The 72,089-nt window shown below is 36.9% G+C and overlaps 2 protein-coding genes and 2 pseudogenes across 2 annotated transcripts; all 4 read left to right on the top strand.

The window, feature by feature from the left end:
- The first annotated feature begins 3,156 nt into the window (after positions 1-3,156).
- Positions 3,157-4,284, top strand: LOC101677124 (annotated as a pseudogene).
- Positions 4,285-17,385: 13,101 nt separating this feature from the next.
- On the top strand, positions 17,386-18,322 carry LOC101677410 (annotated as a pseudogene).
- A 19,895-nt stretch (positions 18,323-38,217) lies between these two features.
- Positions 38,218-39,156, top strand: LOC101677689 (olfactory receptor 4F6-like). The gene has a single exon (XM_004782102.1). It carries the CDS (start codon positions 38,218-38,220, stop codon positions 39,154-39,156), a length of 939 nt encoding a protein of 312 aa, XP_004782159.1.
- A 10,543-nt stretch (positions 39,157-49,699) lies between these two features.
- On the top strand, positions 49,700-50,668 carry LOC101677987 (olfactory receptor 4F6-like). The gene has a single exon (XM_004782103.2). The coding sequence runs from the start codon at positions 49,730-49,732 to the stop codon at positions 50,666-50,668; it is 939 nt and encodes a 312-aa protein (XP_004782160.1). The 5' UTR covers positions 49,700-49,729.
- Positions 50,669-72,089: the final 21,421 nt, after the last annotated feature.

The raw sequence follows: 72,089 nt of genomic DNA on the forward strand, positions 1-72,089 counted from the left end.
AATATTGTTCAAATGTCATTTTTATCCGAAGGGATCAACATATATCATATAATTCCTGGCAATATTCCACTGGCATTTTCACCAAAAATAGAAAAAACAATCCAAAAATTCATATGGAACCACATAAGAGCCTAAATACCTAAAATAATCTTGAGAAAGAAGAAAAAAGCTAGAACTATCACAAAGCCTGACTTCAAACTATATTACAAAGCTATTGTAATTAAAACACCATGATACTGGCATAAAAAATAGACATAGACCAATATAACAAACTAGAGAGCCCAAAATAAACCTATACAAATATAGTCAACTAATCTTTGGCAGGAATGCCAAGAATACACAATGTAGAGAGTCTCTTCAAAAAATGACATTTGGAAAACTAGATTTCCAAAAGCAAAAGGATGAAATTGGACTCTTATCTTATACCATACAGAAAAATCAACTGGAAATGGAAAAAAGATTTAAGGTATAAAAATTCTAAGATAAAACCCAAGGAAGATGCTTCATGATATTGCATTTGGTAATGATTTATCAACATGACACCAAAACCACAGGCAACAAAAGCAAAATACACAAGTGGGACTACATCAAATGTAAAAAGTTCTGTACAGAAGACAATTAACTGACTGGGAAAGGCAACCTATAGAATGGGAGAAACTATTTAGAAACTATACTTCTCATAAGTGTTAATACTATATATATATGTATACACTATATATATATATATATACATATAAAATACAACTCTCTCTCTATATATATATACATACAAAAAAGAACTCAGACCACTCAACTGCAAAAACCAAATAATCCAATTTTAAAATGGGCAAAGGACCTGTATAGACATTTCTCAAAAGAAGACATAAAAATGGCCAGTGATATATGAAAAGGTACTCAAGATCACTGATCATCACAGAAATGCATATCAAAAATCACAATAAGATACCACCTCACATGTTACAGTGGTTATTATAAAAGAGACAAGAGAGAATGAATGTTGGTGATAAATGTGCAGTAAAAGGAGCTCGTGTATACTGTTTATGGGAATGTTAATTAGTACCACATTTTGGAAAACAGTATGAAAGTTCTTCAAAATATTACAAATAGAACTACCTTATTATATGGTAACCCCACTTCTGAGTTTATATCTAAAGGAATCAGTTTTATTTCATTTCAAAGAGATATCTACACTCCTACATTCATTGCAACATTGTTCACAATAGCCAAGATACAGAAATAATCCGATGTCCCTCTATGGATGAATGAGGAAAGAAAATGTTTATACATACAATGAAATATTACAGAGCCTCAAAAAGGAAGGAAATCATGTCATGTGCAACAACACAGATGAACTTAGAGGACATTACACTAAGTGAAATCAGCCAGTCATCAAAGAACAAATGCTACATGATCTCACTTATCTGAGGTATCTAAAATAATCAAATCATGGGGCTCCTGTGTGGCTCAGTCAGCTAAATGGGTAACTTAGCTCAGGTCATGGTCTCAGGATGCTAGGATTGAGCCCCAGGTAAGGCTCCCCACTCAACGGGGAGTCTGCTTGTCCCTCTCTTCTCCTTCTACCTCTGTTCCTCCCCTCTCCCCAATGTTTGCTCTAATAAATAAATACAATTTTTTAAAAAATTTTTAAAAATAAGATAATCAAATCATAAAAACAGAAAGTAGAATGATGGTTTCCATGGACTAGAAGGGAGAGGGAAATTAAGAGTTGTTATTCAATAGAAAGTTTCAGTTCTAGAGTTAAGTTCGAGAGATCTACTGAACAACACTCTATCTGCAGTTAACAACATTGTACTGGACACTTAAAACTCTGTTAAGAAAACAGATAAAATATTTTTAGATTAAGTATCAAGTATTCTTTTGTTTTGTTTTGTTTTTAAGATTTCAATTATTTATTTAACAGAAAGAGATAGAATACAAGCAGGGGAAGCCTCAGAGGCAGAGGGAGAAGCAGGCTCCCTGCTGAGCAAGGAGCTGCATCCTGGGACTCCATCCTAGGACTCTGGATCATGATCTGAGTTGAAGGCAGGCACTTAATAGACTGGGCCACCCAGGGGTCCCTCAAGTATTCTTTTTTTTAAGAAAAAAATTTTTAAGATTTTATTTATTTATTTGACAGAGAGAGATCACAAATAGGCAGAGAGGCAGGCACAAAGAGAAGGGGGAAGCAGGCTCCCTGCTGAGGAGGGATCCCGATGGGGGGCTTGATCCCAGGATCCTGAGATCATGACCTGGGACGAAGGCAGAGGCTTAACCCACTGAGCCACCCAGGTGCCCTAAAATATTTATTTTTAAGTAATCTCTACACCCAGTAGTGACTTGAATTTATAACTGTGAGATCAAGAATCTCACACTCTACCAACTGAGTCAGTCAGGTGCCTCAAGTATCAAGTATTCTTACAATTGAAAAACACACACACACAAAACCAAAACTCTACATTTTTTTTAAAGACTTACTTACCTGTTTGAGGGAGAAAGAACAGGGTGGAGGGGCAGAGGGAGAGAGAAGCTTAAGCAGACTCTGCATTGAGCTTGGAGTCTGACCATCCCATGACCCTGAAATCATGACCTGAAATGAAACAAAGAGTTGGGCGTTTAACTGACCGAGCCACCCAGGCACCCCCAAAACTCTCCATCTTTGAATTCACTGATAATAGTACTAATCTCTACAATTCTTCTTCAAGTGAAATATTACTTTGGTTTATTACTTTAGTAGGTTAATTAGATCTAATTTGCTTCACTTTGCTTATCTTATCATAACATATTTCATTTCATGACTTAGGTAACCAATATGGAAATATTCCAATTGTCAGTATACTTATGCCAATTTTTTATCTCAAAGTATGGACACAACTAAAGAATAGATTTAGGAAAACACACAGCACACTCTGAGATAGGCACAGACAAAATTTCATTGGCCACCTAATTGCCACAAACCCCTATTTCTGACTGTCCACAGTAGCATTTTCTTTCTACAGAAATTAGTGACAGTTCAAAATCAAAGTCAGTGTCTAATAACCTCAAAAATTTTTATTATTCTCATTATCCTTTGAAGAATAGGAAAAATACAGTATCAAATTGTGGCTGTGGAGCCAGTTCTCCAAGGGTCACTGACACCAAGACAGCTTCCGGTTAACAATGTCTTCCATTAAAATCGAATGTGTTTTGCGGGAGAATTGCTGGGGCAGGGAGTCTCCGGTGCAGGAGGAGGTATCCATCTCACCGCCCTTTATAGATATTCTTGCAAGAAACCTTTGCCAGTGGGATTCGCTCAGCAAGTGCGTGCAGCAAGTGACTGTGGATGCCCCATTGGCTCTGATCCCTTCACCAGGGAGGAGGCTATGTCACCACCACAGGAACAAAGTTCTGTGCTCTGAACTGGGAAGATCACTCAGCAGTTTCCCTGGCCACAGGAGATAAAGACCAGAAAAACAATTGATTCAATAATGGGAAGGTAGATCCTGTTGGGAGATATTTTGCTGGCATCATGGCCAAGGAGACCACCCAACAGCTGTGGGGTGGCACCACAGGTCCCTGTACTCCCTCTTTCTGGACCACCAAGTGGAAAAGTATTTTGAGCAGGTGGACATCTCCAATGGTTTGGATTGATCCCTGGATCACAAAATCTTCTATTACATCGGCAGCCTGTCTTACTAGTTGGATGCCTTTTTTTTTTTTTTTAAAGATTTTATTTATTTGACAGACAGAGATCACAAGTAGGCAGAGAGGCAGGCAGAGAGAGAGGAGGAAGCAGGCTCCCCGCTAAACAGAGAGCCCGATGTGGGACTCGATCCAAGGATGCTAGGATCATGACCTGAGCTGAAGGCAGAGGCTTTAACTCACTGAGCCACCCAGGCGCCCCTCGTTGGATGCCTTTAGCTATGACCTACAGACAGGAAAGATCTCCAACTGCAGAAGTGTTTACAAGCTGGAGAAAGAAGAACAAATTCCTGATGGGATGTGTATCTATGCTGAGGGGAAGCTCTGGGTGGCCTGTTATAACAGAGGGAGAGTGATTTGTTTAGATTCTGAGAAAGGAAAATGTTTTCCAAATTGTTTGGAAAAGTTTTCCAAACTGTGAAACTGCCTGTTGTTAAAACAACTTAATGCTGCTTCAGAGGTAAGGACTGCTCTGAAATGTATGTGACCTGTGCCCAGGATGGAATGGATCCCAAGGATCTTCTGCAGCAGCCTGAAGCTTGTGGGATCTTCAAGATAACTGGCCTGTGGGTCAAAGGAATTCCTCCCCATCCCTCTGCAATATGATTGGCAGGCCTTCTTTCCCACTGAAGGAACTTTTAAAGGCACAGAAAATTCTAGAGCCAAAATTTCAATCTAGTTCAAAAAAAAAAAAATCAAAGAATGATATTATTAACAGGGTTTACATTTTTTAAAAGGTAGAGCACTTTAGTAAGGGGTGACAGGTAGTTTTGATAACGTACTAAAAAGCCTTCTACAAAGGTATTATAGAAATAGAGAAAATTTTTCAATCTATCAACCAGCCTCTTGATTCTTTGCAAATTACTGGCAGTGGGGGGGGGAGACATGTTTGTTCCGCACTTCATACTTGTAATACCTAAAGCTTCAAAAAACTAATAAATAATGGCTTAGTAACAACTTAAAAAATAGTTATGGCTGTGTAGAAGTGTCCTTCCTCAAGACAACACAGCCCTACCTTCACTCAAGAAGCTTCAGTTTGGTAAATTGAATTGATTCTAAAGTAAATCTCTGAATGCATTAAACAAATTACTTGTTGCCTGGGAATGGAAGTGCAAATTAACTACAAATAGGCACAAGGAATATTTTAGGGAGATTGAATTATTCTAAAACTGAATAATGATAATGGTTATACAACTCCATAAATTTATTTTAAATTACTGAGTAATACATTTAACTGGATAAATTTTACAGTATACATATTAAGCCTTCAAAAAGTTGTTAAAATACCAAATGAGAATTTGCAAATCTAATATTTCACTATTTTTGGAACTCCCCCTGATATGTTCAAGTATTAATTCATTATTTCTCAAAATTCCAAGTTAGACAAACCATTATGGGTATAATGTGATAGTTTTCATCAATGTGATAGTAGTGCCTAACTAATACCATCAATGGTTTATATAACTTGCAATAACACAATGAACATTTAAAGTTAACCTAAAATTCTCTAATTTGAAAAAAAAAAGTATATCAGAGCACAAAAATCACAGATCAACACATTGAACTGCTTGATTTCCCTGGATCTCTTCTGCAAGTTGTGATAATTTACCTTTGGGAAAACCAGTGTACACAAAAGACCCGGTTTCCATTAGAAGCAATTATGGACTCTGTGCAGTCCTACCATCCAGTCCAGCTAACTGACTCCCTTCCAAATAGTAGGAACTATTTATAACTGTCTCAAGAAATGGTGGCAATTTAAAAGGGTATAAACTGTCTGTACGTCTCAGTCTCTTGAAGCTCCTGCTGAATGAGACCTGTACCTGAGTAATACATACAGTAATACCTGTACCTGAGCATGGAACCTGTTAATTCCCCAAGAACTGGTTACATTTCATTCCCAAATCTTCTTTCTCCTTTATCTTAAGGTTCTTTTTTGCTCATTCTCTTTATTTGAATAATTTTTACTCACATAGTTTTATACAGGTTATGGTATTATTTTGATAGTTTCAATTATATTGTGAGATGAATTTCTCTTCAAAGAGCCCATATCTTTATTAAATTGATATGTGAAGGGGTTTCAATTTTCCATGCCTTTTTTCCCTCTGATATTAGATTCATGGGAATTCATGGAACATTGTATCTTGGTTATGTCATTCCAAATGAGTACAGTCTGGCAGAGCTAGCTATCTTATGTTCAGAATGAACTGAATGATCAAGTCTTAAAAATCATTATAATTATTTATAAAAATGTATTAAGTACTTATTATATGCCACAACATACTTTGCTCTTGTCCCTGTATTATCTCATTTAATCCTCACAACAAGACAGTATAAGGTAAGTACTATTATCATCCCTATTTTACAGATGAGGAAATTCAGGGAGAGAGAAGTGAAGCAACTCACCCAAGGACACTTAGTTCATAAATCAAGGAGATGGAGATTCGAATCCAGGTAGTCTGTCCCCAGAATGCTTGCTATTAGTTACTATACAATACTGCTATTTATAAAATTACTCCTAGATCATTTTTCTTATTTCTTTTTTTTTTAATTTATTTTAGTGGGGAGGAGTCAATATGGTGGAGAAGTAGCAGGCTGAGACTACTTCAGCTAGCTGGAGATCAGCTAGATAGCTTATCTAAAGATTGCAAACACCTGAAAATACATCGGCAGATCGAAGAGAAGAATAGCAATTCTGGAAACAGAAAAACAACCACTTTCTGAAAGGTAGGACCAGCGGAGAAGTGAATCCAAAGCGACGGGAAGATAGACCCCGGGGCGAGGGGCCGGCTCCCTGCAAGCGGCAGAGCAACAGCGCACAAAATCAGGACTTTTAAAAGTCTGTTCCGCTGAGGGACATCGCTCCAGAGGCTAAACCGGGGTGAAGCCCACGCGGGGTCAGAGTGGCCTCAGGTCCCGCAGGGTCACAGAAGGATCGGGGGTGTCTGAGTGTTGCAGAGCTTGTGGGTATTGGAACGGGAAAGCCAGCTACAGAGAGAGAGCCGACAGTAAGCTCGCAGCTTGGTGTTACCTTGAACCGGTCGCAGGCTCGGTGAGCTCGGAGCGCAGCCGGAGGTCAGGCAGAGGGGAGTAACTGGGCGCTGTTCTCTGAGGGCGCACTGAGGAGTGGGGCCCTGGGCTCTCGGCTCCTCCAGGCTGGAGACCAGGAGGCCGCCATTTGTATTCCCATCCTCTGGAACTCTACGGAAAGCCCTCAGGGAACAAAAGCTCCTGAAAGCAAACTCGAGCGGATTACTCACCCCGACCCCTGGTGAGGGCAGTCCAATTCACCTGGGGCAAAGACACATGAGAATCACTACAACAGGCACCTCCCCCAGAAGATCAACAAGAAATCCAGCCCAGACCAAGTTCACCTACCAAGGAGTGCGGTTTCAACACCAAGGAGAGCAATAGAATTCCAGAGGAGGAGAAAGCAAAGCACGGAACTCATGGCTTTTCCCTGTGATTTTTTTTAGTCTTGCAGTTAATTTAATTTTTTTCTTTTTCATTTTTTGTTTTTTTTCTCGCCTTCTGGTAAATTTTTCTTTTAACTTTTACCTTTTTCTTTTTTAACTAGTTTATCTAATATATATATATTTTCTTTTTTATATTTTTCTTTATTTGTTTTCTTTTTTAAAAATTCTTTTCTTTTCTTTTTTCTTTTTTTTTCTTTCTTCCTTTTTGAACCTCTTTTTATCCCCTTTCTCCCCCCTCATGATTTGGGATCTCTACTAATTTGGTTAAAGCATATTTTCCTGGGGTTGTTGCCACCCTTTTAGTATTTTACTTGCTCCTTCATATACTCTTATCTGGACAAAATGACAAGACGGAAAAATTCAACACAAAAAAAAGAAAAAGAGGCAGTACCGAAGGCTAGGGACCTAATCAATACAGACATTGGTAATATGTCAGATCTAGAATTCAGAATGACAATTCTCAAGGTTCTAGCCGGGCTCGAAAAAGGCATGGAAGATATTAGAGAAACCCTCTCGAGAGATATAAAAGCCATTTCTGGAGAAATAAAAGAACTAAAATCTAACCAAGTTGAAATCAAAAAAGCTATTAATGAGGTGCAATCAAAAATGGAGGCTCTCACTGCTAGGATAAATGAGACAGAAGAAAGAATTAGTGATATAGAAGACCAAATGACAGAGAATAAAGAAGCTGAGCAAAAGAGGGACAAACAGCTACTGGACCACGAGGGGAGAATTCGAGAGATAAGTGACACCATAAGAAGAAACAACATTAGAATGATTAGGATTCCAGAAGAAGAAGAAAGAGAGAGGGGAGCAGAAGGTATACTGGAGAGAATTATTGGGGAGAATTTCCCCAATATGGCAAAGGGAACGAGCATCAAAATTCAGGAGGTTCAGAGAACGCCCCTCAAAATCAATAAGAATAGGCCCACACCCCGTCACCTAATAGTAAAATTTACAAGTCTCAGTGACAAAGAGAAAATCCTGAAAGCAGCCCGGGAAAAGAAGTCTGTAACATACAATGGTAAAAATATTAGATTGGCAGCTGACTTATCCACAGAGACCTGGCAGGCCAGAAAGAGCTGGCATGATATTTTCAGAGCACTAAACGAGAAAAACATGCAGCCCAGAATACAATATCCAGCTAGGCTATCATTGAAAATAGAAGGAGAGATTAAAAGCTTCCAGGACAAACAAAAACTGAAAGAATTTGCAAACACCAAACCAGCTCTACAGGAAATCTTGAAAGGGGTCCTCTAAGCAAAGAGAGAGCCTACAAGTGTTAGATCAGAAAGGAACAGAGACCATATACAGTAACAGTCACCTTACAGGCAATACAATGGCACTAAATTCATATCTCTCAATAGTTACCCTGAATGTTAATGGGCTAAATGCCCCTGTCAAAAGACACAGGGTATCAGAATGGATAAAAAAACAAAACCCATCTATATGTTGCCTCCAAGAAACTCATTTTAAGCCCGAAGACACCTCTAGACTTAAAGTGAGGTGGTGGAAAAGAATTTACCATGCTAATGGACATCAGAAGAAAGCAGGAGTGGCAATCCTTATATCAGATCAATTAGATTTTAAGCCAATGACTATAATAAGAGATGAGGAAGGACACTATATCACACTCAAAGGGTCTGTCCAACAAGAAGATTTAACAATTTTAAATATCTATGCCCCCAACGTGGGAGCAGCCAACTATATAAACCAATTAATAACAAAATCAAAGAAACACATCAACAATAATACAATAATAGTAGGGGACTTTAACACTCCCCTCACTGAAATGGACAGATCATCCAAGCAAAAGATCAGCAAGGAAATAAAGGCCTTAAACGACACACTGGACCAGATGGACATCACAGATATATTCAGAACATTTCATCCAAAGCAACAGAATACACATTCTTCTCTAGTGCACATGGAACATTCTCCAGAATAGATCACATCCTGGGTCCTAAATCAGGACTCAACCGGTATCAAAAGATTGGGATCATTCCCTGCATATTTTCAGACCACAATGCTCTAAAGCTAGAACTCAACCACAAAAGGAAGTTTGAAAAGAACCCAAAGACATGGAGACTAAACAGCATCCTTCTAAAGAATGAATGGGTCAACGGGGATATTAAAGAAAAATTGAAAAAAATCATGGAAACAAATGATAATGAAAATACAACGGTTCAAAATCTGTGGGACACAACAAAGGCAGTCCTGAGAGGAAAATATATACCGGTACAAGCCTTTCTCAAGAAACAAGAAAGGTCTCAGGTACACAACCTAACCCTACACCTAAAGGAGCTGGAGAAAGAACAAGAAAGAAACCCTAAGCCCAGCAGGAGAAGAGAAATCATAAAGATCAGAGCAGAAATCAATGAAATAGAAACCAAAAAAACAATAGAACAAATCAACGAAAGTAGGATCTGGTTCTTTGAAAGAATTAATAAAATTGATAAACCCCTGGCCCGACTTATCAAAAAGAAAAGAGAAAGGACCCAAATAAATAAAATCATGAATGAAAGAGGAGAGATCACAACTAACACCAAAGAAATACAAACTATTATAAGAACATACTATGAGCAACTCTACACCAACAAATTTGACAATCTGGAAGAAATGGATGCATTCCTAGAAACATATAAACTACCACAACTGAACCAGGAAGTAATAAAAAGCCTGAATAGACCCATAACCAGTAAGGAGATTGAAACAGTCATTAAAAATCTCCAAACAAACAAAAGCCCATGGCCAGACGGCTTCCCGGGGGAATTCTACCAAACATTTAAAGAAGAACTAATTCCTATTCCCCTGAAACTGTTCCAAAAAATAGAAATGGAAGGAAAACTTAGAAACTCATTTTATGAGGCCAGCATCACCTTGATCCCAAAACCAGACAAGAATCCCAACAAAAAAGAGAGCTATAGACCAATATCCTTGATGAACACAGATGCGAAAATACTCAACAAAATATTAGCCAATAGGATTCAACAGTACATTAAAAGGATTATTCACCACTACCAAGTGGGATTTATTCCAGGGCTGCAAGTTTGGTTCAACATCTGCTAATCAGTCAATGTGATACAACACATCAATAAAAGAAAGAACAAGAAACAAATGATACTCTCAATAGTTGCTGAAAAAGCATTTGACAAAGTACAGCATCCCTTCCTGATCAAAACTCTTCAAAGTGTAGGGATCGAGGGCACATACCTCAATATCATCAAAGCCATTTATGAAAAACCCACCGCAAATATCATTCTCAATGGATAAAACTGAAATCTTTCCCGCTAAGGTCAGGAACATGGCAGGGATGTCCATTATCACCACTGCTATTCAACACAGTACTAGAAGTCCTAGCCTAAGCAATCAGACAACAATAGGAAATTAAAGGCATCCAAATCAGCAAAGAAGAAGTCAAACTATCACTCTTTGCAGATGATATGATACTATATGTGGACAACCCAAAAGACTCCACTCCAAAACTGCTAGAACTTGTAAAGGAATTTAGTAAAGTGTCAGGATATAAAATCAATGCACAGGAATCAGTTGCATTTCTGTACACCAACAACAAGACAGAAGAAAGAGAAATTAAGGAGTCAATAGCATTCACAATTGCACCCAAAACTATAAGATACTTAGGAATAAACCTAACCAAAGAGGCTAAGAATCTATACTCAGAAAACTATAAAGTACTCATGAAAGAAATTGAGGAAGACACAATGAAATGGAAAAATGTTCCATGCTCCTAATTTGGAAGAATAAATATTGTGAAAATGTCTATGCTACCTAAAGCAATCTACACATTTAATGCCATTCCTACCAAAATATCATCCTTTTTTTCAAAGAAATGGAACAAATAATGCTAAAATTTATATGGAACCAGAAAAGACCTCGAATAGCCAAAGGGATATTGAAAAAGAAAGCCAACGTTGGTGGCATCACAATTCCGGACTTCAAGCTATATTACAAAGCTGTCTTCATCAAGACATCATGGTACTGGCACAAAAACAGACACATAGATCAATGGAACAAAATAGAGAGCCCAGAAATAGACCCTCAACTCTATGGTCAACTAATCTTCGACAAAGCAAGAAAGAATGTCCAATGGAAAAAAGACAGCCTCTTCAATAAATGGTGCTGGAAAAACTGGACAGCCACATGCAGAAAAATGAAATTGGACCATTTCCTTACACCACACACAAAAATAGACTCAAAATGGATGAAGGACCTCAATGTGCGAAAGGAATCCATCAAAATCCTTGAGGAGAACACAGGCAGCAACTTCTTCAACCTCAGCTGCAGCAACATCTTCCTAGGAACAATGCCAAAGGCAAGGGAAGCAAGGGCAAAAATGAACTATTGGGATTTCATCAAGATCAAAAGCTTTTGCACAGCAAAGGAAACAGTTAACAAAAATCAAAAGACAACTGACAGAATGGGAGAAGATATTTGCAAACGACATATCAGATAAAGGACTAGTGTCCAGAATCTATAAAGAACTTAGCAAACTCAACACCCAAAGAACAAATAATCCAATCAAGAAATGGGCAGAGGACATGAACAGACATTTCTGCAAAGAAGACATCCAGATGGCCAACAGACACATGAAAAAGTGCTCCATATCACTCAGCATCAGGGAAATACAAATCAAAACCACAATGAGATATCACCTCACACCAGTCAGAATGGCTAAAATCAAGAAGTCAGGAAATGACAGATGCTGGTGAGGATGTGGAGAAAGGGGAACCCTCCTACACTGTTGGTGGGAATGCAAGCTGGTGCAGCCACTCTCGAAAACAGCACGGAGGGTCCTCAAAATGTTGAAAATAGAACTGCCCTATGACCCAGCAATTGCACTATTGGGTGTTTACCCTAAAGATACAAACATAGTGATCCAAAGGGGCACGTGCACCCGAATGTTTATAGCAGCAATGGCCACAACAGCCAACTATGGAAAGAACCTAGATGTCCATCAACAGATGAATGGATCAAGAAGATGTGGTATATATACACAATGGAATACTATGCAGCCATCAAAAGAAATGAAATCTTGCCATTTGCGACAACATGGATGGAACTAGAGCTTATCATGCTTAGGGAAATAAGTCAAACAGAGAAAGACAACTATCATATGATCTCCATGATATGAGGAAGTGGTGATGCAACATGGGGGCTTAAGTGGGTACGAGAAGAATAAATGAAACAAGATGGGATTGGGAGGGAGACTAACCATAAGTGACTCTTAATCTCACAAAACAAACTGAGGGTTGCTGGGGGGAGGGGGTTTGGGAGAAGCAGGTGGGATTATGGACATTGGGGATGGTATGTGCTTTGGTGAGTGCTGTGAAGTGTGTAAACCTGGCGATTCACAGACCTGTACCCTTGGGGATAAAAATATATGTTTATAAAAAAAATTAAAAATTAAAAAATAATAATAATAAAATAATTTTTTTCTCTTTTTTTAAATTTATATTTTACTTTTTATAAAAAAATAAAAAATTAAAAAATAATAATAATAAAATAAATTTTTTTCTCTTTTTTTAAAATTTATTTTTTATTTTTTATAAACATATATTTTTATCCCCAGGGGTACAGGTCTGTGAATCGCCAGGTTTACACACTTCACAGCACTCACCAAAGCACATACCCTCCCCAATGTCCATAATCCCACCCCCCTTCTCCCAACTAATTTCAAATTCTCTCTTAAAATGTTACTTATAAAATATAGAAAATAAGAGTTCATATTTAGGAAAAAATAAAATCACTTAAAAAACCACAAACTAAAGATAGTATAAAGCCTAAATATTTCTATACATACATTTACATTGTATGTTATTTTAAAATCTTTTTTTTTAAGTTAACAAATTACTTTTTCAGTTTAGTTTATCTGAAGTGCTAATCTATGTCATGTGTTCAAAAACTCTTCTGAACATAGACTCAAATGTGTTTAAAAGTTCTCTTCCTGCTTCATGTACCAAACAGCTTTCCATTGGAGGCTTAAGCTTAAAAAGTATACTGCTCTTTCAAATTACTGAATTTTCCCCAAATATCCAGTGATTTTTTCAGTTTAGCAATATGTCTTTAGGATGCTTTATTATTTTACTATAATTTGAGGACAGTTCCAGATACTCTGTAATGACTATACACATTTTGTCTGAGGCAAAAAATAAAGAGGAAAGTTTGTACTTTTTCCAGTTTTACTGCATTAGATTTAGGATCGACTCGTGACTGTGAGGTGCTGAGGTCACTCTGTGAGAATGATGTCATTACAAGGAGGTTGCTGATGGAGATTGGTTTCCATTCTCCATCAGCAAGCCGGTGCTGATGAGTTCAAACCTCAAAGTCATTTGATGAAGATTTATTCTCCACCAAATATCTTACAATAGCTTCTATGCCCTGATTTTGCCTACCATGTCTTCTTGAATGTCAATGAAGACTATCATTTGATAATGCCTACCTTGTGCCAGAAATTGTGCTAACTACTGGGATATACAAATTGGCTAAAATCCCTTTTTCTCAAATAAATTATAATATAATATGTTATATTATAAAGATATTATTATATATTTTATTTTTAAAAAGGCACAAGATATAACAGTAGTTCAGAGATACTACTCTGCTTAGGGTTATAAATGAATACTCCAGAGTAGCTTGTATTTAATCTCAGTTTTGAAGGATAAAGGAAAGTGGAATTAACATTTCTACCAGATAGTTTTACCCATGTACTCGCAAATCTTCAAAACATCTGGAGATGTTTTTCAGACTGAGAAACAAGCTGGAGGTTCTGGAGGGGGGTTTGGGTGAGCCTGGTGGTGGGTATTATGGAGGGCCTGTATTGCATGGAGCACTGGATGTGGTGCATAAAGAATGAATTTTGGAACACTGAAAAAAATAAAATTAAATATTTTTTTTAAATCTGGAGATGTAAGTTAGACACCTCTCAATTTATAGACAAATAAATAACCATCAGCATAATTGGCTAGTATATACTAGTCTATATAGATCATATGTGGCAGATCTAGAATGGCAACCAAGTCCATCAGGCTTTTTAAGCAAATATGTTTCCTCTTTGTAATGACCGGGAATAACAGAGATGACAGTATATGCAAGAGCAGAGAAGTGTGAAAACAGTGAGTAACACATTCAGTTTATCACTTCTCAGCCTTTTGGCTAAGATCAAGTGTATAAAGAGCTTGATGTGATATGCTACTAGATTTTAACATATCCACAATGATAGAACCAGAAAATGAAATAGGAGAGTTACATGACCATATTTGATCTTTATTTAATATATTTAATTAGCCAACATATAGTCATCATTAGTTTTTGATGTAGTATTCAAGGATTCATTAGTTGTGTATAACACCATATTTGATCTTTAGATAGACAAATCTCAAAGCAGAGTGTAGAAAGTATGAAACGTAGGTAATATTGAAGGCAGAGAGATCATTCAGAAGCCTTTATCGTCATTAATTAGAAAAAAAAAATAGACCTGAAATAAAACTGACAGTGGAAATGAAGAGGAAGAAACAAAACAGAACTATTCAGGAAGTGTAATTTTCCTTCTGGTATAAGAAACGAGAGAGGATAAATGGTGTCTCAAAGACTCCTGGATTAAGCATCAGAGAGAACACTCATGATATTTCCTAAAGCATTAAAAAGAGGATGAAATAATGAGTTCACCCTTGCACATTTTAACTTTGAAGTGTTTGAGGGATGTCCCTTTATGTACTACAGTAAAGTCTTGGGTTTATTATGCTAGAGTCCAGGAATAGAGCTATAGATAGGGAAACCTTTCATAATCTGGCTGGTAGGGGTGGGAGAGAGAATCCATGCATCAGTGAAATATACAAAAAAGAAGTTAGAAATAGGGATGCCTATATGGCTCAGTTGTTAAGCATCTGCCTTTGGCTCAAGTCATTATCCCAGGATCCTGGGATCAAGCCCTGCATTGGGCTATCTGGCTGGAGTGGCACAGAAGCCTGCTTCTCCCTCTTCCACTCCCCCTCCTCCTGTTCCCTCTCCCATTGTGTCTCTCTGTCAAATAAATAAGATCTTTAAAAAAAAAAAAAAGTTAGAAATATAGGAGAAAAACCAAGAGAGATTAAAAATGCATCTAGCTTCAAATTAACATTGCCTGAGTTACAGTCTCTTAAAGTAAGTTTTTATTTTTCTCAACAGAATATCAGAAGGTAGACCTTTTTCTGACATCAAAGACCTTTTAGACAGGATTATTTTTCTATCTGTTCATAATATCTTCTTTAACACGTAGGTACTCAAAGGTCATGAGTGCTGCATCTTTGAGCATCGCATTAATCTTGAATGCAAGGATAAAAGAGCCCCCCCAAAAAAGACTTCTCTACATTAATCTTTCTATTTTAATCTGGGAAAGAAAACCTTCCACAAAAGGCATTGTTCTTTATCTCATCAAAATAGCTACATGCCCCTCTTATACCAATCCATGGCCAAGGTACATAGATTATCATATTTCGTCCCAGAGCTAAGATAAGAACCTACATTCTTCCAAAACTCAGAAATTGCCATCAAATGCCTAAACAGATAGGTGTTCTCTTATCACAAACTGTATGGAAAATGCTTTGGGATAGGCAGCCAATATGGATAACAGCAACGGATGACAGAAGACATTTCAAAAACAATTCAAGATCAACAGTACCAAATTTGGAGAACAAGTATGTAAGGTAAAGGCTAAAAATTGTTCATTATATGTGACATTTTTATGTGTAGACCATTGTGTACTAAATTCCTGGTAACTTCTCTAAAAGAATTTTCTGGAACTAGTGGCTTGTTTTGGCTTGTTCAGTAAATACAATGTGTAAGTTAAGGTAAACTCACCTGTGAAGGGCTTTTAGAGAGTAAAGGGAAAATAAGGATAACCCCCTCCCCATCCTTGAAAGATTTGATTTTTGAAGGAGAAATGCTATTTGCAACACATTAAGGGAAGTAAAAATTTCAGATGTAGGAAAAAGATCAATGCATCTTTATCCTTGGAGGGTTAGAATGTACTTGGGAGTGCTAGCCTTGAAAAGCACATAACATTGGTTAGAATACATTCTCAAGTTGTAAAACTCTAGATATACCACTCCTAGTTTTGCCACTTCATCTTTCTCAGACACAGTTTCATTTGTGAAGTGGGGATAATAAAACTGAACCTATCTTATACAGTCATTAGGAGGTTTGAAAAAAATAATACACTTAACACAATTCCCTAATTATAGGAGACTCATATCTGTTATTTGTGATCATTAGAATAATTATTTATAATTAAATTAACTCTTCTTTACTCTCAGATATACAATATTTTATTTTATTTTTAGCTTGTCATTAACTAATAAATTTACTATAAAAGTGGTCTTGGACCAATGGTGACAATCATGTCATAAACTTAGTATTAATATTAAGCCTGTGCACCTGAATTCCATTTAAACTTAAAAGCCCAATATAGTGAGTGATGGGATATAGAAAGTAATTTTGTCATGGTGGTCTCTATAAGCCCAGTGAAGAATGAAAAAAAAATTTTAATTTTTTATATAAATTCAATTTAATTAACATATACTATATTATTCATTTCAGAGGTAGAGTTTAGTGATTCATCAGTTGCATACATCACCTAGTGCTCACTACTTCGAGTGCCCTCCTTAAAGCCCATCAACCAATTACTCCAGCCCCTTTCCCTCTTCCCCTCCAGCAAACCTCAGTTTGTTTTCTGTAGTTAAGAATCTCTTTGCTCTGCCTCCTTCTCTGTTTTCATCTTATTTTATTTTTCCTTCCCTTCCCCTATGTTCATCTGCTTTACAAGAAGGGAAAATTTAAGGGACTAAGAAAGTTTCAGGTAAGAGAATAGAGAATTAGATATTTATGTAATATTATGTGGGATTAAAAAAAAACACTTAGGGCAATGGTCATGGATTCTAGATAATGATCTAGAAATCTTTGAGGAAAAAATATTTAAGTATGGGGTGAAAATTAAAGTAGCCCCTTTGTTTCTATCTTCAAAATTTATAGTCATATATTTCCCTCATAAATCCCCCTTTATATAGTAAATTTGCTGCTAACCTTATTTCCTCCAAATTCTTTGTTTTTCTCCTCTCAGTCAATTATATCTAACTTAATTAGAAAGGCAATTAGTGGATCTATGTTTCTGCCAGTGATACTTACTCTTTTAAGTTTTCATTCTCGGGTCACTTGAAAGTCAGCTCTCCTGTACCAGTCAATGTGTGGACTAAATGACTCTGTGGTCACTGAGATTGTGTTACTGGCACTTTCTTGTTCTTGGGAGAAAAAACTTTTTCTCATCTTGATATGTTTGTTGCTCTATTTAGGGGTCCTCTTGGGAAACCTTTTTATTTTGTTTTTGGTAATTTTTGATTCTCACCTACATTCTCCCATGTATTTCCTGCTGGCCAACCTGTCCCTCATTGATGTGGGTCTTTCCTCTACCACAGTTCCCAAGATAATCAAAGACCTCTTAAATGAATACAAAGTAATTTCTTTCCAAGGTTGTATGGCACAGATATGTTTTATTCACATCATAGGAGGTGTGGAGATGGTGTTACTCATAGCCATGGCATTTGATAGGTGTACAGCAATCTGTAAGCCTCTTCACTACTTAAAAATCATGAATTATAAAACATGTATTTCATGCGTAATCACTGGATGGGTAACTGGGGTGATCCATGCTGTCTCAGTTTTTATTTGTTATAAAGTTTCCTTTTTGTGGGCCTAATAAAGTGGACAGCTTTTACTATGACTTTCCTAAGATCATAAAACTTGCATGTACAGATGCAACCAAGTTTGAGTTTATTGTTACTGCCAACAGTGGCTTCGTGAGCACGGTCATCTTCTTCCTGCTAGTACTTTTCGTATTTCCTGCTAATACTATTCGTTCATTTTGATCACAGTCTGGAAACATTCTTCAGGAAAATTATCCAAGGCATTTGCTACTTTGTCAGCTCACATCACTGTGGGTTTTTTGTTTTTCACTCCATGCATGGTATGTCTGGCCTTCTCCTCCACCTTCAATTGATAAAAGTCTCTTCATTGTGGACTTTGCTATCACCCTGGTCTTGAATCCTGCTATCTATACACTAAGAAACAAAGACATAAAGGTAGCTATAAAAAGACTGCACAAAAAGATATCTTTTTCCTGATTATGTTGACCACTTTTTGGGGGGAGCCCTAAAACTAAACATCCCATTACACACTGACCCACCCCTACTTAGGTACCTCAATTTTAACATATCCTGAACAAATTCATCATCTACCATTTTAAGCCTGCTACCACTATACCTGTGGAGTATACAACCACTACCAATCATGTGAATGTAAATTCATCATACTAAGAATTAGTATTCTAACAGAGGATAGCATAATCTAAGAAAGAACATTTTAATCTTGAATTTTTATTTATTTTTCAAATAACATATAATAATACCATTTCTGCTATTCATAACATCTAAAAACAACCTGTAAATTAGGTCTTATGAATGGATAAACATCAAAAATCATCACATTAAATTGCTGTGTGTGTGTGTGTGTGTGTGTGTGTGCATATGGCTCCCATGGTTTTACTTATTTTTTAAAAGAAGACCCATGGGGTGCCTGGGTGGCTCAGTGGGTTAAGCCTCTGCCTTTGGCTCAGGTCATGATCTCAGGGTCCTGGGATCAAGCCCTGCATCACTTATCCCTTCCCCTCTGCCTGCCTCTCTGCCTACTCGTGATCTCTCCCTCTGTCAAATAAATAAATAAAATCTTAAAAAAAAAAAAAAAAAGACCCTGGAACAAATTCAGTGGGCCAGGAGTTTATTTAGATGGGGCATCAGGAACACATTTGTTAAGAAATGGAGACAGGGGACAGAAAAAGAAAGGATGCCAAAAGAGGTTGTATTAACTGGTATTCTACTATACGGACATTGCAGTGTAATTCTGCTATGGCCCTCTTGGAGAATGTGCATAATCTATAACTTATATTTGTTTCACTTGAGGCAAGGAAGCTGTGTATTTCTGTGTTGGGGTAGCTCTAAGGTAGTAACTCCATGGCAGTTTCAGACTTCCCCACATAGTAGGTTGAACAGTTTTGATATCCAAAGAAAAGTCCTCAAACAGAAAAATCTTTGCAGTTTATGGTATAAAACAATATACATTCTTAGGAATATTAAGCACAGAGAGATATGTATGCAACATTGAAATCATTGATACACTCCACATCTTCCCATGCTTAGAGGTATTCATGTTCCATGTAAGTTCACTCCATCATTGATTCTTCAAATACAGGAGTTTTAATGAAACGAGTATTAATGGATTCTTTTTTTTTTTTAAGATTTTATTTATTTATTTGACAGAGAGAGAGATCACAAATAGGTAGAGAGACAGACAGAGAGAGAGATGAGGAGAAACAGGCTCCCTCCTGAGCAGAGAGCCCAATGCAGGACTCGATCCCAGGCCCCTGGGATCATGACCTGAGCCGAAGGCAGAGGCTTAACCCACTGAGCCACCCAGGCAACCCAATGGATTCTATCATGCATATGTTACCAAGAAGATTTTCATTATCTCCTTCCTCCATGATCCATTCTAGATTTTCATCACATTTGTCCAGCACTTCTGCTGATCTAGATCACTTGCCTAGATCCATATCTTCCCACCTAGGAAGGCTAAATCCATGATTACCATGCTCTTGTCAAGCTGCAATTGCTGCAACTGCCTATTTAGAGTTATCACCAAGTGTGGCAACCATTCTATTTCTTTGCATTAATAAAGTTAAATTATACCTGGCATGATAGTAATTGCTGTTTTTGTGTTTTTGTTGTTTGCTTTTGTTTGTTTGTTTGTTTTTTTGTTGTTGTTTTGGTTTGGTTGTTTTTTTGTTTTGTTTTGTTTTTTTGTTTTTATTTTTTTGCTGCTGATCTACAAACACAAGGAAACAAAAATGACCAGTGAACTACTAAAACTTTAGGTTTACTGAAATTCTTACTCTGTCCTCAGAAGAAGCATTCACCCTACCCCAGAAGAGGTCAAAATTATAGGTCCAGAAAGGTCAAATTCCCCAAGGCAGTGATGGTGAATGGAGCCACTCTCACTGACTATCTTTGGTTTCCAAACTTATGCATTTTGGAATACAATACCTTATAATATCCATTGGTTCAAAAGTATTTATCACATGTTAGAGTACAAAGTGTCATCACCAAACATACTTACTTGTACCTTTATTTGCATCTTTAAAAGGCTATTCCCATGTTCTATTGGTTTCACACTTTTGCATACCATATATTGTTATACCAGTAGATCACTTGGTTATGTGCCCACTGTTGTACTTTCTTGGCTGTAAAGATATTTCTTTGTCCTAAGCAATGTTATGAAGGCCATTAGACTTACTATCTTTGGATCTCTTAATGGCCAAGCTACTGTCATAGGATAGTCAAAACCAAAACCATAATTGGGAGACATCTTTACCACAGTAAGAACTACTCACAACTCTTCCACCATGAAAGGGATCTAATATAAACAACTATAAGTTGTTACCAAGTTGTTAATTAAATGCATTAACAGATGAAACCATATAAAAGGTTTGAGTTCCATCTGTATTTCTTTTTTTTTTTTAATATTTTTATTTATTTGACAGAGGTCACAAGTAGGCAGAGAGGGGGACACAGGCTCCCTGTGGACAGAAAGTCTGATGTGGGGCTCAATCCCAGGACCCCAGGGTCATGACCTGAGCCAAAGGCAGAGGCTTTAACACACTGAGCCACCCAGGTGCACCTACATATGTATTTCTGAAATGACAAACGTTAATAGTGGCTGTCACTTTAACTACCTTACTGAGAAGAGAATATACTGAAAGAACCCATGGAAAGATTTCATCCTTGTCATTCATAACTATTTTCATTCATAACTTCATTCATGGGTCTATAGTACAAGCACTACAGTGGCTGAGGTAGCTTATTAACTCTTCTTGGAACACAGTAGAATTCTGCTGGAATACAGCAAAAACATAAATAAAAAGCATAAGTGTTGTTCTTTATGGCTAAAGAAACAATTATATCACACATCATCATAGCCTATATTTAAGTAACTACTATCCACTTTAAGTGATGATCCCAGTTAGGCAGAAATTATAAAAATGACCCATACTAGAAGATATTTTCAAATGACATATAAGATAAAGGGCTAGTATTCAAAATCAATAAAGAACTTATCAAACACAACACCCAAATAACAAATAATCCAATCAAGAAATGGGCCGAGGACATGAACAGACATTTCTGCAAAGAAGACATCCAGATGGCCAACAGAAACATGAAAAAATGCTCCATATCACTTGGCATCAGAGAAATACAAATCAAAACCACAATGAGAAACCACCTCACACCAGTCAGAATGGCTAAAATTAACAAGTCAGGAAATGACAGATGCTGGCGAGGATATGGAGAAAGGGGAACCCTCCTACACTGTTGGTGGGAATGCAAGCTGCTGAAACCACTCTGGAAAACAGCATGGAGGTTCCTCAAAAGATGAAAATAGATATCCTATGACATGGTAATACTCTTTGACCCAGCAATTGCACTACTGGGTATTTACCCTAAATACTGGGTACTTACCGTAAAGATATAAATGTGTGATCTGAAGGGGCAAGTGCACCCGAATATTTATAGCAGCAATGTCTACAATAGCCAAACTATGGAAAGAACCTAGATGTCCATCAACAGATGGATGGATAAAGAAGATCTGGTATATATATATACAATGGAATACTATGCAGTCATCAAAAAATGAAATCTTGCCATTTGCAATGACATGGATGTAACTAGAGGGTACTATGCTTAGCAAAATCAGTCAATCAGAGAAAGACAACTATCATATGATCTCCCTGATATGAGGAAGTAGAAATGCAACGTGGGGGTTTGGGGGGTAAGAAAGGAATAAGTGAAACAAGATGGGATCAGGAGGGAGACAAACCATAAGAGACTCTTAATCTCACAAAACAAACCGAGGGTTGCTGGGGGGAGGAGGGTCAGGAGAGGGTGGTGGGGTTATGGGCATTGGGGAGGGTATGTGCTATGGTGAGTGTTGTGAAATGTGTAAACCTGGAGATTCACAGACCTGTACCCTTGGGGCCATATAATATATTATATGTTTATAAAATTTTTTTTAATTAAAAAAAATAACTGACCCATACTTATGAGGACAAATATCATACACTAGAGTCATTTGATAATTTCCAGCAGAGTGCTAGACTGGTGTTGTTTTTGTTGTTTTTGTTTTGTTTTGTTTTGTTTTGTTTTGTTTTTAAAGATTTTATTTATTTATTTGACAGATAGAGATCACAAGTAGGCAGAGAGGCAGGCAGAGAAAGAGAAGGAAGCAGGCTCCCCGCTGAGCAGAGAGCTCGATGCGGGACTCGATCCCAGGACCCTGAGATCATGACCTGAACTGAAGGCAGCAGCTTAATCCACTGAGCTACTACAAAAACACTGGTTTTTGTTTTTGATGGGTTTTTGTTTGTTTGTTTTTGCATTTTTTTGTGTTTTGTTGTTGTTGTTGTTGTTGTTTTCATAAAAAATAAGATAAGTTAATACATATGGTATGAAATGGAAGGATTAAGTGAAATATCAGCTCCAAAAACAAATAAACTAGCAATTAGGAAGGAGTTGAGGTAGTAAATCTGTGCTGTTGAATGTACACTCATAAGAATAAAAGAATAATTAGTAAGGAAAGCCCAGATAAGATTTAATTTTTAATTTCTACCCTATAATAAAGGTAGATTCTCAAAACAGAGGTGAATAAATCCATATAATCAAAAATAACAAAGAATTTGAACAAAAAGTTAAGTTCTTCACACATACAAAAAAATAGATATATTTCCTTCAACCTAAATTAATTGGATGAAACTAATTATAGTTATATCATGAATTTACTTTCAATCATGTGAGATTTATATAATTTTGGCATATAATATTCAGTCTTAAGCAAGGCAAAAGAAGTAGAAAACATAAAAAAGGAAAGATTATATTTTATTACAATAAATTTAATTTATTTGTTATTATTACATTAATTTTAAATTTATCAAAAACAAATAGTTCTAGTTCTGCATGTAGGAGCTTGGAGTCAATATTTCATCCTAACAACAAATACAAAGCAGAAAAGACTAAACAATCAACAACTCTTCTTGGATCAATAAGAAAGGGGAGGACACAAGGCGAACTGTTGTCTCCTAGATTAGAGACACAAACAACAGAAACTGCTATAGCAATGAGAGCTGAAGTAGGAAACATAAACCATAATTGATGAATTGACGGAGTCTCAATACGGGCAATTTGGAAAGTTAAAAACTGTCCCGGGGAAACCAGCCATGGAGGTTTGGGGGGAGTAGGGAGTCCAAAAAATATTGTGAGGTTTACTTCCAGCAGATTCCCTAGTAAATAACTGAGAAAAATCCCCTCAGGTTTCTGGCAGAGAAAGGGGAAAAGCAAATATTTTGAAATACACCCCAACACTTTGTTTTTCTTAAGAAGCCCTTCCCTCAATGGAAAGTAGTAAAGCAGAATCTAAACTACTAAAGTGTCATAAGAGCCTAAATGACCTGGAGAAGACAAATACCCAGTTCCAATCCTTTTGCCATTTTGTCCCATCTAAGGTGGAATAAAAAATAAAAATAAACACACACACACACACAGAGACACCTGTAAAATTCACAGTCCAGAGGCACAGTCTCATTAAAAAACTAAGACCTAATTGAGAGGCTATGTAATGTTTCCCTTCCACCCACACTTCACCACCACATTAACTAAGGTCTATTTACAGCCATTTCTTCTACCCAGTACATCATGCCTACCAATGAAGAAAAAAATTACAAGGAATACTGAAAGAAAAAAAAAATTGAAGAGACAGAACAAGCTTCAGAGCTAGACATCACATGGATGTTGGAATTACCAGACCAGAAATTTAAAATAACTATGATAAATGTGCTAAGGGCTCTAATGGATAAAATAGACAGCTTTTAAGTAGAGATGGCCAGAGATCCAAGATGGCGGGGAAGTAGGAGGAGGCACCGATTCAACCTATACCCTAAAGTGAGCTGATTACCTACCAAAGAACTCCAATCACCCATGAAATCAGCCTGAGATCGGAATTACATATGTCTAGATCTCTACAGGGGCAGAAGATGCCAGTGGGCAGGTAAAGCAGAGTGGGAACGTCCGACTGATATTGGAAGATAAACAAAAGGGGGAGGGAGCCACCAGAAGTGACACATTGGAAAGTAATACCCCAATACGAAAGTGCCCTGCACTGGGGACCAGCATTAACTTGGGAGTCTGGTTGAAAGCACTCAAAAAGAGCAAAGGATTGTGCGGGGAAATTGTGGAAATTGGAGCAGTTAGGGACAGGGGCTTAAGTCCCCGGACCGAGGACAGCCACCCCTGGTGCTGAGCCAGAGAGAGTGTGCCAGAGAAACCAAGTCCTTGTCCCTGAGCCACCAGGGTGCCTGAGAGCACGTGGGGTCTGGCTCCCATGAGGGGCTGGGAGCATCACCAGCTGGCAAAAGCACAGACTTTTTACATTCCACACACAAGTGCAGTGCAGTGCTATCAGAGTCTGAGCTGCACCCCACACCCTCCCCTTAGAGAGGTGTGCACAGGCACCAGCCAGAAGCTCTGGGACCTGAAAGACCAGGCACTCCCAGCCCAGGCCAGTGGGAAAATCTCAGTGTGTGATCGCTGCTTGGAACCTCTCTGGCAGTCTGGAGCTGCCCAGACAGCAGCCACTGTCATGGTTTTGGGTACAAGCAGGAGTTCCTGTGCCCCCAGGGACCGCAACTTGTAACATGCTCTGCCAGCGGCTGAAGGGGAACTTATGAGCTCTGGAGCACTCACAGGGGAAGAGATTCAGGCTTCTCTCTGAGAGGGAGGTCTAGGTGCAGTTTGCTTTCCTCCAAACCTCCAAAAACCATCAAAAGCTTTCAAGACAAGAGAGAAAAACAAACAAACAACAACAACAACAACAAAACCATAAAAACCTCCAGAAAACAAAAGCCTGAAAAACTGGTGTCCTCAGAGCCCATTCCCTTAAGTGGGGCAGGAGGACTTAACTCAGGAAAACTTGCCTGAAAACACACATGGCAGGCCACTCCCCCAAAAAGCCAAACAGGGAAAAAAAAAAAAAAAAAAAAAAAGACTACAAAAGAACAACCACCACTACTTCAGAGATACAACATTTATTTTTAATTCATTCCCATGATTCTGGCTCATTTTTTTATATAGACAATTTTTTAACCTATTTACCATCACAGTGATATGTCCAGTATATCACATTCCATAATAACCTTTTAACCTGAACTTTTTGATGCATATACCCATGTTTTTTCTTTTGCTTTTCTATTTTTTAATTATTTTTTTAAATTTTAGTTTAGTTTAGATTAGTTTAGTTTCTTTTTTTATTTTTAATTTTTTAGCATTCATATAGAGTTAAGCTTCAAGGTAGTCCCCTTTCCCCAATCAATGCTACCCCTATAGGTAAACAAATTTTTAATCCCCCTTTATTTTAGGTAACTTGAGTCCTTTAACAAAGATATAAAGATACATCCAAGAGGAATCAAAATAACATTCCTCACCCACACTGAGAACTTATAACCACTCTACCATTTTTTCTTCTGCCAGTGTTTCTGTGCATTTGTGTTTTTCCTGATAGTATATAAAACTTATACTTGGGGTTCTTGTTGACAAGTTTCTTTCTTTTTTTTTTTTTTTTTTTTTTTGCTTAAAAAATATATACATACATATTTCTCTTGTCATATACATTTATCAGTTTTTTTGTTTGTCTGTTTTTGTTTGTATACTTCATAAATCTTATCTTTCAGCCCATTTGGGCTGAGCCTTCTCTTTTATCTTACTATTTTTTTTTCCTGCCTCTCTCTCTCTCTCTTTTCTTTTTCTTTTCATTTTTCTCTCTTTCTTCTTTCTTTCATTTGGTTCGGGACTCCTGATTGCTCAGAACGTTCTAGGGTGCACCTTGACTGCATCATAGTCGATACATCCAGCTATATCCATTCAGCCACCTCACCAAAATGACAAGGAGGATGAATGCCCAACAGAAGAAAAATTCAGAGAATGGGCCTTCTGCAACAGAGCTAATGGCTATCAACATAGACAATATGTCGGAAAAGGAATTCAGGTTAACAATTATCCAGGCAATAGCTAGGTTGGAGAAAGCCATGGATGACCAAAAGGAATTGATTAGGGCAGAACTGAAAGCCATCAGGGATGATGTTCACAATGTTAGGGCAGAACTGAAAGCCACCAGGGATGATGTTCACAATGCTCTAAATGAGTTCCAATCTAATCTAAATTCTCTAAAACCTAGAGTAACTGAGACAGAAGATAGAACTAGTGATCTGGAGGACAAACAGAGAGAAAGGATCAGGAGGAAGCCTGGAACAAATAGCATAGAAGCCATGAAAACAGAATCAGGGAAATAAATGATGCCATGAAACACTCCAACGTCAGAATTATTGGAATCCCTGAAGGGGAGGAGAAAGAAAGAAGTCTAGAAGATATAGTGGAACAAGTTCTCAATGAAAATTTTCCCAATCTCATGGATGGAGCCACCGTTCATGTACTAGAGGCAGAATGGTCTCCCCCCAAGATTATAGATTCTAAAAAACATCAAGGTAAAATTGAGAAATCATAATTATAGATATAATCTCTTGAAAGCCGCTAGGACAAAGAGGCTCCTTACTTACATAAGAAAGCCCATCAGAATAACGTCAGACCTGTCCACAGAAACCTGGCAAGCCAGAACGGGCTGGCAAGATATATTCACGGCAATAAATGAGAATAACATGCAGCCAAGAATACTTTATCCAGCAAGAGTGACATTCAAAATGGATAAAGAGATAAAGAGTTTCCAAGACCTGCAAGGCTTGGACCTTTGTTTGGTCACAAGACTATGCAACCACCAAGTTGACACTGCAGGAAATATTAAGAGGGTTCTATAAAAGAGGGAAAATCCTAAGAATATCATTGAACAGAAATATAGATACAATCTATAGAAAGACTTCAAAGGTAACACAATGTCAATAAAAACATATCTATCAATAATCACTCTCAATGTGAATGGCCTAAATGCGCCCATAATACAACAGAGGGTTGCAGATTGGATAAAATGACAGGACCCATCCATATGTTGTGTACAAGAGGCCCGTTTTGAACCTAAGGATACACCCAGACTTAGAGTGAAGGGATGGAGAAACATCTTTCATGCCAATGGGCCTTGAGAGAAGACCGGGGTAGTGATTCTCATATCAGATAAATTAGATTTTAAACTAAAGACTGCAGTCATATATACAGAGGACATTACATAATTCTTAAAGGGACTATCCACCAAGATGATCTAACAATTATAAATATCTATGCCCCCAATATGGGAGCAGCCAATTACATAAGAAAACTATTAATCAAGATGGGAGAAGGGGGTGGGATTATGGACATTGGGGAGGGTGTGTGCTTTGGTGAGTGCTGTGAAGTGAAGTGCTGTGATTCACAGACCTGTACCCCTGGGGATAAAAATATGTGTTTATAAAAAATTAAAAATTAAAAAAAAGATAAAGAGTCATGTTGATATGAATACATAGTAGGAGATCTTAACGCACCTCTCGCAGTAATAGATCATCCAAGCAGAAAATCAATAAAGAATCAAGAGAACTGAATGACACATAGGACCAGATGGACGTCATCAATGTATACAGAACATTCCACCCTAAAACAACAGAATTCTCATTCTTCTCAAGTGCACATGGAACCTTCTCCAGAATAGACCACATGCTGGGTCACAAATCAGGACTCAACTGATACCAAAAGACTGAGATTATTCCCTGCATATTCTCAGATCACAATGCTTTGAAACTGGAGCTCAATCACAAGGAAGAGTTTGGAAGGAACCAAACACCTGGACGCTAAAGACCACCTTGCTTAAAAATGCTTGGATCAACCAGGAAATCAAAAAAGAACATAAACAGTTCATGGAAACCAATAAGAATGAAGACACTTCAGTCCAAAACGTATGGGATACAGCAACGGAAGTCCTAAGGGGGAAATACATGGCCATCCAAGTCTCCCTCAAAAAAAAAAAAAAAAAAATTGAAAAACCCAGAATACACGAGCTGTCTCTACACCTTAAAGAACTGGAGAATCAACAACAAATTAAACCAACTCCACACATAAGAAGGGAAATCATCAAGATTAGAGTGGAGATCAATGAGGTAGAAACTAGAGATACAGTAGAATATAGCAATGAAACTAGAAGTTGTTCTTTTGAAAGAATCAATAGGATCAATAAACCATTGGCCACACTAATCCAAAAGAAAAGAAAGAAAGCTCAAATTAATAAAATTATGAATGAAAAGGGAGAGATCACAACTAACATCAAGGAAGTAGAAACAATCATCAGAAGTTATTATCAACAGTTATATGCCAATAACTTAAGCAACCTAGATGAAATGGATGCATTCCTGGAAAACTATAAACTCCCAAAATTGAACCAGGAAGAAATTGACAACATGAATAGACCGATATCTAGTAACGAGATTGAAGCAGTGATCAAAAACCTCCCAAAAAACAAGAGCGCAGGACCTGATGGATTCCCTGGGGAAATCTACCAAACTTTCAAAGAAGAAATAGCACCTATTCTCCTGAAGCTGTTTCAAAAAATTGAAGCAGAAGGAAAACTTCCAGACTCTTTCTATGAAGCCAGGATTACCCTGATCCCCAAACTTGGCAAAGACCCCACCAAAAAGGAGAATTTCATACCAATATCACTGATGGATATGGATGCTAAGATTCTCAACAAGATCCTAGCAAACAAGATCCAACAGCACATTAAAAAAGATTATCCACCATGACCAGGTGGGATTCATCCCTGGGTTACAAGGATGGTTCAACAATTGCAAATCAATCAATGTGATAGAACAAATCAATAAGAGAAGAATGAAGAACCACATGGTCCTCTCAATTGATGCAGAAAAAGCATTTGACAAAATCCAGCATCCATTCCTGATTAAAACGCTTCAAAGTATAGGGATAGAGGGAACATTCCTGAACTTCATAAAATCTATCTATGAAAGACCCACAGCAAATATCCTCAATGGGAAAAACCTCACAGCCTTCCCGTTGAAATCAGGAACGCGATGAGGATGCACACTCTCACACTCTTTTTCAACATAATATTAGAAGTCCTAGCAACAGCAATCAGACAGCAAAGAGAAATAACAGGTATCCAATTGGCAACGAAGAAGTCAAACTCTCTCTCTTTGCAGATGACATGATTCTTTATATGGAAACCCCAAAACACTCCACCCCCAAACTATTAGAACTCACACAACAATTCAGCAATGTGGCAGGATACAAAGTCAATGTTCAGAAATCAGTGGCTTTCTTATACACTCACAATGAAAATACAGAAAGGGAAATTAGAGAATCAATTCCAATTACTATAGCACCAAGAGCCATAAGATACCTGGGAATAAACCTAACCAAAGAGGTAAAGGATCTGTACTCAAGGAAAAACAGAACACTCAGGAAAGAAATTGAAGAAGACAGAAAAAGATGGAAAACCATTCCTTGCTCTTGGATCAGAAGAGTAAACATTGTTAAAATGTCTATACTGCGTAGAGCAATCTATCCTTTTAAGGCCATTCCGATCAAAATTCCACTGGTATTTTTTAAAGAGCTGAAGCAAATAATCCAAAAATTTGTATGGAATCAGAAGAGACCCCGAAACGCTAAGGAAATGTTGAAAAACAAAAATAAAACTACGGGCATCACATTACTTGATTTCAAGCTTTATTACAAAGCTGTGATCACCAAGACAGCATGGTGCTGGCATAAAAACAGACACATAGACCAGTGAAACAGAGTAGAGAACCCAGATATGGACCTTCAACTCTATGGTTAAATAATCTTCAACAAAACAGGAAAAAATATACAGTAGAAAAAAGACAGTCTCTTCGATAAATGGTGCTGGGAAAATTGGACAACTATATGTAGAAAAATGAAGTTCAACCATTCTCTTACACTGTACACAAAGATAAACTTGAAATGGATAAAAGACCTCAATGTGAGACAGGAATCCATCAGGACCCTAGAGGAGAACATAGGCAGTAACCTCTTCAATATCAGCCACAGCAACTTCTTTGAAGATATATCTCCAAATGCAAGAACCATATGATTCTCTCAATTGATACAGAAAAAGCATTTGACAAAATCCAGTGAAACAAAAAGTGAAACGAAAGTGAAAATGAACTTTTGGGACTTCATCAAGATCAAAAGCTTCTGCACAGCAAAGGAAATAGTCAACAAAACAAGGGGGCAACCCATGGAATGGGAGAAGATATTTGCAAATGACAGTACAGACAAAAGATTGATATCGAGGATCTATAAAGAACTTCTCAAACTCAACACACACAAAACAGATAATCACATCAAAAAATAGGCAGAAGATATGAAGAGGCACTTCTCCAATGAAGACATGCAAATGGCTAACATACACATGGCATTAAAAGTATAGATTTCTCTAGGCAGTATAGACATTTTAGCAATGTTTACTCTTCTGATCCAAGAGAATGGAACAGTCTTCCATCTTTTTGTGTCTTCTTCAGTTTCTTTCATCATCACTAGCCATCAGGGAGATTCAAATTCAAACCACATTGAGATACCACCTTACACCATTTAGAATGGCCAAAATTAGTAAGACAGGAAACAACATATGTTGGAGAAGATGTGGAAAAAGGGGAACCTTCTTACACGTTGGTGGGAATGCAATTTGGTGCAGCCACTTTGGGAAACAGTGTGGAGAGTCCTCAAGAAATTAAAATTAGAACTTCCCAATGACCCTGCCATTGCACCACTGGGTATTTACCCCAAAGATACAGAAGTAGTGAAAAGAAGGGCCATCTGTACCCCAATGTTTTTAGCAGCAATGGCCACAGTCGCCAAACTGTGGAAAGATCCAAGATGCCCTTAAATGGACGAATGGATAAGGAAGATGTGGTCCATATATACTATGGAGTATTATGCCTCCATCAGAAAGGATGAATACCCAACTTTTGTAGCAACATAGAGGGGACTGGAAGAGAGTATGCTGAGAGAAATAAGTCAAGCAGAGAGAGTCAAGTATTATATGGTTTCACTTATTTGTGGAGCATAATAAATAACATGGAGGACATACGGAGATGGAGAGGAGAAGGGAGTTGAGGGAAATTGGAAGGGGAAGTGAACCATAAGAGACTATGGACTCTGAAAAACAATCTGAGGGTTTCGAAGGGGTAGGGGGTAGGAGATTGGGGGAGCCAGGTGGAAGGTATTAAGGAGGGCACGTATTGCATGGAGCACTGGGTATGGGGCAAAAACAATGAATTCTGTTATGCTGAAAAGAAATAAAAAAAAAATGGTCTATGTAAGCAGAGGGATTGAAACCCAAAGACAGAAAAAAAAAAAAAAAAAAGAAATGTTAGAGATCAAAACCATGGTAAGGGCGCCTGGGTGGCTCAGTGGGTTAGGCCACTGCTTTCGGCTCAGGTCATGATCTCAGGGTCCTGGGATCGAGTCCCGCATGGGGTTCTCTGCTCAGCGGGGAGCCTGCTTCCCTTTCTCTCTGCCTGCCTCTCTGTCTACTTGTGATCTCTCTCTGTCAAATAAATAAATAAAATCTTTAAAAAAAAAAAAAAAAAAAAAAAAACCATGGTAAAAGACATGATCGGTGACTTTGATGGGCTCATTAGTAGATGGGACATGGATGAGTTAAGAATCTCTTAACTAGATGATATATCAATAGGATCTTTGACAACTAAAGAACAAAGGAAACAAAAAAATTTAGAAAGAAAATTATGTAAGGACAGTGGGATAACTAAATGTGTGATATATGCATAATTGGAATGCCAAAAAAAAGAGAAAAGTGAAAATGGGACAGAAAAAAATATTTCAAATGATAATGACTGAGAATTTCCCCAAAATTAATGTCAGACACGAAACTCCAGGTTCAGAAAATACAGAGAACATCAATAGGATAAATGTCAAAAGAAATAACACAAAGCATATCATTTTTATTACAGAAGATTAAAGAAAACAAAAATCCTGATAGAAGTCACAGAAAAAAAAACAAAAACCCTTAATTTTTACAAAATCAAATAGTAGAACCATATCCAACTTCTCCTCAGATACCACGCAAGCCAAAGAGAATAGAGTGAAATGAGTAATGTATTGAGAGAGGAAAAAAACCCTAGAACTCTATACTCAAAATTATCCTTTAAAGTAAAGAGGCAATAAAGACTTTCTAATGCAAATAAAAATTGAGAGAATGTATCAGTAGACCTGCCTTGAGAGAAATAATAAAAAGAAGTTCCTTAGAGAGAAGGAAAATAATATATGTCAGAAACTCAGATCTACACAAAGAAAGGAAGAGCACAGAAGAAGGAATAAATTAAGGTAAGATAAAAACTTATTTTCCTTATATTTAATTGTCCTAACAGATAACTGTTTAAACAATAATAGCAATTACATACTCAATTACATATGCCTATGTTTATATATTATGCATGCATATGTGCACATAAATACAAATACATGCTTATATATGCTCACATTAAGTGAACTGAATGATAACAATGATACAAGGAAGACATTAGGATTATTCTGTAATTACAAGGAGCCTACAGTACCCGTGAAGTAGTATAGTTATTTGAAAGTGGACTTGGAATAGTTGGGTATGTACATTGCAAATTCTTAGATAACTTTAAAAAGTTTTAAAAAATTACAAATTGCATACCAAAAAAGTAGAGAAAACAGAATCCTATGAAATGTTCAACTAAAATGACAAAGTAGAAAAAGTGGAAAACAAACATCAGAACTAAGAACAAGGGCAAAAGTTGTAAAACAGTAATGAACATGGTCAATGTTAAACCACCACTCAAATAATCACTTTAAATGTCAATAGTCTAAATGTACCAACTAAAAGAGGTTGTCAGAGTAGATCAGAAAACATGATTCAACTATATATTGTCTATAAGAAGCCCCTTTAAATACAAAGATACACATAGATTTAAAGCAAATGGACATATTTCACTCAACTTATTTCACTCAAGTGAGTGAAATATGTCAAGCAGACAGAGTCAATTATCACGTGGTTTCACTTATCTGTGGAGCATAACAAGTAACATGGAGGACATGGGGAGATGGAGAGGAGAAGGGAGTTGAGGGAAATTGGAAGGGGAGATGAACCATGATAGACTACGGCATCTGAAAAACAATCTGAGGGTTTTGAAAGGGCGGGGGGTGGGAGGTTGGGGGAGCCAGGTGGTGGATATTATGGAGGGCACATATTGCATGGAGCACTGGGTGTGGTGCATAAACAATGAAAAGAAATAAATAAAGACAAAAACAAAAACAAAACAAAACAAAAAAGCAAATGGACAGGGAAAAAAATGACCACAATGATACATATGAAAAGAAAGAGAGATTAGCTCTATTAATTTCAGATAGAGCAGGCATCAAACTAAGGAAAGTTATCACAGATAGGGAAGTGCATTACATAATGACAAAAGGGTCAATTCTCCAAAATTTCATAAAATTATTCATGTGCATACAACTAAAACAGGAAAGACATAAAACTCTCTTTGATTGCAGATAACACAATAGTGTATTAAAAAATCTGAAATAATCAACAAAAAACTCTCCTAAACTAATAACCAATTAGTGAAGTTTGTAAGAGCAATATGGATTGAACTAGATGGATAATGCTAAGTGAAATAAGTCAGTCACAGAAAGACAAATACCACATGATTTCACTCATGTGTGGGATTTAAGAAACAATAAATGAGCAAAGTATATATACGTATATATATATATATTCCCACAAAGAACGTATATATAAGAAATTAAATCCATAAACACATGAAATTAAACCAAATTACCCTTAAATCCTAAACAACCGTGAAGCTTTGAGTTCTAGTCAGTTAGGAAATGCCCAAGGCAGATAGCATGCAAATATTTATATTTTCCCTGAACTCATGAGTAACAAAAAGTACTATTCTCACTTTAAAAAAAAACACAAAACTTCAAGAGTAAAAGGAGAGTTTTTATACGTGATTGAAGTTCTATTGTTATCAGCTTAAAACAAATTGTTGTATCTCTAAGATGTTTTGTTAACCTCATAGTAACCACAAGGCAAAAACCTACAGAAGATACAAAAAAGGGAAAGAGAAGGGAAATAATGCATACCATTATGTTAAATCACCAGTTCACAGAAAAGACAGCAAAAGAGGAAGAAAGGTACAGGGAATTGCAAAACATCCAGAAAACAATAAATAAGATGGCATTATCCTTTAGAATCCTTTCTGCCATTAGTAAGTCCTAAACTATCAATAATTACTGTAAATGTAAATGGATTGAATTCTCCAATCAAAAGATGTAAGTGGTTGAATGACTAAAAAAGCAAGAAACAACTAACTATATGCTGCCTACAAGAGACTAACTTCAGCTCTAAAGACACACACAGTCACAAAGTAAAGGTGCAAAAAAAGATACTCCACACAGATGGAAATCAATAAAGAGCAGAGATAGCTAAACTAAGACAAAGTAGCCTTAAGTCAAAACCTACAACAAAAAGGTCTTTATATATTGATAAAGGAGACTATTCATGAGGAGGCTGTAGCAATCATAAACATATATATTTTTATTATATATACAGGCACTATATACACTATATATATATATATATATATATATATATATATAGTGTTCTATGCTATATATATAGCATAGAACATTATAGCACCTAATATACTAAGCAAATACTAATGGATATGAGAAGTTAATAGGAGGAGTTAATGAGGAGTTAAATAGACAACAATGGAAATATTATAGAGGAATTCAACACCCACTTTCACAATGGACAAATCACTCGATAAAATCAGTTAGGATACTCCAGATATGAATAATACTTTGGACCAAATAGACCTCAACAGACATATACAGAACATTCGTCAGAGCAACAGAACACAAATTCTCAAGTACACATGAACATTCTCCAGGATAGATCATATGTTAGGCCACAGAACAACTCTCAACAAATTTTAAAAGATAAAAATCATACCAAATATCGTTTTGACAATAATTATCTGGACTAGAAATCAATTAGCATGAGAAAAACTAAGGAAATTGTAAAAATGTAGAATTTAAACAATATAATCCTGACCAGTTTCTATACAAAGCTTAGGAGTACTTTTTCTACCTCTATAAAAAAAATGCCATTGGAATCTTAATCGACATTACATCAAATTTATAGTTGCCTTTTGATAGTATGAACATTTAAACAATACTAATTCTTCTAATCCATGAATATGGAATACCTTTCCATTTATTTATTTTCTTTTTTTTTTTCACCATCAATGTCTTAATAGTTTACTTTGGAAAAACTTGTTCCCAAGTATTATATCATATTTGATGTTATTATAAATGGGATTGATTTTATTCATTCTTTTCAGAAAATATGTTGTTAGTGTATAGAAATAATACTGATTTTTCTATATTTTGTATTCTGTAACTAAACTGAATTTATTCATTTTTCTGGTATTTTGGATGAGTCCTTAGGATTTGAGGAATGGGCAGTTGCCCAAATTTGGCCTATTGGTCATAATTTTCCAACTCCTAATCTAGAATAACATTTTTAAGCTTTTCTTATTTTGTTCACAGCTCATCATGGTCCTGTATTACTTATGTCCAGTTAGAATCCAAAATGATTAAAGAAAAAATAGTTACATGAGGATATTTACTTATTCATTCATTCAATACATTTTTAGTGTTGCATAATAAATTTTGGAATAAGTAACAGATAAACATCTTGAATAAGAAAGAATCATGAATGCTTATGAGTACTCCCCCCTTGGATAAAGCCTTTTGCTTGTTCAAAAAAAAATATTGAACATATGGCTCAACTCTCCCACTCTGTAAGTGACAGCATCTCCAATAATTGTTGAAGATTTCTCACTCGTCCCAACTAGTAAATCTAAGTAGGATCACATTTCAACATTTCCTGTTCTAAATGGTTCTTATTTTCCATCCATCCAGCATATTATCCTGCCTAATATATAGGAGATATTCTAACACCTACCTTCTTTTTTTAACACTCATCACCAAGTAACTCTTCTGATTTTTTTTTAATTTTTTTTTTACTCTTGGGGAAATTAATATGCCTCACAGATCTGATTCCCAGGAGAAACCAATAAAAGGCTAGTTATTAGAGATCTGAGAAACATCAATGGGTCAGTAACATCTACTACTAATAATTATCTGTATTCTCACTGGGAAGAAACATATATTTTTGTCTTGGAGATGATTATACTACAAAGCACAATTCAAAACTACTGAGTTCCTACAAATGTGGCTACACACCTTGGAACAGAACAGGTAGGTAAAAAAATGCTCCCAATATTGAGCAATACTACAGTAAACTCTCTCTTCTTTTACTCCCTTTCCACTTTCTCTTTCTTTTCCATTTGTACACATTCTGTCACTAGTTATTCCAATCTCTTTAACACCATTCTTACTATTGTAATAATGAAATTATATTACAACCATAAAAGGAGCTATTTCTGAAGGAATTAACATTCATGATGTCTCTTTGGTGGGCTGTTATCTCAAGGATCTTGTATCCCTCAGCACTTTCTTCACCATCTTGTGTGATACTCCACATTTCCCACTGTGAGGACCAAATATGGTAAATCTGTCTTGTCCACTCCATGCCTGCTCATGCCCCTACCAAACTACACAAATGGAAATGATACTTTCCCCTCATAAAGGGAATGTTGGGATAAGTCGTTTCCCTCAATTTGGCATATTTGATAAAACATTTGATGATGTTAGCCAATGACTAAGTCAAGAATTAGGGGGAATGGGGCACCTGGGTGGCTCACTGGGTTAAAGCCTCTGCCTTTGGCTTGGGTCCTGATCCCAGGGTCCTGGGATCGAGCCCCACATCAGGCTCTCTGCTCAGTAGGGAGCCTGCTTCCTCCTCTCTCTCTGCCTGCCTCTCTGCCTACTTGTGATCTGTTTGTCAAATAAATAAATAAAATCTTAAAAAAAGAATTAGAGGGAGAATGGTAAGAATAAATATGAGTTAATAGAACTAGTGTCCATCAGTTCTGAAAAGGACCTCTATTACAGGCAAGTTAAGATGGCTAAGAGTACAGATTAAATGGAAAATTCATGAATATGGTGCAACAGTGACAGGACACTGATACAATGAGTTTTGGACAGCTTGGAAACCTGGTGTATCATTATTAAACCAAGATTACAAAATCTCTCTCAATCCTAGCAAAGCACAGAGAAGCTGTTTTTCTGAGTCTTCTGACACTCTTTTTTGGGGGTTTGGAGAGTCACTAACTTAAAGTGTATCATAATTCTCCCAGTGATTTGTTGCAAACACAAGTATTGTAAACTATGTTTCAGAGGACAAAGCCTTTTCATTTTCTGTAAGCATTTCTCTCAGATTCAATAGTATTTCACTCATTGCTGACTATTCTATGAGTGATTAATGTCTGAGATTTCACAGAAATGAAGTAAAGAATAATCAGAGAATATATTCTGCTAGAATATGCATATACAGATGTGATTAAATTTGAATATTCAAATTATGGTTGACTATTCATGACACAAAATGTGTTTTCTTGAATATAAATAGAAAAGACTAAAGAAGCACAATGAGAAAGTTAAAGAGGCTCTCTATCAGGAAGTGTTACTCTTTGCTCTTAATTCCTCCATGTTTCAAGTGATGTTTCCTTCTCTCTCTAATATAACTTCTGATTATCTCATTTGTCCTATTATTTATCTTCCTTTCACCAGCCCTCTCTGAATGTTTCCCAGCTTCACATTTGGCATTTGCAACATAGTTCCCACAAAATCATTGATGGGCAAGCAACATATCAATGTTCAGTTCCCATATTTCTCAATTCTTCCTTATTTTCTACCTTCAGAATACTCCATTGTTTTCTCTACTGATTGAGCCAATGGGTACAACAAATGACTCTGTGGTATCTGAATTTGTATTGATTGGACTTTCAAATTCATGGGAGATGCATCGTTTTCTTTTTTGGTTCTTCGCTATGTTCTACATGGGGATTATCCTGGGAAACCTCTTCATTGTATTCACAGTAACTATTGACTCTCATTTACACACCCCTATGTACTTCCTATTGGCCAACCTCTCTCTACTTGATCTAGGTTTGTCTTCTACCACGGTCCCCAAAATGATCTCTGATCTTTTCACTGACTGTAACATCATTTCTTTTCCAAAATGTATGATACAGATATTTTTTATTCATGTCATGGGTGGAGTTGAGATGGTGCTGCTCATAGCCATGGCATATGACCGGTACACTGCAATCTGTAAGCCTCTCCACTACCTGACAATCATGAGTCCAAAAACATGTGTTTCCTTTGTAGTGGCTGCCTGGATAGTGGGGATAATCCATGCCGTATCTCAGTTTGTTTTTGTCATTAACTTGCCCTTCTGTGGCCCTAACGAAGTAGATAGTTTTTACTGTGATTTTCCTCGGGTCATGAAACTTGCTTGTGTAGACACTTACAAGCTAGAGTTTGTAATCATTGCTAACAGTGGGTTTATATCCATGGCTACCTTCTTCTCTTTAATTATATCCTATATCTTCATTTTGGTAACTGTCTGGAAACGTTCTTCAGGGGACTTGTCCAAAGCATTTGTCACACTGTCAGCTCACATCACTGTAGTGATTTTGTTTTTTATGCCATGTATGTTTCTCTACGTGTGGCCTTTCCCTACAACATCGCTGGATAAGTACTTGTTCATTGTTGACTTTGCTATCACCCCTGTCTTGAATCCCACCATCTATACATTAAGAAACAAAGACATGAGAGTGGCCATGAGAAGACTGGGCAAATGGATTGTGGGTCCTAGTGGGATCTCATAATGAATGCAGCAGATCCACATACAATATGCTTCAGGATCACCAAGAATACTGCAGTTCACATGACTGCCATCATTACTATGTAAGAACTACTATTTGGAGAAATAGTTCAACAAAGGTCTACCTATAGAAATTGACTGAGTCAGAGCTGACTTTATTTTATTTACCACAGAAAATAAACGGACTTCACCTACTTCCATCATGAAGAGTTATGAGAATAGAAAACTGAGCTGATTTGTAGGAATAAACTTAACATTGAAATACCATTTTCTGGATGACATTTTCTGGGAACTAATAATTGTGTTTATTCTCAATTATAAATGAATACCTCAAATGATAAATATATCTCATTGTAAACTTATGGACTTAATATATAAAATGTGACTTTGAGTCAATCAAAATCAATAAATTCTATTTTTTAATTCCTAATTCAATTTTAGTTTAACTTAGAAAAGAACAAAATTAACTATGTGTTACTTATATTTAGCCCCCAAACACAAACTTGACTTTGTCAGTTTAAGATGCTATTTTAGTTTTGTGTTTAGATTTGAGTGATTAGGGGTGCCTGAGTGGCTCAGTGGGTTAAAGTTTCTGCCTTCGGCTCAGGTCATGATCCCAGGGTCTTGGGATCGAGCCCCGCATCGGGCTCTCTGCTCGGCAGGGAGCCTGCTTTCCCCTCTCTCTCTCTGCCTGCCTCTCTGCCTAGTTGTGATCTCTGTCTGTCAAATAAATAAATAAAATCTTTAAAAAAATTATATTTGAGTGATTATAAGTAGAAAGAGAATTTTCCTTAACACTGTCAATACTTTAGATAAATACAAACCAGAGCTTTTTGCACTTTTGTCTACCTTTGTATTATTCTATATTTCTAGTCATTCCAATATTGAATCACCTGGTTTATTTTTTTAAAAAAAGTATAAAAATAATAGCTATTTCAAAGGAGAATAGTCATCCTGGGATGTGCAATTAGAGGTCCTGGATTTCTTGAATATGGTTTCTTGGTCAAATAAAACATTCCCCAAGAGTTTATATATCTAAGTTTGATAGTCTTAGATAAATGTCAAGCCAAAAATGGTAAGGCATATTCGATTTAAATTGTTTCTACATTTGTAATAAATTCTTTATTAAAGCTAACATTTAACATTTTCATTTATTTGTTTCTACTGCTCTCTAAATAAAATATGCTCAATTAACAAAACTAATGTCTATGTATTTTGTCCAGTGTGTTTCTAGGAACTTTTCCAGTAACATTTCTGCTACCTCCATGTAAATTAACCATTAATACCTCTTTTAACATCAGGCACCTGGGTGGCTTAGTCGGTTAAGCATCTGCCTTCAGCTCAGGTCATGATCCTAGGGTCCTGGGATCTAGCCCTGCATCTGGCTCCCACTCAGCTGGAAGTCTGCTTCTCCTCCCTTTGCCTGCTGCTCCTCCTGCCCCTGCTCATGCATGTGCTCAGGCTCGCTCTCTCTGTCAAATAAATAAAATCTTAAAAATAAATTACTTCTTTTAACACTTTGGTATTCATCTGGATGGGAAGTTCTTCTTCACTTGATCATTGCTAACCACTCCTATCTTTCAAATATTTCACTGGATTCTCACTGGGCTTTTCCTCCTACTCTTTGGTAAATTCCTTCCCAGTAGCGGTTCACTGGGGTTCTCTCAATCAGCTCCATCACCAAACTCAAAGTTCCTAATAATTGTATTTTTGTCCTTTTCTCACTCCATATTCTATCCCTTAGGGACAAACATTCCCTTGGCTTTAATTACCATATCATCTAAGGGCTTTTATTCTTAAGCCAATGTAGTATTTTTTGAGTTCCTACTTCATAAATTTGTCTACTGACTTGATGATTCAAGGGCATCTCCCATTCAGCAGATCTGAAACTAAACTCATCTCATCCTTGAACCTGTTAGTCTTTCAGGTCCCTAGTCACAATAAGTAGTGCTAATATTTACCCAGTTCTTCAATGTAAAATCTAGGAGTAATAATGGACTCCTCCCTTCCTGAATCCCTAATATTCATTAAATCTGCAAATGCCATTAATTCCAACTTCTAAACAGCTCTTAAGTATGCCCTCTGTTCTCTTCTAAATATCAAATATTGTATAAGACTTCACATGTCATTTTTCAAATAGAATATTAAGTCACCTATGTGACTTCCAACTTCAATTCTTGTTTGCCTTCATTCTCATTATCTACATTCAGAATGAGAGTTTGTTTTGTTGTTGTTGGTGGTTTGTTGTTGTTGTTGTTGTTGTTTTGAGAGACAGAGCATGGGTGCACACACATATGCACAGGGAAGAATAGCAGAGGGAGAGAGAGAGAGAGAAAATCTCAAGCAAGCTCCATGCTCAGCTTGGAGCCCAACATGGGTCTTGATCTCATGACCCTGAGATCATAACCTGAGCTGAAATTAAGAGTCCAACACTTAATCAAATGAGCTACCCAGACATCTCAGATTTTATTTAAATATAAATATAAGCATGTGATCCTTCTATTTAAGACCCCCTCACATACTTGCCACTACTCTTAAATTAAAATACAAACTTTTTTTCAAGATTAATCAGGCAACACAAGACCTGGCCCTCATCAACCCCTCCAGCCTCAGAGGACAACATGCTCTTGCCCTACAACTCCAGAGGCAATTTGGTTTTCTTTTGCTTGCCTGAAAAAATTATTATTTCTTATCTTAAGGTTTGCACTGGCCAACTATTCTTTCTGAAACATTTGTCTTTTATGCTTTATTCATTCTTTAAATTTTGTGTTTTATCAAGAAATGCTTTCCAGAACCTGAGTCCAAGAGAGCTCCTTACATTGTATATTATTACAGCATTCCCTAGTATCATTTCTGTAACACTAGACATACTCATAATTTCTTATTTGTTGTATGTCTTCCTCATTACATTTTAAACTCCATGTGAGGAAAGTCTGTGTCAATCATGTTTACTGCTATCACATCTGTATAATAGTACAGAAAATCTTTGATGAATATTTATCATTAAATAAATGAATAAAATCAACAAAGAGTTTAAAAAGAGCAGTGTTGAATAATTTGTTGATTAATATATGGGCTTTCTTTTTAACTTTTATTTTATATATTTTTTTAAGATTTATTTATTTTAGAGAGAGAGTGAGAGTGAGCAGAGAGCAGAGGGGCAGAAGGAGAGGAAGAGCTTCCTCAAGCACACTTCCTGCTGAGCATGGAGCCCAACATGGAGCCAGAGATTCCATCTCAGGACCCATGAGATAATGACCTTATCCAAAATCAAGAGTCAGCCACTTAACTGACTGAGCCACCCAGGCACCCTTCTTTACTTTCATTTTAGATAGAGAGCTACATCAAGCTGCAACAATTAACACAGAGGTTCTGGTACCCTTCACTGACATTTCCTCATGGGAAAACCTGTAAAAGTATAGCTCAATACTACAACCAGAATACTGATGTTACCACAGCCAAGATGCAGAATATTTCTATCAGCACAAGGTTCCCTTCTGCTTTCCTTTTATACCCACATACACTTCATCCTGCCCCTCCTTCCCTGACCCCTGGGAAGTGCTAACCTGTTCCCTATTTTTATCATCTTGTCATTTCAAAAATATTACATATATGGAATCAAAGAGTAACTTTTGGGGATTGGCTTTTTTCTCAGCATAATTCCCTTTAGATTCTTTTCACTTGTTGAAGGACAACTGGGTTGTTTCTAGTTTGAGGTTATAATGAGTAAAGTAGCTACAAACATTAGAGTGCAGGCTTTTACATTTTCATTTCTCTGGAACAAATACCCAGGAGTAAAACTGCTGGATCATATACTCAGTTTCGGTTTTTGGGTTTTTTTTCTTAATAAACTGCCAAACTGTTTCCCAGAATGGCTGTAGCATTTTACCCTCTTACCAGCTATGCAAGACAGACCCAATTTCACTGTATCTTCACCAGCATGTGCTGTGTCACTATTTTTTTTTTTTAATTTAGCTATTCTGATAGGTGTGACAAGATCACTCATTGTGGTTTTACTTTTCATTTCACTTACAACTAATGATGTTGAACATCTTTTCATGTGTTTATTTGTCATCTGTACATCCTCTTCAGGGAAAAAAGGTCTCTTCACATCTTTTGTCCATTTTCTAATCAGATTGTTTTAAATGCTGTGTTCTTGGAAATCTTTATATATTCTGAATACTAGTCCTTTATCAGATACATGTGTGGCAAAATGTTCTTCCTCTCTGTAATTTGTCTCTTTATCTTCCAAACAAGGTTTTTCCCAGAGTAAAAGTTTTTAATTTTGATGAAGTCCAATTTCTCATCTCAGTGTTTACATCTACCAATTGTTTCTCCATTTAGTTTGAAATCTTTAAAACTTTCCAGTTTGAAATCTTTCCAGTTCTTGCTATAAGAATGATCTTTTAATTGCAATTAGGACACATGCATGTTATTTAATGAGACTCTGAGTCTTGTTTAAATCTTCTGTTTTAACTCACTTTTTGTGATACCGCTCTTGCAGGGGGAAGGGGACACAGTCTCACCATTACCAGTGAAGGTAGAAGTCCAGGGGTACACTTGTTACAGGTAGGTGGAAGTGGGAGTTCCAGGGCCCAACACAGTCCTCACTGACCCTGCAAAGGGGGTGGCCTCACTCCCATGTGGCAATAGTGGAAGTCTCAACTCTCTTTTAGAACCTCCTCAGATACAACCCAGCAGGGAGAAGGGAAGTGCCTCAGTACTGCTGAGGGGGATGTAAGTCCAGGCTCTCACACATTCTCTAATAAACATGGGGTATTTGGGGGCCTTCTTATAAGCAGGCAGAAATGAAAGTCCCAGACTCCTGCCCAGCCTTCTCTGACACCAGCCTGGTAAAGAGAACACAGAGAGTGCCCTGTTACAGCCCTGTGAGGGTATCAGTCTAGATGACCACTAGGTCTTTGCTGATGTAGGTAAACGTAGGGCCACAGCTTGTTCTGTGCTAATTGGCTGAAGTAGAACAGTTATTGTCTAAAACTTTTCTACCTTACTATGTTTCCCTTTTCCTGGGTCCTGGCTTGGTGAGAACAGGCTTTTATTGGGACTTTTAAAAACTCTGCCCACCAGCATTTCCCAGTTACCTCCTTCTTCAGCTCCAAGTGTGTGTGTGGTAGGGAGGAAGTAGACTTGCATTAGAGAATGAAAACAACTGCTTTCCAGCTGCTCACTGTAGTCCATGGACCCTTGTTCATTAGGCCTTTAGGCCTTTCACTGGTGGTCTATATTGGCACATCTTCTCCTGGGAGATGTGGGACTGTGTCTGCTTGCTCTTACCATCAGCCTCTGTGCTGTCAGCAAGCAGCACCTGCACCTGGTACTCTAGCATGTAACCTTCTGCACATGAAGTGCTCCAGCTCCTCCAGCTCCTGGGAGGAAGAGGCTGATAGTGCAGAGGTGTTCCCCATCCCTCCAGCTCAGTGACCTGGGTTGAAATCAGGTTCCTGCTCTGGCTGCCTTTAGCCCCAGTCCAGCAGTGTGGGAAGGGGGATAGAAAGGGGAAGGGGAGAGCAGGTCCCAGAGAGCCACCTCCTGCCCCAAATTCCCTCCCCACTGCCCTATTAGCTTCCTTTTATATTTGCTTAGTCATAGAATTAAAGTACCTAATCCCATTTTCTTTGCCTTTTCTCAATTCATTTTCTGTATCTCTTTGTCAATTCTCTGCAGTGAAATCTACTGATAAGTTTCTTTTTGCTGGCTTCAGCCAGTTTAAATCTTGAGCCAGTTTTAGTTGGGACAGACTGTAAATCAGTGGACTTAATCCTCTCTAATACTTTAAGGTCTCATCAATTCTGCATTAACAGACCCTGATCCTCTGTTAGCTCAGCAGCTTTCTTTGTTGCCAAGCAAACCCAGGATCCATGCCCCAGGGGATCACTCACAAATCACAGTGTGCCCTTGGCTGGAGAATTTCCTAGGGCTTTATTTCTGCCTAGATTCTCCCTCATTCATCTTAATATACTATTCTGCCTGGTATCCAGTTGGCCATTTAGAATACAGGCACATCAGGACAGAAGTACATTGACATGATAGAATGATTTATGGGGCTGTGGAGTATTCCCTGCCTTGCAATAGCCAGTGAGGCAGGGAGCTAACAAGAAACTTTCCTCCAATCTTGGAGTAGCTGTGCTTCTTCCAAGCAATTAAATTATCTTACTTCATCATATATATACCAACTCATGTCACTGACCATGCATTTCTATTTATTTTTAAATATTTCTGCCTGCATTATTCTCCAGCTTGTATCCTTGCTTACACATTTTGAAATGTCAATGCTTTTCAAAAATTAATTTGACACTAACCATGATTCTGAAGCTATTCTAAAGAATTATGATTTTCCATTGGTTCTCAAAAAGAGAACATAAAATACAACTCTAAGCAAACACAGCTCAAAGATAGACACTTGACACTTTTGGACCCCATGAGAGCCTACAGATCAGATTCTTTTTATCTACATATCAAATATAGATAAAGCCTTACTTCTTTACAGAAACAGTTGTTTCAGTTGTTTTCAGTTGTTTCAGTACCTTGTCATAGGTCTTAAGAATGAGCATCTCCCTAAAGGTAAATATGATCTTCTTACAAACACTCAAAATAACCTGTATTTTTCCTCTTTTGTGTTTGTATCTGTTTTCCACTGATCTCTTCAGAAATTAATCCAATAATGTACAAATTTTAGTTCTATCTAGTCAACTCAGGAAAAATAAAGGTTAAATGCATTCAAGAAGACTTTCATCTTCTAAACTCCACAAAGTTTGGGACTGCAGGTAAACCTACAAAGGTAAACATTTGCTATAACTGATAATAGGAAAGTGATCTATTTATTACCCTCCTGTCAGTTGTAAGAATTATCTTTACATATTGGGGGTTTTACATCTACATCTTCAAGTCTGGTCCTAGAAGTGGTGGTATGTCTGTCCACTCAGGATATGTTTTCACACCCCCAGCCCCTCATCTCAGTGCATCTAAGCATTTCATCCCAAAGATCAGGGAATTTTTTTAAAGTTTTTATTTATTTATTTGAGAGCAAGAGAGTGAGAGACAGTATGAGAGGGGAGAAGGACAGAGGGAGAAACAGAGTTCCTGTGGAGCTGGGAGCCTGATGCAGAACTCGATTCCGGGACTCCGGGATCATGACATGAGTTAAAGGCAGTCACTCAACCAACTAAGCCACCCAGGCATCCCGATACATAGGGATATTTTTACACAAACCAACATACTGCATCAAATCTTCCCTCTTCCCCTCTGTTGCGTTACCAGGCAATTTCTTTTTCATTATTTCTCTCAGGGAGAAACCAATGCGACTCAAAGATTTTGTCCCCCAGGAGAAACTAATAATGGGCTTGGCATTGGCCTTCTCTGAGACAACAGTAGGTCATTCTCCTGTGCATCTAATTAGCTTATTTCCTATTTTGAAGAATCCTATATAGCTTTGTCTTTGAGGGAAGATTATGTACAGAAAATAAGACTGAGTTCTCTGAATTTCTGTTCTTCCAAAAATGTAAATCCTGTGGCTGAACAGGCAGGTAGGAAAGTTTTTTTAATTATAAAACTGCACTTGTCATGGTTGTGTCCCTCTCTCACTCTCCCTTAACTCCGCTTCAGTATCTGTTCCTCTGTAAAATATTAGTGTCAGAAGTTTTCTTGTTTTGAAAATATTTTTGTCCTGTTATTCTATGTCATCACTCATTTATTTTCAAATTTCAATCATTGCATTGTCTTATCAAATCAATTCTACACACACAAACACAGAGACAGACACATGCACACCATTTGATATGTTCAATTTGTGAAGGTTTTTCAAGATTCAGGTGTATCTGATTTTTGTGCTCTCCAAATTATTTTAAACTTTTCTTTTCATTGTGTAAAACAGACATCTGGCTTCAGCTATTCATGCCTTTTTGAGAATCAAATTCTGTTTTAAACAAAAGTAAGGAAGTCTCAATCCCCCACCTCCAGGATTCTGGTGTGATTCCCTCTCCTTCAGTATTACTTTCCTCCATATTTGAAGGAATCATCCAATGCCTAGACTGAGAGGCTATTCTCAGAGTCAGAAAGCTTCTGGCCCCATGCCAGGGGATGGTACAGGTACAGAGGAGCTGATAGCTATAAGTTCTGAGATGGAACTGTTTAAGGATTGACCAGGCTGTGTGATGAAACAGGAAAGAGGGTTAAGAAGAGCAATTTCCTATGTCAAGGAAAAAAAAAAAAAAGTCTTTCAGGAAGGGAAGGCCAATTTTATTTTATTTTATTTTATTTTTTAAAGATTTTGTTTATTTATCTAACAGAGAGAGAGACACAGCGAGAGAGGGAACCACAAGCAGGGGAGCAGCAGATGAAGAGGGAGAAGTAGGTTCCTTGCTGAGTAGGGAGCCCAATGTGGGGCTCCATCCCAGGATACTAGGATCATGACCAGAGCTGAAGGCAGACACTTAACAACCAAGCCACCCAGGTGCCCCAGAAGGCCAATTTTATTTTAAATAAATAAAAACTCAGGCTTGAATAGGGCACTTCCAAATAGGTTAAAGTGATCCTTTCAAATATAAATAATTCTAGATTTTTCATGACTCTATTTAAGCAGGTATAGAACATTACTGAGGAAGACCCCTGGACTGGATATTAGGCTGACTTCTGACTCTGGCTCTGTGAATATATCACTGGGAATGCACTGTCTAGCCATTTGAATGAAGTAACTGAACAAGATTCTCTTGAATTTCTTTCCCACTTCTATACAAATCTATAATTCTGATTGTCTTATTTGTTTAATATGTTTCTATATTTTCTATTTAAAGATGGGTCTCCCCAGGCCCTCAGTGACTGAAAAATATTGTATCTCCAGCAGGAATGATACCAAACTAGATGGAGTCTTGGCTTCTGAACTCCTGAGAGCCTCACAAAGTCACCAGGGTTTTCTATAAAGGCAGAGAAACAAGTGCATGATCTTTTTCTCCCTCAGATCATGTGAATTTCCCCATCAATGATATATACTAATTCCAGATGTTTGTAGTAAAAAGGGCAGAAATCTCTTCACTCAGTTAAACACTCAGTTTTTATGTACATAGAACAGGATTATACCAGGAAATACAAGCTTAGCAGAAGATATTATTAAATCAAATTCTCTATGTATTTGTGAGGGCTACTGATTTGTTTCTTCTATGAATAATTTAGTACCTATTTCTAGGAAATTCATTCATCACTTATTTCCTAGGCTTTTCTATGTGCCAGCCACTGTTTGAGGCAGGTGATGCAGTGTTGGACAAAGCAGAAAGGGTCCTATATCAAAAACTTTAATATTTATTTATGAAAATCTATAAATATTAGAATGAAGGTAAGTAAAATAGTGCCTGGAGGCTGAACGGATGCTTTTGATCAGTTACTTCCTAATTTTTTTAGAGGTGATTCACCTGTCAGTTCACTGAGGCATCATGTTCAACCACTCTATTCTACCAAACCCCATTGCTGCACCCATGATTCATATGCTTAAAATCTTAACTTGTCTTTATCTCAGTGGTTATTTTCCCTTAGTTGACTATTACTTTCCATCCTTCCAGTCAAAATATACCTAAAACAGTGAATGGAAACCCAAGTAAATTTCATACCCAAGTGTTTGTAATTTAAACTATGGCGGGTACCTAAGCAAAGATGTGCCATGTTCTACCAATGCCTTTTTTTGATCATCATTTTATCCTCCCTATTTGGTGTCTAGGAATTTATTTCTTCCCCTCACCCTCCTTTTATTTTCTTACACACTTTCCCATTGGTCTTCATTCTTCCCATTTATTTATGTGTTTTTTCCCTGCCTATCCTTTACATGCTACTGACTCTGACTCCACGACTTTGAATATACTTAGTTCCATAGTTTGCATTGTGATCGTCCATATTATAATAATTAAAGTTCACAAATAGATTATATGTTATAAATGGAAGTTTAGAAACTTTAGGATAAAAGGTTAATGTAATGTTGGATTTTCCTGTTACAAAAATAATCACTCAAACTCCAGTACAAACAGCATTTCAGCATACAAACCCAAAAGTAACACATAAAAAACAGACTTCAAAAATGTATTAACTGTTATTATGTTAATTGTTATTATTCTATACTCATTTGTAATTTTTGTTTAATTTTATTATTCTTGATTATATTTTCAAATGTCTATTTTTTTGTTAAATTTTTTTTGTATGCTTATGTATACTCTTCTAATTTTCTAGGCATCAATACGTATTATTTTTAATTTTTATTATTTTCTACCTAAATTCCTTGAGTTTAATTTGTACATCAATTTCTAACTTCTTAAGTTGCCTGATTACTCCATGTACTTGACTAAATAAGAGCAATTTAATGCAATAGACAGCCTCTGAGTGCAGCTTTAGTCATACTACCAACCCATACTCTGGGTTCCCATTATTTCTAAGTAATTTACTATCAATTAAATAAAAGATCTGTCAATAATAAATTTAAATTATCAACATTTAACACATTGTGTGAGGCACTCCTCAAAGTTAATTCCTTCTCTCATTTCTTTCAGGTCACTTCAGAGTCTTCCCTTCCTTGTGATTCAATGGACAAAGTAAATGGCTCTGTGGTAACTGAGTTTTTGTTACTTGGACTTGCACAATCCTTGGGAATGCAGGTTTTCCTTTTCCTTTTCTTCTCTTTGTTCTATGTGGGGATTATCTTGGGAAACCTCTTCATTATGTTAACAGTAATTTTGGATTCTCACTTACATTCCCCCATGTATATCCTGCTGGCCAACCTATCACTCATTGACCTAGGCCTTTCATCCACCACAGTTCCTAGGATGATCTCTGATCTTTTCAGTGATTGCAAAATCATTTCCTTCCACAACTGCATGATACAAATGTTCTTTATTCATGTCATGGGAGGAGTTGAGATGGTACTGCTCATAGCCATGGCATATGACAGGTACACAGCAATTTGCAAGCCTCTCCACTATCTAACTACTATGAATCCCAAAATGTGCATGCTTTTGATAATGGCTGCTTGGATCATTGGGGTGATTCATGCTGTGTCTCAGTTTGTTTTTGTCATAAATTTACCTTTCTGTGGCCCTAATAATGTGGGGAGCTTTTATTGTGATTTTCCTAGAGTTATTAAACTTGCATGCATGGACACTTACAGACTAGAATTTGTGGTCACTGCCAACAGTGGCTTCATCTCTATGGGCACCTTCTTTTTCTTAATTATATCATACATATTTATTCTGATAACTGTCAGACAACATTCTTCAAAAGATTTATCCAAAGCATTCATTACTCTGTCAGCTCACATCACTGTAGTGGTTTTATTTTTCACTCCATGCATGTTTCTCTATGTGTGGCCTTTCCCTACCAAATCAATGGATACATTTTTTGCCATTGTGGACTTCGTCATCACTCCTGTATTAAATCCTGCCATCTATACTTTAAGGAACAGAGATATGAAGGTGGCAATGAGAAGGCTGAGCCGACAAGTTGTAAGTTCTAGGGAGATGCCATAACAGACTTCATTGGTAAGACCACAAGATGAATGTCATGGACTTTCAGGACCCTTGTAATCACCATGAACACTATGGATTATGTATAATTTCATTACTGCCTTTAAAAAAACTGAGAACTCTACATAAAAAGAGGTATTAGAACTTCACTTTCAAGTAGAGCTGCAGTAATTTCTGTTAAGTATGAAAAATAAAGTGTTATATATTCCTACCTATCTATAAAATTAAGTTGCAATTTCATCAATGACCATACTCAATTTTCATGTAACTGTTTTTTATTTCCATATAAATACATATATGCATATATGGTTAAGTTTTATTTATCAGTATCTTCATACTGATTATAAGCATCACTAGGAATCAATTAATATTTCTTGTGGAAATTATGTGCATCCAATGGATAAAATAGGAGTTTATACAAATTAGAAGCCATTAAAAATCAAGAAACAATTCTCATCCTAATTATATGTTGTTAGATAAATAGGCAGACAACTCTCTGCTATAACTCTTAAGATTTGTTTTCAGTGTTTGTCAATGTATTTTGTACAATGTTACTTTGTTTTTTATTTTTTTTTTAATTTTTTAACATTTTACTTTAATTTTATTTCTTCGGTGTTCCAAGATACATTGTTTATGTACCACACCCAGTGCTCCATGCAATACATGCCCTCCTTAATACTCACCACCAGGCTCATCCATCTCCCCACTCTCCTCCCCTCCAAAACCCCATTTGTTTCTCAGAGTCCACAGTCTCTCATGGTTCATCTCCCCCCGCAATTTACCCCAATTCACTTTTCTATTCCTTTTCCTAGTGTCCTCTATGTTATACCCTATGCTCCACAAGTAAGTGAAACCATATGATAATTGATGTTCTCTGCCTAACTTATTTCACTCAGCATAATCTCCTCCAGTCCTGTCCACATTGATACAAAAGTTGGGTATTCATCTTTTCTGATGGCTGTATAATATTCCATTGTATATATGTACCATATTTTCTTTATCTGTTCATCTTTTACAGTGTTACTCTAGAAATAGACTCTACTATTTTGCATTATGCAAAATTTGTCTATGTTCCATTTTTTTCAACAGTGAATTTCCATTGTCCTTGCAGTCTTCCTCAATGCATTTTTTGAATCACCCTAAAAGAGTATCTACAAGTATTTCTAGGATCTTACTACCTAAAGAAAGGTCCCAACTCAGATCTCACTTTATTTAAGGTATCTGTACTTAAGTTAGAGTGCTTAGGATAAAAAGATGATTAACATCTTTACTTTTACTTTACTTTCCCAGGTAAAACATGGGAAGTCTGATAGGTCAAACAGCACAATTGATAAATCACTTGGATGTATCCCTAAGACTGATTTAAGAAATATTAATTGTGATGACCCAGCTCAGTTGTATATGCTGCATTGTAAGTAAAGCTGCTCAATAAAATGGTAAATAAAATAAATGAGACTTTTTACTATTGTTTAAGGTATTTTTTCCTTCATTTTATCTAAAAGTGGTAATAAATGCTATAAGCCATCTTCTTTGTATAATATCTAAAGCATTATTATTTATTGTTTCCTTAATCCATCTGGATTTTAACATTCACAACATTATCTTTGGTTTCACTATGATTCTTTTAAAGTCACCTTTAACAGAGAGGGGCATCTTGGTGGCTCAACTGGTTAAGCTTCTGCCTTTGGCTCAGGTCATGATCCCAGTGTCCTGGAATCTCACTTCAGAGCCCCATGTCAGACTCCCTGCTAAGCAGGGAGCCTGCTTCTCCTCACATCCCACTCCCTGCTCCTGCTCTCTCTTTAAATATATAATTTAAATTTTTAAAAAGTCACTTTTACGGAGAAAGACAAATACCATATGATTTCACCGATAGGTGGAATCTCAAACAAAAAAAACCAGACTCTTAAATACAGAAAAAACCTGATGGTTGCCACATGGCAGATGGGAGGGGGGATGGGAGAAATAGATACAGGGGATTCAGAGGTACAAACATCCAGTTATAATGTAAATAAACAACAGAAATGAAAAGTACAGCATATGGAATAAAGTCAATAATATTGTAATAATGTTGTATGATGACAGATGATGAATACACTTACTGTGCTGAGCACTGAGTAATGTACAGAATTGTTAAATCAATGTGTTATACACTTGAAAGTAACATCACTGTAAGTCAATTATCTTTCAATATGAAGAGAATAAAGGGAAACATAGATATAAGGAAATAAAGCTTAATTTGCGCAGGAAAAAAAATCACCTTTAGATTCATAGAAGTACTAGAAACACCTAAGGAAGCCAAGAAATTGTGACAAAAGCCCTGACTCACAAAGATTCTGTGTATATCCTTGCAGGAAAACCTGTGAAACCATATGACTTAGGCTCAGTACTCAAACCTCAGGCTGGCTATTTCCAGATCTCCTCACCTGTCTCTGGTCACTCACAGATGGCTCTTAACCAAGTGATTTCCTAAAGAGGACCAATCAGACACACTTTATTCTCTTGGAAATGTTTTACTTCAAGACAAAGTATGGAAAAGGAAAGTCTGTACTCTTCCTTGCTCTTAAAATTGTTGCAATCTCTTCCAGCTATGAAGGAAGTAGGTGGAATGATGAAAGTGAAGTATATTAGCAGAACTAACCACATTGCAGCATTTTATTGACAACGAGATGCTTCTATTAGTAAGAACCCATTTGGCAGAATTCAATTGTGTGTGTATCTTTAAGAAAAATGGAATGATCCTGTGAGGTCAGTTCAAATACTTAGAAAGTTAGGATGAATATTAACAGGAATTGCACTCATTTGTGTTATAAAACAGGAAAGAAGAGATTAGCCTAGAAAATTCAGAAGGACTCAACACTTAGAACACTTGTATAACTACACTTTCTATTTAAGGATCCTTTTCCCCATATACCCAGATGCAGTGTTCTCTTTCCCACCAATTTCCCTCCTTCCTGCAATTCCAATATAATCTAGTTTTGGATATTTCTTTCATAACATGGTGCAGAACACACTCCTAGAGTTGTGGAATTTCATCTTTGAAGGCTTTTGGTCCAATGAGCTCATTTGTAAACAGGAAAACTAAGGCTTGGAGATTCTGAATCACATGCCAAAATCCTATGGTAACTTTGTACTAAAATCCCCAAGTCTCCTGACTTCAATCTCAGTGAAATTTATGAGGACTTTAAGTATTTTTCTTTAAAGAGGGGTAAAAGATATTTAGGACAAACATAATACCCTCAGTGTTGAATTTTAAGTTTAATCTAGTACTAAGGGAAAGATTTTCTCGTTCATTTGTAGCTGGCTCTTCATGAATGCTATAGCCAGTGTCGAAGCCTCTGGAGAACTTCTTCAGTAAACTTAATGTTTAACTTAGAATCAATAGAATTCTTCTCAAACTCCTTGAGCCATTTTTGAAGAATCAGATATGAGCTTTGAAAGGATTACATAGGTAGCAGGTCCCCTGTATCTGAGAATCCACCATCATTACTCACTCCTCCCTAGCATACACTCAGGAAATGAGATGTCTTAACTCAGTGAGCAAGAAATTCCTCCTGCTGAGGAGCAGCATTTCTGAATTCTTACTTGTTATCATGGCATAAAGTCTTTTCGTTGCAAAAGAGAAACCACTGGGCAGCTATCACATTTGGTATATTTCTTATGGAGATATGAGTATCAAGTCTGTCCTCTCAGTGAAATGAAATGGTTGCAGCAAGTGCCATTCTAAGTTGCATACTTTAATTCTTAAGAACCATCCTAACCAATCAGTCACATCAGAAATGATCTCACAACGGGAATCCCATCCTCTCTGTTGTCAATGATTACTGTGATTGTATTTATTACTGTGCTAAGCAGAAGGGAACAGAGGGCTCAAATCTTGTTTTACTATGAGACTTCTCTTTATCCTTGAAAATGAAATTAGAATTGCTATATTCTTAAAGTATCTTGAAAACAGTAATATGGAGCACTAGTGAATAGGGCTAAGGAAAGGGTTTGAGATAATGAAGAAAAGTGTAATTTCCAAGGATGATGTGATAACCATGATTAGGGAAATGTTGAAAACAAATAACACTACTCCTCCAGAAATTTGGTAAGAATAACACACTGTGCTTTCATATCTCCCTTGGATGCATCAATTTCCACAATTACTCAGAATTTGTTAGAAACATATTAAACAACTGCATATAATTCTTCAACAGTTCTGTGCTGTACTCTCGCTCGCTCTTCATAATAAATAAATAAAACTTTGAAAAAAAAAAAAAAAAAAAAAAAAAAAAAAAAAAAAAAAATAAAAAAAAACAATTGCAACTGATTAAAATACAAATCCTTCAACAGTTCTGTGCTGTATTCATAATAAAACACAAATCCCTTAGCAGGCATTCCAGAATCCCTTTTCAATTTTATCTCCAATTAAACCCCTTTACATTTTCTCTCATGTAGATTTTTTGCATTTTTCTCTCTTCTCATTTCACCTTTAAATCACTTTTCTTTTTCCTGCTATTTTATTTATTTTCCTTCAATTTTTCATCTTTAATTTTATTTTGGGTTAACATTTTTTCTTCTAAGCATTTCAATATCACAAATGGTAAGTATAAATTCCATCCTCTATAAGGCTTATAATCTTTATCTTCTTTTCTAGAATCTTCATTTATTTAACTTCCCCTAAGACTGGATCTCTACATCTCACGTTTCTATCCAAGCTTCTAAGAGACTATGAAAATTATTTTGGAATTCTGTCCCTCACTCATGACCCACAGAGTATTAGACTAGTGGGCATTTTGATAATTTTTAAAAATGTATTTATTTTTTTTAATTTTTAATTTTTTATTTTTTATTTTTTATAAACATATAATATATTCTTATCCCCAGGGGTACAGGTCTGTGAATCACCTGGTTTACACACTTCACAGCACTCACCAAAGCACATACCCTCCCCAATGTCCATAACCCCACCCCCCTTCTCCCAACCCCCTCCCCCCAGCAACCCTCAGTTTGTTTTGTGAGATTAAGAGTCACTTATGGTTTGTCTCCCTCCCAATCCGATCTTGATAATTTTTAATCCAGTGCCTTAATTCTAAAGATGGGAAAACAGAAGGATACAGGGAACTGAAATTTAATCATCTTGTTATGATTAGTATTTCTAGAATAAAAGTAAAATTCTTTAATTCTTTAAAAAAGTAAAATTCATAGGGAGCCAGGGTTTTTCTATGAATCAGAATATAATAAATCTTCCCACTAATAATTATCTAAATCTACTGTACACTCACTAAATACAAAAAACTGTGCAAAACACTTCACTTTTACCACTTCATTTAAAATTCATAAGCATAAGAATTTAATATAATTAGTATCCACCTTTGTAAAAGTAAGTGTTAAATAGGATGAGTCCAATGTCCACAGAGTACATTCAAAGCTTATATACAACAAATTGCCTCAAATAGCAAAACTGTGAAAAAAGATTTGTTTTAGTTTGATAGAGAGTTTCCCAACAACCTTAATATAAAATTATTAAGATGGGTTACAAAACCACTAAGAATACTTTTTCCTCAGGGAGGAGTATGGGATAAAATAATGGGTTTAGATTATGTGCATTTTGAATGAAACTGGACTACTTTCTTAATCCATACACAAAAATAAATTCAAAATGGATTAAAGAACTAAACGACACTTAAAATCATAAAAATCCTAGAGGAGAACAGAGGCAGTAACTTTTTTGACATAGGTCATGACAAGTTCTTACTACATATGTCTCCTATGGCAAGAGAAACAAAAGCAAAAATGAACTATTAGGAGTACATCAAAATAAAGAGCTCTGCCAGCAAAGGAAACAATCAACAAAACCAAAAGTCAACCGATGGAGTGGCAGAAGATATAAGGGTTTAGTACCTAAAATATATAAAGAACTTATAAAACTAAACACCCGAAAACAATAATCCAATTTAAAAATGGGCAGAAGACATGAACATATATTTCTCCTAGAAGACATACATACGACCAGCAGACACATGAAGAGAAGTTCATCACCACTTGCATCAGGGAAATACAAATCGAAACTACAAGGAGATATTATGTCACACCTGTCAGAATGGCTAAAATCAAGGATAGAAGAAACAGCTGGGGTTGGCAAGGATATGGAGAAAAAGCAACACAACACAGGTGCACTATTAGTGGGAATGCCAACTGGTACAGTCACTCTTGAAAATAGTACAGGAGGTTCCTCAAATAGTTAAAAATAGAACTACCTTATGATTCAACAATCACATTACTGGCTATTTACCAAAGGAAGACAAAAACACTAATTCAAGGGATACATGCATCCCTGTTTGTGGCAGTATTATCTACAGCAGCCAAGATATGGAAGCAGCCCAAGTGTCCATCCACTGAGGGATGGATAAAGAAGAATTGGTATATAGATACATACAATGGATTATTACTTAGGCATAAAAATGAATGAAATCTTGCCATTTGCAATGACAGGGTCCATGGAGCTAGACAGTATTATGCTAAGTAAAGTCAGTCAGTCAGAGAAAGACAAACACCAAATGAATTCACTCATATGTGGAATTTAAGAAACAAAACAAATGAGCAAAGGGAAAAGGAGAGAGAGAAACCTTGAAAATGATTCTTAACTATAGAGAACAAACTGATGCTTACCAGAGGTGAGGTGGGTAGGGGGATGGGTTACATAGGTGAGGGGGATTAAGGAGTGCACTTTTGGAATGATCACTGGGCAATGTATGAAACTGCTGAATCATTGTATTGTAAACCTGAAACTAATAAAATATTTCATATAAATTAACTGGGATTAAAATAAAAACTTAACACTAAATAAATATATAAAACACATTATACAACCACATACAAAAAAACAAAATATTAATTTGTTCAAAAAAGAAAAATGACATTCATGTACCAGAATCTGATGTATTATGTTACCCATGACTGGTAAAAGGGAATGTGCTAGAAGGGATATAGGAGAATGGGACATCCTCTAAGACTGCGCAATTTTTAATTTAGTCGTGTTAATCAGTCACATGTTCAAAAACTGACATTAACTCAACAATGGCAAATTGTTTAAAAGACTCTAAACCTGAATGCAAAAGGAAATGAACCCAAATTATCTTCAATAAATGGCATAGCCAAACTAAAGGGGAAACATAAGAACTAATCCAATTAACTACTTTTTGGATGGCTCTTTTTTTTTTTTTCCAATTACTTTTTGAAGATAATGCTTTGACTACACACCATTAATTTAAAAAAATAAAATGAGGGGCACCTGGATGACTCAGTCATTAAGCGTCTGCCTTCAGCTCAGGTCATGATCCCAGGGTCCTGGGATAGAGCCCAACATGGGGCTAAACCTGCTTCTCCCTCTCCCACTCCCCCTGTTTGTGCTCCCTCTCTCATTGTGTCTCTCTCTGTCAAATAAATAAATAAAATCTTTATAAAATAATTAAAATAAAATAAAATAAACAAAATGACTGCAAAAAATTGTCTTAGCAATTACTTTTCCTTTTTTTTTTTAGTGGTATGGATGTAATAATTCTGAAATAATATTGTGTGCTATGTAGGATTATGCAAATGAAAAAATACATATTTATAGTGTTAAGACCCAGAGTCTCACTGGGAGAACAAAAGGACAGAGATACAAATATGGAATAAGAGAAGGGAAAAAGAAGCCCACTGGTTTGTACACTATTGGTATGAGCAATATCCCTTTTTCTCTCTCTCTCATATACACATATACTTATATACACTCACATACACATACATTTATACACATGTAAATATATGCATATATTTGAAGCACTAATAGCTGCTAAAAACAGGAGGGAAAGTCATAACTATGTCACCTGATCACCTATAATGCTATCAAAAATGGGATCAAACCCCTGTTTGGTTACCCTCTGGATCCAGCTGCCATTTGTATGGTACAAAGGTTAGTGACAATGCTGAACTGCAATGAGTGCCAGCAATCAGCAAAATTCAGAGTATGAGAACCAAGTGTAAAAGGTTCACATTTTTCAGCAAATAAATTTAAGGGAAAAAAAGTATTGGAGGGAAATCTATATAAGAAGAGATCTGAATGACATATTAAATGAAAAATGGTTAAAACAAACTATAGTGTCTTGCGATGCATGTTTGGAAGGTAAAGCTAGAAAAAAATGCAAGGATATTTTTAGCATAAGAGAATAATGGTTTCTTTAAAGGAAAAATGTGGCTGTAATTTGGAAGAGTCACAGAGGTTTCTGATGGAACAGCTGACATAGTTCTACATCTTCACTTGGGTGATGATTACTTTATAAAATTTGATTAAGCTATAAATTTGCTTTCCGCCATTTTCTGTTTGTTTCATCTTGTGATTAAAAAATAACAAAATCAAAGTCAAACTATGGTGAATGAGCAGTAGCATAAAACCTCCCATCCATAAGCACCCTTGTCTAGATACCTGTATTTAACTACCATTCACAGAGGCTACTTGAATCAGCATATATCTGTTTTTGTTTTGCTTTGTTTTTTTTAATACTGAAACACAATGAACAGGAGCAATTGTGCTCCTCCACCTGAGGGCATAAAGCAACTGTATCTTCAGGGAGTCAGAACAACTCAGAAAGTTTCTGTCTACTGCCTAATTCTCCCCTGTGTACTGAGTTACACAAAACACTGCCATCATAAAAGCTGCTAATTAACAGCACTAGTTATGCTTGGGTAGTGACCAACTTCAAGTCAGAGACTTGGTGTTGCCAGCCAGAAATCAGACTGTTACGGGAATTGTCTCCTAGAATCAGATTGGTTTTCTAAAGGAAGTAAGAAGAGCAGTTAATGAGTCACCTGGGGGGGGGTTATATCCCTTTCTGTAATTTACCATATCTTTCTCCTATTAAGATTTGTTTTTCATGGGGCACCTGGGTGGCTCAGATCATTAAGCATCTGCCATCAGCTCAGGTCATTATTTCCAGGTCCTGGGATCCAGCCCTGAGTCCAGTTCCCTGCTCAGCAGGGTGTCTGCTTCTTCCTCTCCCTCTGCCTCTCCCCCTGCTCATGCTCTTTCTCTCTCTCTAGCTCTCTGTCTCAAATGAATAAGTAAAATCTTTCCTTAAAAAAAGATTTCATTTTTTTAATCATGTATCTATTATCTATCAATCTATCTGCCTTTTTATATTTTACCATAAAGACAAAAGAAAGCTCTTGAATAACAAGGAAAGCAAATAATAAAAAATAACAGAAAGGGGAAATTTTTTATCAACAATTGCAGCATCACAATCTCCCTCAGACTTTGAATAACTTTTAGCAGTATCAACTAAGAAAATTCTAGCAGATCAGCCTCATTCTATGCATTCCCAAATTGGGTCTAAATTTGTATTCAAACAAATAAAGCAAACTGTTACAGACACTCCAAGCCATCTGAGTGAATATAGTGAATACAGAATCATGGTTTAGTGTACTAATAGCATTAAGTGTAGCCCAATTCAATATTACATTTGTTCCGTCCTTATCCACTACTCTTAGGATCCATTCCCATACATATGTTCTAGATGTCTCTTGGAATCATATGGAAAATTTTACAGTTCTCTTGGTGTGTATTTCTTCTTGTCATGAATTCCACTTTGTCCCTGACTCACTGGAGCTTTCTGGGACGTGAGCCTCCTCATAGGACTAGGAGTAATGTGAAGAGGGGGGCCAGGCACTGAGGATTATTGGCAGTCCCCTCTAGGGCAACCAATTCAGGAAAGGTCATTATAGTTTTCAGATAAGCCCCCACAAATCTCTTCAGAAAGATAAAATAAAACATGTTCCCACCAGTAAAAGAGGATTTAGAGTCTCTGGTTTTTGAGTTTGTGTCACTGGGACTCTAGTTCCTAGGAAACTTGAGTTTTTCTTATATTGATAGTCTCCTTTATTTCTCTATGGATCATCCCAGGAAATCTCTTCATTTTCTTTTTGATAACTTCAGACTCCCATTTACATTTTCCTATGTACTTCCTCCTGGCCAACATGTGTTTCATTGATGTGGACACTTTTTTTTTTTTTTTTAATTACAGTCCCTAAGATGACTGCAGGTATTTCAAATCAAAACAAAATAATTTCTTTCCAAAGTTGCATGACACAGATATGCTTCATCCACATCATGGGAGGAATGGAAATGGTCTTACTCATAGCCATGGCATTTGACAGGTACACAGTGATCTGGAAGCCTCTTCACTACCCAGATAGGAATCCTACAATATGTGTTTCATTTATAACTACTAGCTGGGTACTTGGGTTGATCTACAAATGTCTCAATTTGTTTTCATTATGAACTTGTGCTTTTGTAGTCCTAATAAAGTAAAAGCTTCTATTATGACTTTCCCAGAATCATAAAACTTGTATGCATACTTGGAGCCAAGTTTGAATTTATTGTTGCTGTCAGCAGTAATGTCATGAGCATGAGCACCTTCTTTCTGCTAACCCTTCCTGTGCATTTTGGTCACTGTCTGGAAATGTTCTTCAAAAGACTGATCCAAAGCACTTGTCACTGGGTCAGCTCACATCACTGTGGTGGGTTCTGTCTTTCAATCCACATATATTTCTCTATGTCTGACCTTTCCCCAACATCATCAAGTGATAATGCCTATTCCCTGCTGACTTTGATATCATCTGTGGCTTGACTCCTGCCATCTATATATTACAGAACTATATATTACAGGATACAAAGGTAGCAATAAAAAGATTAAACAAGCAGGGACATGATTTCAGATTTTGCTGACTGAATCTGACTTTGGAGCTCTAAGACTATATATCATCAGCCATTCGGATACTCCACCTTAGGCTTCTGACATTGAACATAGCCAGACGTGGGCATAACACCTATCTCATGGAACACACTTATTTATAACCTCTACTACCATGGGAAATGTGAATACACCATGATATGGACTATTTTAGGAGATAGCATCACTATCCACTAAATAATATTTATGACTGAAACTGCGATCATTTTGATAGTAGAAAGGCATAATGACATCTGTTCTGCTTCCCACAGGTTTGCAAATGAACAGCAACCATGCTTTGGAGAATGTCAGGAATGATTACATCAAACATACATAGGACTAGTAATTCTATCTAGTTATTCAGGTTGTGTTCCCTCAGAAGATGATCCAAACACACAATTTGATAGCCAGTAGTTTATTTGGAAGTTTACTTTTGAAAATATCATTAAGAGAATAGAAAGTGAGACAAAGAAGTGAAGGTTGCTTATGTCGATAAATGTAACTAGGATGCAAGCCTACAATGGCTTTCTAGGGGACTCTATAAATTCTGTGGCTTAGATTGTTCCAACTGAAGGGAAAGGAGCTGGAATCCTTTTTCTTTTTTAAAAAAGATTTATTTATTTATTTATTTATTTATTTATTTATTTATTTGATAGAGAGGCGGCAGGGAGTAGGGTGTGGAACAGATAGAAAGGGACAAGCAGACTTGGTGCTGAGCATGAAGTCTGATGCTGTAAGGACCTATTTTATATTTTTATTTTAGCTAGAGGTTTCCATTGAGGTTAAACAATAACTTTATTGTTTAACCCTTAAACTGTCCCTGCTCCCTTTCCCCCAGGGACTTAAAAACAAGTCCCGAAAACCAGCTACAGGTGTGGAAGTCAAGAAAAACAAGGTTGTACCCACCTGGAGTCTAGCCCTGACATAAGTACAGCCATCTTGGCAAATCAAAAGCTGGCACCTTGCACTGTAAGAGTGGGTTAGCATAAGAATGGCCATCCTGAAGGCCGGGAAGCCATTTCACTGAGTGTCCCTAACCAGCCCACAGGGCGCATGTAACTTGAGATAAGAGAAAGTAGCTAAAACCTAAGAAACAACATAATCATATACCACCAGGGCAGTTAGGTGGGTTAGGCAGATGGTGCCACAGGGACCAGATGTTAAAGAAAAATAAATGGTTAACTTGCAGAGATCACAATCCTGCAAGTCAGGAATCTCCCTTGGTTTGCAAATGTGCTGGTGATTTACAACAAAAAGGGCTATCTCTTCAATGACCCAATTTCCAGAGACAAATGGCTCAGTTCCTCAAGGCCTAAGGTCGCCCTCCGCACTGAAGGAGGCTGAGGCAGAAGGAAGTGTAAATAAAGTTAAATTTCTTCTAAACCTAAATCTCATTTAACCGCCAGGATGGCGCCAGGGTGATGCCAGGGTGGCAAAAGGTTAAATAAAGTTAAACTGGGGCGCCTGGGTGGCTCAGTGGGTTAAAGCCTCTGCCTTCGGCTCAGGTCATGATCCCAGGGTCCTGGGATCGAGCCCCACATCGGGCTCTCTGCTCCGCGGGGAGCCTGCTTCCTCCTCTCTCTCACTCTCTGCCTACTTGTGATCTCTGTCTGTCAAATAAATAAATAAAATCTTTAAAAAAAAAAAAATAAAAAAATAAAGTTAAACTGTCAAAGTGGGGCACAAGATATGTATGTAGCTATGAAAAAGTGCCTTGAAAATGCTAAATAAACCCTTGGCTTTGAGTGCTTGGGGTCCTTGTTGAAACCCACTGCGCTGGGCAGATACTTGGACCCCAGCTAGCTGGAAATAAACCTCACTGTGTGACTTGCATTATCGAGTGTTCTCTGTCTAATCGAGGGGTGGTCAACTCCATACCCTAACAATGCAAACCTTAATCCCAGGATTCTAAGATCATCACCTGAGCTGAAACCAAGAGTTGGACAATTCAACTGACTGAGTCACAGGCACAACTACTTTTTCATTTTTAAAAGGCATTTTAACTCCTTAGCATGTCAGTCTTTCCCAAATAGAACACTGTGCATCATAGGAAGGCAGAGGAAAATAATCAGGTAGATGTTCAAGTACCTGCAGCAGAGAAACATCTCCTTGTTTGGAAACAAGAAATGCCACAGTATATTCCACTTTTTAAAGAACTTACTTCCCCTTTACCTTATCTTGTCATAGATTCTTCAGAGTGATTGCTGTTTTAACTTTCACAAAAGGAAGACTCAAAACAGGAGTGACAAGTTACAGCAGCACGGTTGCTCATAATTAATAGTCATATTCTCCTCTGAGCCCTTGTGAAAGGTCTGAGCCCTTGTGAAAGTGTTCTTGCCAATCTACTGTTGCTACAGTTGCTCCACTACAGTTATCATCCATCATGGAGCCAGCAAGGCAAGGCTCAGTGATCCCTAGTTTTAGACAAACTCTTCACTGTATCACCCATTAAGAAGCAGCAACCTGGTACTTAACCAATAGGGGATAAAAATGAGGTAACTCAATCTTATAAATGCTTGTCTTCCAATATGAGGAAACCCAAATGATAAAAAAAGCAAGTAAACATTTTAGGTTTATTATAACCCACACTGTGTCTCACAAAAGAAGAATTCTCTCCACTACAACAAAACCTAAAATTTGAGGGCAGAGAACAGAAACTGTACAAGAATTTCACTGAAACTTATGGTAAGATTTATGATTTTCTCTACCCCCTTGGTTGCAAAACCTATATATTTTATCCACAGGGGACACAGCACCATCTAAAAGTCAATGAATCAGAGCATATATCTTGAGGCACACACCCCAACTCTGCAGGGTACCATCTTCAAGCAGTTGCCTCAGTTGTAACTTTAGCAGGCTATACCAATGTTCTATCCGATCAAAAGGTCCCAATCATCCAATGTAGAAAGGAAAAATGGTTCCTTAGTTAGACACATTTACATGTACTTTCTTAGCTATAAAGTAGGTAGTCTTGATCTAAGGAAATATTATGAAAGATTTCATATTGGAAATCAGATACTGTGAACACTCGGATACTGGTGCAGGCCAAAGCACTCAAAGTAGGAAAGATAATACATACTATATATGTATGAATCCCAATAAGGATAAATCTCTGTCTCTTTCAGTTTAGAAAGGGTTCAGTGTCAGTAACTACTCTCAACTGATTGATTTCAGTCCTTAAAACATGTTAATCAAAATAAGACAATCAGAGAAAGATAACTACCATATTATCTCTCTGATATGAGGAATTTGAGAGGCAGAATGAGGGGGGGTTATGAGGGGGCAGGGATGGAAAAAATTAAACAATATGGTTTTGGGAGGGAGACAAACCATAAGAGATTCTTAATCTCAGGAAACAAACTGAGGTTTGCTGGGGGGTTGAGGGGGAGGAATAGGGTGGTTGGGTTATGGACACTGGGGAAGGTATGTGCTATGGTGAGTACTGTGAAATGTGTAAGACTGATGGTTCATAGACCTGTACCCTCGAGCAAATAATATATTATGTGTTAATAAACATTTTCTGAAAATATCTATATATCTTGAATAAAATGAATCACACCATCAAAAACAAACAAACAAACAAACAAAAAGCCAACAAGGTACCATTTCAATGATCTCCCTGTATTGCTGACAGGTCAAACAGTCTACAGTGGAAGTAACTAGCAAAAACTCATGTAACAGAAAGCTCACTCTATAGAGCCTATATACAGCTTTCCTTTCTACCAAGATGTGTCCTTCATTCAAGGGTCCATTGTGCAAGCATTAGATTAGCTGAGGAGAGTGCAACCACTTATCCTTTCAATTACCTAGTTCAACATGTTATACCTAGTGATTCTTTCAAATAAATTCTCATTGTTCAAATAAATGGTGTAATTTCACTTTCCTGGTTGAAACATGACTGACCCATTCCACTCCAATAAAAAAGAAGTACTTAAACAATTCCACTAGGGAATTATCCAAACAAGTAACAAGAAAAAAAATTTTAATCTTTTTTAGATATATATATTTAAAAAGATGAAAAAATTTATATGACTGAAATAAAATAAAGGGTATGATGGCCATACCAAAGACAACAGAGTTCTTACTCAGCGACACACTTTTCTAATAATTCAACGATATAGGTAACTGCAAGACACAAGTAAAGCAGATATCTGAGAGCGCCAACATAACTCCCCAGATTCTCTTTTGTTGCACAAGATGTTACCTGGCACAGGCATAATAGTGACACAGGAATTCTATCACTTAAAAAAAAGGAGATATCGTGGTCATAACATACCTTCTTTTTAGATTCCAAAAAGTACAGAGTAAACATTAATATTTTGTTGTGGATTCTGTTTCATAAAACATAAAGTGCAGGTTCATTTATCAAATCAAACTAAAATGACAAGTTATATCTTTCTAACATTTCATTACCTATCTTATAATAGAGACCACTAGGAGGAAATCCAGTTGCCATGTTTTCATGGAGATTTGACCAAGTCATTTCTTCCTGTTACTTCCGTTCATTCTTTCACCCTCCCTATACCTCCCTCTGTCTCTGTCTCTCTCTCCCTACCCCATCATTTTACCTTGACAATGAAACAGAGAATGATTATAGACAAGTTACCAAACCTATCCTTCTAATAACCAGGTTTTTAAAAAGACAGTAATATTATAAGAAAGGAAAATTGTAAACCAATTCATATATCCTTCAACAGATATAATAATGTAAGATGTGATGACAAAATACACACAGGGAGATGTAAGTAAAATAAGATATTGGGGTAAGTTAGTTTTATCCCAGAATGCAAGGTAGTTTTAACATTTGGAAATCAAAGGAATTCACCATATCAAGTATATGAAGGAGAAAAAAGATCATACTAACATTTTTATAAATATAGGAAAAGGCATTCTATTAAATCCAATACCCATTCTCAATAACTCTCATAACAAAAGTCTTAGTAAACTATGCATAAAAGGTGTACTGGGTTGAACAGTGTCCCCACAAAATTCATGTCTATCCAGAACATCAAAATGTGATCTAATTTGGAAACAGATTTTTGCCGATGTAATTAAGGATCAAGGAAGCTTGAACTAGGATGGACTTTAAATCCAACAGGTGTCCTTAGACAGAAAAGGACATGAAGAGACACAATGACAGAGGTTATATCAACACAGAGGCAGAGATTGGAATTATGTGGTCACAAGTCAAGAAATGCCAGGATCCACCAAGAGATGGAAAAAGCAAAGAAATGTTCTCACCTGGAGTCTTCAGAGGGCATGTAGACTTGTTAACTCCTTGATATGGACTTCTGACATCCAGAACCTTCAGAAAATAAGTTTCTGGATTTTTAAGCCACCAAATATGTGGTAATTTGTTACAGCAGCCCTAGAAAAATAAGATAGAAGGAAACTTAATCTGATAAATATTCTTCATACAGACATATTACAGATAATGTACTATATTAAGAGCTTTCTCCTGAGATCAGAAAAATGTCCACTTTCCTCTTAAAACTATTTCTGTTTTGTATTTTACAAATGGTCCCACAAAACAGAAATATTATATTAAATGTATTAAAACTGAATATTATAAATAAAACATCTCTTCACAGACATTATTATCTACAAGTTAATTACTTTCCCACAGGCTCCTGAAGCATCCTTGCCACTTCATATAGTATTTAGTATACTATTACCTATTCCTTTCAATAAATGGTAGAACAAATGAGATAGTCTTAGAGAGTACAATAAAATATAAAAAGTTTCCAAAGTGTTCCAAAAAGTTTCCAAAGCTCACCTTCCCACACACATTGTGACAACCAAAAATACCTCCAGACATTACCAAATATCCCTAAGGGACAAAAAATCATCCTGGCTTACGGTTTACTATTTTAATGGTAATTATAGATTTTCAACCAATTCCTTCTTATGGAACTCACATTATGAGCCAACTTCAAGCATTTAGTCTGTATTAAGAACTAGCAACATATGAGAAATGTATTATTATAAGAAACATATTATAAAAGGCATTCAAATTGTCAAGGAAGTAGTCAAACTTTTACTACTACAGATGACATGATAATCTACAGAGTAAACCCAAAGGAATTCACCAAAAATTTGCTAGAACTGATAAACCATTTCAGCAAAGACACAGTATACAAAATCAACATACAGAAATCCACTGCATTTCTATAAACCTATAATGAACCCACAGGAAAAGGAATTAAAGACTCAATCCCATTTACAACTGCACCAAAAGCCATAAGATACCTAGGAATAAACCTCATCAAGAGGTAAAAGATCCGTACTATGAATATTATAAAATACTGATGAAAGAAATCTAAGATAACACAAAGGAATGGAAAAACATTCCATGTTCATGCACTAGAAAAAGAAATACTGTTAAAACGTCTACAATACCCAAAGCAATCTGGACATTGAATGTAAATAAAATAACCTCAGCATTTTCCACAGAGGTAGAACAGACAACCCTAAAATTTGAATGGAACTACAAAAGATCCCATGTAGCCAAATCAACACTGAAAAAGAAAAGCAAAGCCAGGGACATCACAATTTCAGACTTCAAATTATATTACAAAATGGTAGTCATCAAGACAGTATGGTACTGGCACAAAAGCAGACACCCTAGATCAATGGAACAGAATAAAGAACCCAGAAATGGACTCACAACTATATGGTCAACTACTCTTTGACAAAACAGGAAAGAACATCCAATGGAAAAAAAGATAGTCTCATCAACAAATGGTGTTGAAAAACCTGGACAGCAACATGCAGAAGAATGAAACTGGACCCTCTTCTTATACCACACACAAAAATAAATTCAAAATGGATAAAAGATCTCAGTGTGAGACAGAAAACCATAAAAATCCTAGAAGAGAGCACAGGCAGTAGCCTCTTTGACATCACCCATAGCAATTTCTTACTAGGTATGTCTCCTGAGGTTAGGGAAAAAATAACAACAAAATAAGTTACTCAGACGTCATCAAAACAAAAAGCTTCTGCACAGGGAAGGAAACAATCAACAAATCTAAAAGGCAACCCACAGAATGGAAGAAAATATTTTCAAATGACATATCTGATACAAGGTTAGTATGGAAGATCTATAAAGAACTTATGAAACTCAATACCTAGAAAAAAATAATACAGTTAAGAAATGGGCAAAAGATACGAATATACATTTTTCTGAAGAAGACATCCACAAGGGCAACAGACACATGAAAAGATGCTAAAAATATCACTCATAATAATAATAAAAAAAAAAAAACTACAATGAGACATCACTCACACCAGTCAAAATGGCTAAAATAAACAAGCCAGGAAACAACAGATATTGGCAAGGAGGCAGGCAAAGGGGAATGCTTACACAGTTGGTGGAAATGTAAACTGATGCACCACACAGGAAAATAGTTGTGGAGATTCCTCAAAAAGTTAAAAATAGAACTAACCTATGATCCAACAATTGTACTACTAGGTATTTACCCAAAGGATACAAAAATACTAATTTAAAGGGATGCATGTATCCTAATACTTACAGTAGTATTATCAGCAACAGTCAAATTATGGAAAGAGCCCAAATATCCACTGACTGACAAATGGATAAGATGTGAGATAGATAGAGTATTACTCAGCCATCAAAAAAAAAAAAAAAAAAGAAAGAAAGGAAAAAAAGAAATCTTGCCATTGGAAACAACATAAATGGAAGTAAAGAGTATCATGTGAAGCGAAATAAGTCATAATGAAAAGAAAAAAACAAATGATTTCACTCATGTGTGGAATTCAAGAAACAAAACAAATGAACACTTTTGGGAAAAGAAAGGCAAACTGAGAAACAGGCTCTTAACTATGGAGAACAAACTGAGGGTTACTGGAGCAGAGGTAGAGATGGGGGAGGGATGGGATAAACATGTGATGGGTATTAAGGAGAACACTTTTTGTGATAAGCTTTGGGTGTTGTATCTTAGCGATGAATTACTAAATTCTACTCCTGAAACTAATATGCTGAATGTTAACTAAATGGAATTGAAAATTTAGAAAATGAAATAAAAATTAAATTTCCACACATGAAATAACAAAAAAAAAAAAAAAAAAAAAAAGGAACATACCGTGTCTGCAGAGAATGGAAGAGCTTTGTTTTAAAATCCTAATGATCAGGGGGAGGAGCCAAGATGGCAGAGAAGTAGCAGGCAGAGATGACATCAGGTAGCGGGAGATCAGCTAGAAAGCTTATCTAACCATTGTGAACATCTACAAATCCAATGGGAAATCAAAGAGAAGAAAAGCAACAATTCTAGAAACAGAAAATTGATCGCTTTCTGAAAGGTAGGACCTGCAGAGAAGTGAATCCAAAGCGATGGGAAGATAGACCGCGGTGGGAGGGGCCAGCTCCCGGCAAGCAGTGGAGCAACGGAGCACAAAATCAGGACTTTTAAAACTCTACTCCACTGAGGGACATCACTCCAGAGGTTAAACTGGGGGGAAGCCCACACAGGGTCAGCGTAAGCCCAGGTCCCATGAGGTCACAGAAGGACAGGGGTGTCTGAGTGTCCCAGAGCTTGCAGGTATTAGAGCAGGAAAACTGGCTATAGCGACAAAGCCAAGGAGTGAGCTCTCAGCTTGGGGTTACCTTGAACCAGACACATGTTGGGTGAGCTAAGAGCATGGCTGGAGGCCAGGGGGACAGTGACTGAGCACTTTTCTCCAAGAGCACAGGGCTGGAGGCCAGGGAGATGGAAGCGACTAAGCATATTTCTCCAAGCGCAAGCAAATGAGCGCTTTTCTCCAAGTGCGACCAGAGGTCAGGGAGACAGGAGTGATTGGGCACTTTTCTCTGAGGGCACACTGAGGAACAGGACCCCGAGCTCTCGGCTACTCCGGCCGGAGATTGAGAGGCCGCCATTATCATTCCCCTTCTTCAGAACTCTACAGAAAGCATTGAGGGAACATGGAGTATTATGCCTCCATTAGAAAGGACGAATACCCAACTTTTGTAGCAACATGGAAGGGACTGGAAGAGATTATGCTGAGTGAAATGAGTCAAGCAGAGAGAGTCAATTATCATATGGTTTCACTTATTTGTGGAGCATAACAAATATCATGGAGGACAAGGGGTTTTAGAGAGGAGAAGGGAGTTTGGGTAAATTGGAAGGGGAGGTGAACCATGAGAGACTATGGACTCTGAAAACCAATCTGAGGGTTTTGAAGGGTCAGGGGTGGGAGGTCATGGTACCAGGTGGTGGGTATTATAGAGGGCACAGATTGCATGGAGCACTGGGTGTGGTGAAAAAATAATGAATACTGTTTTTCTGAAAATAAATAAATAAATTAAAAAAAAAAAAAAAGCTCCTGAAAGCAAACCAAGCAGATTACTTAGTCTGGCCCCTGATAAGGGCGGGGCAATTCCACCTCCCGGAAAGACACTTGAGAATCACTACAACAGCCCCCTCCCCCAGAAGATTAACAAGAAACCCGGCCAAGGCAAACTTCACTCACCAAGGACAACAGCGGAATTCCAGAGGAGGAGAAATCAAATATTATCTGGACAAAATGACAAGGCAGAAAAACTTACAACAACAACAAAAAAGAACAAGAGGCAGTACCAAAGGCTGGGATACAGACATTAGTAATATGACAGATCTAGAGTTCAGAATGATGATTCTAAAGGCTATAGCTGGGCTCGAAAAAGGTATGGAAGATATTAGAGAAACCCTCTCCAGAGATAAAACCCTTTTCTGGATAAATAAAAGAACTAAAATCTAACCAAGTTGAAATTTACAAAAAGCTATTAATGAGGTGCAATAAAAAATGGAAGCTCTTACTACTAGGATCAATGAGGCAGAAGAAAGAATTAGTGATGTGGAAGACCAAATGACAGAGAATAAAGAAGCTGAGCAAAAGAGAGACAAACAAATACTGGACCACAAGGAAAGAATTTGAGAGATAAGTGACACCATAAGATGAAACAACATTAAAATAATTGGGATTCCAGAAGAAGAAGAAAGAGAGAGGGGAGCAGAAGGTATATTGGAGAGACTTACTGGAAAGAATTTCCATAATATGGCAAAGAGAAAAAGCATCAAAATCAAGGAGGTGCAGAGAACCCCTCTCAAAATCAATAAGAATAGGTCCACACCCTGTCACCTAATAGTAAAATTTACAAGTCTTACCGACAAAGAGAAAATCCTGAAAACAGCCCGGGAAAAGAAGTCTGTAACATACAATGGTAAAAAATATTTGATTGGCAGCAGACCTATCCACAGAGACCTGGCAGGCCAGAAAGAACTGGCATGATATATTCAGAGCACTAAACAAGAAAAACATTCAACCAAGAATACTATATCTAGCTAGGCTATCATTGAAAACAGAAGGAGAGAGAAAAAGCTTCCAGGAAAAACAAAAATGAAAATAATTTGCAAACACCAAACCAGCTCTACAGGAAATATTGAAAGGAGTCCTCTAAGAAAAGAGAAGCCTAAAAGTAGTAGATCAGAAAGGAACAGAGACAATATACAGTAATAGACAGTAACTGGCACTGAATTCGCATCTCTCAATAGTTACCCTGAATGTTAATGAGCTAAATGCACCAATCAAAAGACACAGGGTATCAGAATGGATAAAAAACCAAAACCCATCTATATGTTGCCTTAGAAACTCATTTTAGACCCGAAAACACCTCC

This window comes from Mustela putorius, unplaced genomic scaffold (assembly GCF_011764305.1).
Source record: "Mustela putorius furo isolate JIRA1106 unplaced genomic scaffold, ASM1176430v1.1 tig00003896_pilon_pilon_pilon, whole genome shotgun sequence".
In the NCBI taxonomy this organism is placed as follows: Eukaryota; Metazoa; Chordata; class Mammalia; order Carnivora; family Mustelidae; genus Mustela; species Mustela putorius.

Coding starts and splice junctions, on each gene's coding strand:
- LOC101677689 (XM_004782102.1), top strand. CDS start 38,218: ATGGGTACAACAAATGACTCTGTGGTATCTGAATTTGTATTGATTGGA.
- LOC101677987 (XM_004782103.2), top strand. CDS start 49,730: ATGGACAAAGTAAATGGCTCTGTGGTAACTGAGTTTTTGTTACTTGGA.